Raw genomic sequence first — 52,918 nt, 5'->3', positions numbered from 1 at the left:
ACTATCACTTCCATTTCGATGATTTTAATTATCTTCTAATAGCTATGCTCCAGTTTGAATTTGAATGTAGCCTCTATCTAGTTGGGCAGAATAAGGTTGAGTGCTAACCGCACCCCCCCATCCCCCCACTGCACCCCCCAACCCCTCCCCACCATGGGTTTGCTGCATGCTAACTTTTTCCACTTGGGGAAGGGCTGCCTCTTAGGTCTATGCTTCTGTTTCCTCACCTGTCTTTGTAGGGCTGCCTATATCTTCAACTAAACTACAGGCAAACATGCTTACAAGCATTGCTCAGTTTATTAATAAACTGGCATAATGTTTGAAGATTTAAAAACCTGAAAACCAAGATCCTGAAAAAGGGAGTAATAATAATTCTTGGGCTCCAGAATAAAGACTCTGCTAAGAAACAATCTGAAATGTCGAAAAATAGGAGAAAGATTAAAATTAAGATATTAATAATGACTACTTTGTTGGGAACCTACCATGTATCAGGTATTTTACACATATTGTATTTAACTCCTAACACTCCTGAAAAGTCAGCATTTTATCATTACTGAGCTGAGAAAGGTCACCTACCTCTAGTCACACTGCTAGTTTTTTAGAAACTAGAATCTGAATTCAGACTTGTTTAAAAAGCTCACATTCTTCTTTTTATATTATACTGCTATAGCAATATGATAAAATATTCAGTCAGTCAGTTCAGTCGCTCAGTTGTGTCCGACTCTTTGTGACCCCATGAATCGCAGCATGCCAGGCCTCCCTGTCCATCACCAACTCCCGGAGTTTACCCAAACCCATGTCCATCGAGTCGGTGATGCCACCCAGCCATCTCATCCTCTGTCGTCCCCTTCTCCTCCTGCCCCTAATCCCTCCCAGCATTGGGGTCTTTCCAATGAGTCAACTCTTCGCATGAGGTGGCCAAAGTACTGAAGTTTCAGCTTCAGCATCAGTCCTTCCAATGAACACCCAGGACTGATCTCCTTTAGGATGGACTGGTTGGATCTCCTTGCAGTCCAAGGGACTCTTAAGAGTCTTCTCCAACACCACAGTTCAAAAGCATCAATTCTTCGGCACTCAGCTTTCTTCACAGTCCAATTCTCACATCCATACATGATTACTGAAAAAACCATATCCTTGACTAGACGGACCTTTGTTGATAAAGTAATGTCTCTGCTTTTGAATATGCTATCTAGGTTGGTTATAACTTTCCTTCCAAGGAGTAAGCGTCTTTTAATTTCATGGCTGCAATCACCATCTGCAGTGATTTTGGAGCCCCCCAAAATAAAGTCTGACACTGTTTCCACTGTTTTCCCATCTATTTCCCATGAAGTGATGGGACTGGATGCCATGATCTTAGTTTTCTGAATGTTGAGCTTTAAGCCAACTTTTTCACTCTCCTCTTTCACTTTCATCAAGAGGCTTTTGAGTTCCTCTTCACTTTCTGCCATAAGGGTGGTGTCATCTGCATATCTGAGGTTATTGATATTTCTCCCGGCAATCTTGATTTCAGCTTGTGCTTCTTCCAGCCCAGCGTTTCTCATGATGTACTCTGCATAGAAGTTAAATAAGCAGGGGGACAATCTACAGCCTTGACGGACTCCTTTTCCTATTTGGAACCAGTCTGTTGTTCCATGTCCAGTTCTAACTGTTGCTTCCTGACCTGCATACAAATTTCTCAAGAGGCAGGTCAGGTGGTCTGGTATTCCCATCTCTTTCAGAATTTTCCACAGTTTATTGTGATCCACACAGTCAAAGGCTTTGGTGTAGTCAATAAAGCAGAAATAGATGTTTTTCTGGAACTCTCTTGCTTTTTCCATGATCCAGCGGATGTTGGCAATTTGATCTCTGGTTCCTCTGCCTTTTCTAAAACCAGCTTGAACATCTGGAAGTTCGCAGTTCACGTACTGCTGAAGCCTGGCTTTGCGAATTTTGAGCATTACCTTACTAGTGTGTGAGATGAGTGCAATTGTGCGGTAGTTTGAGCATTTTTTGGCCTTCAGTTCAGTTCAGTTCAGTCGCTCAGTCGTATCCGACTCTTTGCGACCCCATGAATTGCATTCAGGCAGCCCTTAAAATAATAAACATGATGACTCTATCCATTTTGAAGAAAATGGATAATGAAGCAAAATGTATGTGAAAAAGAAAAATGTAAATGAAGCATAATATAAAAACATAAATGTTCAATGATCCTAAAATCATTTATGAGAGGGGATTGAGACAAATTAAAATAGTTGCCACTTTAGAGCATATATATTGATAAACTTATACCTAAATATTTCACTTTGTGGAATTTTTATAAATATTATTTTAAAACTTTTGATTTTTCATTTCATTACAAAAAAATACAACTGATTTTTTTGTGTCTTGACCTTATAACTTTGCTAACTCACCAGTTCTAGAACATTTGTTGGGGTGGAGGACATAGATTCTTTGGAATATTCTTTGTAGATAATCAAATCATCTTCAAATTTCTTCCTTTACAATCCATATACCTTTTATTGATTTTTCTTGTTTCCAATGCCTAGGTCTTCCACAATGATGTTGAATAAGAGCGATGAGAGAGATAGCCTTGCCTTGATCTTAAGGGGAAGCAGTCAGCCATTCATTGCTGAGTATGTCAGCTGTACATTTTTTTGAGGATGACCTTCATTATGTTGAGAAAAGTCCCTTCTATCCCTAGGTTCCTGAAAGTTATTTTTTTAATCATGAATTGGAATTTAACTTTCTCAAATTATTTTTCTGCATCAATTAAACGGTCATGTAGTTTTTCTTCTTTAGTCTAGTAAGTTCACAGATTAAATTGTCAATACTGAACAACCCCTCCATTCCCAGAATAAATCTTGTTTGGTCATGATGTATTATTCTTTTTTTATATTACTGAATTCAATTTGTAAATATTTTGTTGATGATTTTTCTATGATCATGAGGGGCAATGAGCTGGTTTCCTTTTCTTGTAATATCTTTGCTTTTAAATCAGGATAACGATAGCCTTATAAAATGAGTTCAAGCTTTTTCTTTCTTCATGCCTCTCTGTTTTATGTTGGATGAGTTTTGGTAGTATTTGGTTTTTGAGGAATTGGTACATTCCATCTAAGTTGTTGCGTTTACATGTACAGATTTGTTCATACCATTCTCTTATTATCTTTTCAATGTGTGTAGAGTCTAGTAACATCCATTCTTTCAGTCTGGATATTGGTAACTTGTGTCTTCTCTCTTTTTTTTGTCAGTCTTGATAAAGTTTTATCAATTTTATTGATTCTTTCAAAGGAATGGCTTTTTGATTATAGATTTTCTCTACCTGTTTTCAACTTAATTTTTATGCCCCTATCTTTATTTTTTCCTTCTTTCTTCTTGTTTTGGGCGTATTTTTGCTTTTCTTTTTCTAGTTTTCTTAAAATGAAAACTGAGGTCAAAGATTTGAGACGCTCCTTCTTGTCTAATATAAGCATTTTAATGCTGTAAAATTTCCTCTAAGCACTGGTTTAGCTGCATCTCACAAATTTTGTTGGATTGTATTTTCTCTTTTAACTTCAAAACATTTTATAATTTCTTTTAAGACGTTCTCTTTGTCCCAGGGATTATTTAAAAGTATATTGCTTAATTCCAAGTGTTTTGAGAGCTTCTTGTTATCTTTCTGCTATTGATTCTATTATGTCAGAGAACATACTTTGCATTATTTCTAATTCTTTTAATTTATTATGACTTATGACCTAGGATATAGTCAATCTTGGTAAATCTTCCCTGGGCACTTGCAAACAATGTATATTGTGTTTTTGGGTGGAGTGTTGTATAAACGTCAATTAGATCTAACTAATATTCTTTAAAAAAAAATTCATTAGCACTATTATATTGCATCTTTACTTCTTGGATTCTTGATTACAATGATTATTAGGCAAATCCTTCCAAATTCTATTTGAATTACAGTAGTTTTAGAATGATAAATTTATAAGATTTGGTGTTCTTTTATATCTATATCTTCTATGTTCTTGTTGATTTTCTGTTCCCTAGTTTATATATTACCAAGAGAGAAGTACTGAAGTCCCCAACTATGATTGTTGATATGTATATTTCTTCTTTTACTTCTGACAGGCTTTGCTTCATGTATTTTGAAGCTTTGTGGTTAGGTACATAAACAATGTCTGCTTAATTAACTGACTTCTTTATTGTTGTGAAATAATCTTTACCCTGGTCACTTCCTTTGCTCTGAAGTCTACCTTTATGTTTTTGTTGTTGTTTAGTCACTAAGTCATGTCCCACTCTTTGTGACCCCACAGACTGCAGCATGCCAGGCTTCCCTGTTCTTCACTATCATCCAGAGTTTGCTCAAGTTCATGTCCACTGAGTTGGTGATGCTATTTCACCATCTCATCCTCTGCCGCCTTGTCTGATTGCAATATAGCCATTCCAATTTTCTTTTTATTAGAATCTTTAAAATATATCTTTTAAAATTCTTTACTATTTAATCTCTAAATCATACTTGAAGTGAGTTTCTCATATATAGCACATGTTGGGTCATGAATTTTTTTGGTCAATTTTGATAATTGCTGTTTTTTAGTTGGTATATGGGCAGAGGAGCCTGGCAGGCTACAGTCCATGAGTTGCAAAGAGTAGGCCACGACTGAAGCAACTTAGCATGATTTAGCACACAAGCACATATAGGTCCTTTACACGTAATGTAATTACTGATGTGTTTAAGTTTACGTTAACCATTTTATTATTTGCTTTCTGTTTCTTTTTTTGTTCCTTTGTTTTCCTTGTCCTGCCTCTTTTGCTCTTTATTTGTACATTTTTTAGTGTTCCATTTTAATGTTTTGAGATTTTTTTTTACTATATTTCTTTATCCAGATTTTTAGTGGTTGCTCTAGGGATTATAATATACATACTTAATTTTTCACTGCCTAGATAAAATCAACATACTACTCTAAGTGGATTATAAAAAGAATACCATCATATAGCCACACTTTTGTAGAGTATTGTAGTTGTCCTATGTATAACACCTCTATACAAAGAAAATCCCATCAGATATTATTATTTTTGCTTTCAACAATGAAACATACTTTATAGAACACAAGAGTAATTTTATATTTAATTTATGTTGCTCTTTCTTCATTCCCAATGTTCTAAGTTTCCCTTTAGTATCATATCTCTTTTGCCTGAAAAACTTCCTTTAGCAATTCTTTTAAAGCAAGTCCACTAGAAACAAAAATTCTCTTCATTTTCATTTACCCGAGAATGTCTGTTTGTTTTTTCCACTTTAATCCTAAAGGATTTTTCTTGCTGGATATAGAATTCTGAGTTGCATTGTTTTTTTTCAGCATTTCAAAATGTTCTGTTTCCTGGCCTTTATGTTTTTTAATGAAAAATTCATCTTCATTTGAATAATTGTTCCCCTATATAATACATGTTTCCCTCCCCTTTTCTGGATGTCTGGACAAAAATCTCTTTTGATAACTTTTCTTTGCCTTTAGTTTTAAGCAGTTTGATTATGATGTGTCTGGGTGTTCTTTGGGTTTATCCTTTTTATTTTAGATCTTTTAAATCATTAATTTTTATTGATCTACTTTCTTGCCTGGAGAATCCCAGGGCCGGGGGAGCCTGGTGGGCTGCTGTCTATGGGGTCGCACAGAGTCGGACACGACTGAAGCAACTTAGCAGTCAAGGTCATTAACTCTTTCTTTTGCTTTCTCCACTATGTCCTTGAAGCTATCTAGTGAACTTTTAAATTTGGTTATTGTATTTTTCATGTTTTTGGTTATTGTGTTTTTCTCCAATTTCCACAAGTGGAATTCGTCTATTTCATTGTTGAGACTTTCTATCTTTCCATTCATTTCAAGAGTGTCTGGAATATTTTTCCAATATCTACTTTAAAATCTTTGTTGGATAATTCCAAAATCTGTGTCCTTTTGGCATTGGTGTCTCTTGATTGTCTTTTCTCAATTTAGATTTTCCTGGTTTTTAGAATGCTCGATTTTAGGTCATAGCTTGGATATTTTGAAAACTGTGCTATGAAATACTGAGTCTTATTTAAATCCTATAAAAACGTTGATTTTTTTTTTGTTTGTTTGGTTTTAGTAGTCAATTCATCTGGCTGGGATTAGACTGTAAGTTTCACCAAAATTTCTAGGTCTTGATTTCAATATCAGTTATGTTTGCAAACACATTAGTGTTATTTGCATCTGTACTATGTTTGCCACCCAGTGGCCAAATTCCTGGGCAGTAATCTATCTTGTAAAATTAGTTCCCAAAACATTTGCTATGATGCGGAAGGTCAGATTCAAACATGCACAGCTTACCTCTATAGTTTTTCATGGGGGCTTGGGTGCTAGAGAATTGGGAAAAGAAATGAAAGAAATCACATGTGATTTCCCGTACTTTCTCTGCTTATTGGGATGCCCTGGTGGCTCAGGCAGTAAGAATATTGTTTCCTTTGCTGTGCAAAAGCTTTTCAGTTATAGTACGTTCCGTTTGTTAATTTTTGCTTTTATTTCCACTATTCTGGGAGATAGATTGAAAACGATATTGCTGTGATTTATGTCACAGAGTGGTCTGCCTACGTTTTCCTCTGAGTTTTATTAATATATATGTAATTATATTTAAGCGGTTTTTTTTTGCAGTTTGATATAAAATTTTTCATTTACAACAATACTCCAAGAATAAAAGAGCAAAAGGCTCTCTGATACCTACAAATTAAGAAAAATTTAAAACGATAATGAATAGTAGCCAATGGGTCACTATAACCTACTACAAAGTTTCCTTCACTTAATTTTGTAATTTAAGATAAACAGGTATTTAAGCCTGAAGAGTTACATAGATGGACATATCTTAATTTTTCCTTTGAACATCATTTACCAAATGGTCAGGAAATCTGGAAGCCTTACTGGGCTTCGAGGTCTCCCATGGAGGTATTACTCTCTCAAAACAGTATGTGATTCTTGTTCACTCTCTGGGACTTGAAACTAGACTTCTATAGCAAAGCTACTAATTTATCACCATAAAGTTAGGTACCTAGCCAAAGGGAGCGGTAGTGTTTGGGCTGTCGGTCCTTCCACTCTGGCTTTTCCGCAGGGCTTCCCTGCCCTACGCTACGCAGGCAGTGGCCCGCATGTGATCCGATCTTTTGGCCTGAGCCTCGCCTCTCACTCCTCGGCAGTTCTTCGCCTGCAGTGGGCCAGGCCTCAAAGGAAAGCCTCGCTGATTTATGCGCCCTGCTGGGTATGCGTATGTGAAAGATTAACGGCCCCCATTCCCGCGGCCAGGCCAAAATCACACCCCTCGCTCCTCCCAGTTCCGCGTCTGGAACACCCACATTGGCACCCGGGAAACAGTCCGGCTCGAGGGGAAGCCTTTGCGCACGCGCGCCATCCCGCCTCGCACGCCGCCCCGCCCCCAGCAGCGGCCTGGGCAGCCGCGGGCCAATCAGTGTGTACCTCGCCTCCACGTCCCACGCTGCGCTGTGCCCCGTCCACCTTTCTCGGCAGCAGCAACACACAATAGTCGGCTAGCGTTGTTGACGCTGGCAGCGTTCTTGTAAATCGTCACCCAGAGAAACGGCCTTCCCCCGCGGCGGCCTCTAAGCGCCTCCAGAATGACGGGAAGAGGCGGGTGGATGGGAGAAGGGGAGCCTTTCATTTTCAGGAAAAACTTTAACTCTGCCGACCTCCCCCGCACCCCTCTCAGGATAGAAACGTCCTGACTGCACTGATAGGTGTTGTGTTAAAGGAAAGAGATAAATAGTTTTCAAACGGTAACACTTTCTTCCTTGAGAGGTAATGCGGGTACGTCCATACCCAGAATCCCCGAGATCTCGCGTGGCGTGTTTCCGGTCGCTGTGCTCTCGCCTAAACAGTAGGGCGAGGCTCGTCGGTCTGGGAACTTTTCCCTCAGCTCCCGCTGTAGCAGGATCGTCTCACCCGAGGCCCATTTACCTCCGCAAATTAAGTGTCCTTGTAGTCTGTGATTGTAAGAAGAATACTGCTTTTTTTTTTTAATGCCTGCTCCCTGCAAAACTGTCTAATAGTAAGTACATAAACGTATGTAAAAGAAAAACCCACAATCTCGTCACCCAGAAATAACGTATTAACTTAGTTCTGTATAAACTTAGAGTTTTCATACATACACATAAACTTTTTTTTCTTAATAGGAAAATATGAGCATATTCTGTTTTCCATATGCCTTATATCTTTCCAGATAAAATAGGTTACATTAGCGTTTTTAATGGCTGTATGGATTTAATGGCTATATGGATATAGTATTAATATGTTCAATCAGTTTCTAGATTGTTGGACTTTTAGGGTATTAACAGTTTTTCAGTTGTGCAAACAATACTAGATGATTATTATACATAAACCTGTACATATCCCTGATTTTCCTTAACATAAATTCATAGAAATACATTTACTGGATCAAAGGGAATGCGCATTTAGAGAGTTCTATATGTTGTTACCAGACTCTTCCCTTGAAAAGTAGTAGTTTTCCACCAACATAGTGGGTGAACGATAGCTAGGTGGTCTTCTTGCAGATCTTGAGTATTGTTAATCTTTGTGAACTTTATCACCTTAAAAAATATCTCTTATCACCTTTTCATCTTGTTTTAATTTGCATCTGGTTGACCAAGTGTAAAACTGAGCATCTTCCATATATATTGGCTCTATTTTTGTGAATTGCCAGTTCATGATTTCTGCCTATCTGGAATATTAATGTGTTTTTTTTTTTAATTATGAGAGCTTTTTGTAAATTAGGAATATTAACTTTTGTCTGAATGTAATCACAAATATTTTTACCTTTTTAAATTTATCTTTTATAATATAGCTTGTGGTGTTTATTTGCTGAGAAGTTTTTCTTGTCTTCTTTTTCTGTGTATGGCTTCCACCCCCCAATAAAACTTTTATTGAAGGAAAAAAGGCAGCCTAGGGAAAATAACATATGATGCCAGATGAAACTAAAATAGCAAAGAATACAATTCATTTCTAAATTATTTGTACATTATCAATTTCAATTAAAATGCAAAAAAAGATACTTTATAGATAGAGCTCAAGAAAACAATACTAAAATTCACTTAAGAAAAACTACATGTTTGTAACTTTAAAAGAAAGTTATTTTAAGAGAGGAGAGAGAAGCAGAGTGAAGAATGGACTATGCCAATGATGTGTGGGCTAAGTAGAAAGACAAGAGGTACAAGAAAAGTACATGATAAGATTATATAAAATATATAACAAAATTGTATGTGTTCAATTTTGTATTATGTAAAAATTTTACATAGAATTAATCAGAAGCAGAATCCATGCTACTGCTAAGTCACTTCAGTCCTGTCCGACTCTGTGCGACCCCATAGACGGCAGCCCACCAGGGTCCTCCGTCCCTGGGATTCTCCAGGCAAGAACACTGGAGTGGGTTGCCATTTCCTTCTCCAGTGCAGGAAAGTGAAAAGTGGAAATGAAGTCACTCAGTCGTGTCCGACTCTTCGGGACCCCATGGACTGCAGCCTACCAGGCTTCTCCATCCCTGGGATTTTCCAGGCAAGAGTACTGGAGTGGGGTGCCATTGCCTTCTCAGAATCCATAAATAAGTGCAAATGAGTAGAAGTTAAAGCTGATGGGGTTGTTGTGAAGAAAGACATTTTTAGGTAGGTCTTTTCTGTTTCCAGCTTTAATGTCATGCTTACCTGTGTATTTTCTTTTAACATTTTTAGATATCTTCTTAAAAATAGTTCAGTATTTAGTCCTTCTGAAGTTTAGTTAGGAGGAAGAAGGGAAGAATCTAGCATGATTTTTTTTTCCCCCAAATGACTTGGTTGCCCTACACTATTTATTGAACACCACCCAGTCTTCTCTCTGATTTAAAATTCTACGTTTATACTGTACTAAATTTCCACATATACTTTATTTTCTATTCCATTGACTTGTTATTGGATAATAATATTATTGTTTTAATATACTTTTAAATTATTTTTAAACTGCTGGTAGGGTAAATCCATGGTTAATAGTCTTCTTTTTTGGAATATATTTTTAAAGAATTGTTTCTTTAAAAATATATTTGATGTATATAAAAGAAAATTTTGTCATATACGTACATTAAAAAATATAATGTGAAACAACCATCGTAAGATCTATGACATGAGCTTGCATCAGTCTATATATTCTTACCATTCTACTTATGCCATCCTCTCCATAGATATTTCTTCCATAGTAACTTTAAAATTGCTTTGTCAGATTTAAAGAGTTGTGATTTTGATTGGACTTGCATTAATTTTATAGATTAATTTAGGGGAGATGGGTATCTTTATAAAAATAATACATAAGTAGTTTTTAACTGAGTGCTTTCTTTGTGTTCATTCATTCAATCCCCACAGCAACCCTATTATCATCATCCTCATTTTACAGATGAGAAGACTGAAGCATAAAGAGATTGAATAACTTGTTGAAGGTCAAGCAACTAATTTGACTTAAAGTCAAATTCAGGCAGTTTGGTCCCAGAGCCTGTGCTGTTAACCTCTTATGTTGTATTGCCTCTCCACGGTATGCAGTCTGCTCATGTATAAGAGACATGCCATTCAATTTGCCTGCACCACTTCCTCATGTTCCAGTCTTTATCTTTTGTTAGTGAGCAGGTACCCACTTAACCCTCTTCCTTCCCCTACCATAGCTGATTGGACCAGGAGTAGGATTCAAACTGGCCCAATCAGATTCTCTCTTGAGAAATTTGCAATTAGTCTTACCTGGTCTCAACCTAGAAAGTGATGACACTAGCACGTAAGGGAGGGAGAGATGTCTGACCCACATGCAAGTGTATAGACCAAATAGGCCTGCAGAGAGCGACAGATAGCGAGCAGAAGAGCTACAAAGCCCTGGGTTCCCAGAAGTGAGTGGTAGAGAAGTTAGTTGCCTGGGGTTTTGGAACTTTCCGGGTCCTGGTTTGCCCTACTAAACCTATCTACACAAGGTACTACTCTGCAAATAAACTTCTCTTTCAATTTAAAGTCACCTAAATGATTCCTCTTCCTTTTGAAACCAAATATGCTGAATAGAAGTACGTGGCCCTCTGTTTACCCAAGCTTTCTTTTAATGTTTCCCAGTGGCATTTTCTTCATAGATCCTATATGTTTTTTGTTCAGTTCATTCCTAAATTTAAGGTGTTTTTCCTCTTTACAGTGATAAATCTGTTATTGTTGTCCCCTTTACATTTTAATCTACAAAAATTCTACTTTCATCAGTTGAGTCTGCCAAATGTCAATGACTTGTAAATGTGGCATTAGCCTTTGAGATGGATTTCAAAATGATATGTTTCCCACAAGGCATTTTTTTTTAGTTCTATACTTTCAGTTATGCTGGTGATGATTCATTTGAGGATGATGATGATTCATCTGATGGTAGTGAGCCACGAGGATCCCAAAGAAGTATAGAGTTTCCTTGATTTAAAAAGAAAGTATCATATATGAATAGAAACATTGAGTTCCCAACAGTATTTAGCTAATGTTAGATAAAATGAAGAAACTTTTTTTTGGCTGTGCCATGCAGTTTGTAGGATCTTAGTTCCCTGACCAGCAATTGAACATAGGCCCTCAGCAGTGAGTCAGAGTCCTAACTGCTGGACCACCAGTGAATTCCTGAAAACTATTTTTATTTTTTTCTTTTTTAAAATTTTATTTTAATTGGAGGCTAATTACTTTACAGTATTGTGGTGGTTTTTGCCATACATTCACATGAATCAGCCATGGGTGTACATGTGTTCCCCATCCTGAACCCCCATCCCACCTCCCTCCCCATCCCACCCTCAGGGTCATCCCAGTGCACCAGCCCTGAGCACCCTGTCTCATGCATCGAACCTGGACTGGCAGTCTATTTCACATATGATAATATACATGTTTCAATGCTATTGTCTCAAATCATCCCACCCTCGCCTTCTCCCACAGAGTCTAAAAGTCAGTTCTTTACATCTGTGTCTCTTTTGCTGTCTTGCATAGCGTCATTGTTACCATCTTTCTAAATTCCATATATGTATGTTAATATACTGTATTGGTGTTTTTCTTTCTGACTTACTTTGCTCTGTATAATAGACTCCAGTTTCATCCACCTCATTAGAACTGATTCAAATGCATTCTTTTTAATAGCCGAATAATATTCCTTTGTGTATATGTACCACAGCTCTGAAAACTCTTTTTATTAAGACCAGTCTTTCAGATACAAAACGATAAAACAATCAGTTCAGTTCAGTTCAGTCACTCAGTCATGTCTGACTCTTTGAGATCCCCTGGACTACAGCATGCCACGCCTCCCTGTCCATCACCAACTCCCAGAGTTTACTCAAACTCATGTCTATTGAGTCAGTGATGCCACCCAACCATCTCATCCCCTGTCATCCCCTTCTCCTCCCGTCTTCAATCTTTCCCAGCATCAGGGACTTTTCAAATGAGTCAGTTCTTCATATCAGGTAGCCAAAGTATTGGAGTTTCAGCTTCAGCATCAGTCCTTCCAATGAATATTCAGGACTGATTTCCTTTAGGATTGACTGGTTGGATCTCCTTGCTGTCCAAGGGATTCTCAAGAGTCTTCTCCAACACCACAGTTCAAAGCATCAATTCTTGGCTGCTCAGCTTTCTTTATAGTCCAGCTCTCACATCCATACACGACTACTGGAAAAACTATAGCTTTGACTAGATGGACCTTTGTTGGCAAAGTAATGTCTCTGCTTTTTAATGTGCTGTCTAGGTTGGTCATAACTTTTCTTCCAAGGAGCAAGTGTCTTTTAATGGTGTCTTTTTCATGGCTGCAGTCACCATCTGCAGTGATTTTGGAGCCCCCCAAAATAAAGTCTGTCACTTTCCATTGCTTCCCCATCTATTTGCCATGAAGTGATGGGATGGGATGCCACGATCTTAGTTTTCTGAATGTTGAGCTTTAAGCCAACTTTTCAGTCTCCTTTTTCACGTTCATCAAGAGGCTCTTTAGTTCTTCGCTTTCTGCCATAAGGGCAGTGTCATCTGCATATCTGAGGTTATTGATATTTCTCCTGGAAATCTGGATTCCAGCTTGAGCTTCATCCAGCCCAGGATTTCTCATGATGTACTCTGCATATAAGTTAAATAAGCAGGGTGACAATATATAGCCTTGATGTACTCGTCTTCCATGTCCAGTTCTAACTGTTGCTTCCTGACCTGCATACAGGTTTCTCAGGAGGCAGGTCAGGTGGTCTGGTATTCCCATCTCTTTCAGAATTTTCCACAGTTTGTTGTCATCCACATAGTCAAAGGCTTTGGCATAGTCAATAAAGCAGAAATAGATGTTTTTCTGGAACTCTCTTGCTTTTTTGATGATCCAGCGGATGTTGGCAATTTGATCTCTGGTTCCTCTGCCTTTTCTAAAACCAGCTTGAACATCTAGAAGTTCACAGTTAACATACTGTTGAAGCCTGGCTTGGAGAATTTTGAGTATCACTTTACTAGAGTGTGAGATCAGTGTAATTGTGTGGTAGTTTGAGCATTCTCTGAGGTTGGAAGGAGAACTGACCTTTTCCAGTCCGGTGGGCACTGCTGAGTTTTCCACATTTGCTGGCATATTGAGTGCAGCACTTTCACATCATCATCATTTAGGATTTGAAATAGCTCAACTGGAATTCCATCTCCTCCACTAGCTTTGTTTGTAGTGATGCTTCCTAAGGCCCACTTGACTTCACATTCCAGGATGTCTGGCTCTAGGTGATGATCACACCGTCATGAGCAGCGCTTGCATGAGACCTTTTGAGGGAGGTCACCATTGCCATCATCTTCATTACCTCCACCGTAGTTTGGCCCCAGGTAAATAACGGAGGGAACACAGCCCCACCCATCAACAGAAAATTGGATAAAATAGTAGGGGACATTATTTGGATAAATATTTCAAATATAGTAGACAAAAATGTAAGGGTTAGAGAAATTGACTTCTCATTCTTAATATAGTCAAGTAAATTTGTCCAAACCCTCTGGGTCAAGTGTGTTTCAGAATTCAAAATTGTTGGGATTTTAGGCAGGAATATAGTGTATATACCATATTTTCTGTAACACTTCAGTGGGGTCTAGAGCAGCATCTTAAAATTAAACATCAAACATGCCACAAAAAATGCGTTAGTATTAACACTAATTTGGATAAAGCTATATAACCTATATAGTAACCACATATATGTTCAGGTAAGATTTTGCTGCTAAATGAATTTGACTCAAACTTGTGAAAAACTTTAGGTTTCTAAAGATTTTTTGGATTTTGGAATTTTAGTAATAGTCTATAGATCTGTACAAGTGAATATGTTCTGATTTCAACATCTGGTGAGCACTGGGGGTCAATTACAGTGTTCTTTGAAGTCCTGGCTGGGTTAGATAGTCTGTGGTTTGGGTGTTTAGTCTGAAGGCAAGAGAGTACACTTTTAGAAGAACAAAATACAGACTTTGAAGTAATTATTGAAAAAATAATGTTTAAAGTACCTTAACTTGCATTTTTAACCTTTGTCATCAGTCATTATTTCAATGTGTGGTATATTTTTTTGGTTGAAAAGAACTGCAATAAACAATAATACTTTCTATAAAATCTTAATATTAAAAATTGCCTTAAATGATCCTTGGTGTTTTCATCTTTTATTTCTAGCATATAGAAGCACTTCCTTCTAAATATCCTATGACTGTAAAGATACTATTTCAGTTGAGTCTTTTAAGGTGTCAAAATTAAGGAACCTATTCAGTCATCATATACATTGAGTACTTAGTCTGTATCAGACTGTACTAAGTGCTGAGAATATCGTTTGGCGGAAAAGAAGCACACATAAATAGGACATTATAATATCCTGTGATAAGTGATGTGATAGGGTAAGTACAGTGTACCATGAACACCATGTTCTAGGGTAAGGGAAGGACTAGAAGTTAACCAAGAAATTAGGCATGTGAAATGGGGAGGGAAATTTTAAAATGTTCTGACACAGTGATTTTCCACATACAATTCATCAACAAGCTGAATCAACATCACTTGGGAATTTGTCAGAAATGCAGATTCTCAGGACTTATTTCAGACTTCCTGAATTTAAAACTCTGAAGTTGGAGCCTGCTGCTGCTGCTGCTAAGTCGCTTCAGTCGTGTCCGACTCTGGGTGACCCCGTAGACCGCAACCCACCAGGCTCCTGCGTCCATGGGATTCTCCAGGCAAGGGTACTGGAGTGGGTTGCCATTTCCTTCTCCAATGCATTAAAATGAAAAGTGAAAATGAAGTCGCTCAGTCGTGTCCAACTCTTAGCTACCCCACGGACTGCACCCTACCAGGCTCCTGCGTCCATGGGATTCTCCAGGCAAGAGTACTGGAGTGGGTTGCCATTGCCTTCTCCGAAGTTGGAGCCTAGCAGTCTGTTTTAATAAACCTGATCATCCCCGTGGTTCTGAGGTACACTACTGTTTGAGACCCATTGTTATGAATAGTAAATATGAAAAAAATCAGAGCACATAGGCAATCTGCTATAAATGGCAAGATGTTTAGTGTAATTGAATGGCATTATTCACTATTTAGTGTATCTGGATGGGAGTGGTGTGGCAGCGTGGAGGAGTCATGGAAATGAAAGATAAGGTTGGAAAGATAAGCATGCTTCATTTGGGTCTTATCAGTCATGTTAAAGAGTCTGGATTTAATTTATTCAACAAATGTTTATTTTATATCTACACTATAGTACAGTGTACAAAATAGATTCCCTGCTCTCAGGAAACTTAGCCTTGTTGTTCAGTCGATCAGTCGTTTCCAACTCTTTGCAACCCCATGGACTACAGCATGCCAGGCTTTCCTGTCCTTCACTTAGCCTAATAAGCAAATAAAAATATATGTTTGTATATCAGGTGGTAAAAAAATGCCATGACACAACAACATGGATGAATCTCCAAGGAATAATGGTATGTGGAAGAGGCCAATCCCAAAAAGTTAATATATATGATTACATTTATATAACATTCTTGAAATAAAAACAACTAGAAATGAACAGGTTAGTGGTTGCTGAGGGTTAGAAGGGAGTAGAGGTTAGAGGGTCGTGGGTGTGGCTGTAAAAGAGCACCATGAAGCCTTGATAGAACTGGAAATGTCCTGTATCTTGGCTGTATCAACGGCAATATTGCACTGTAGTTTTGTAAAATGTGGCCACTGGGGGAAACTGAGTAAAGGGTACACAGGATCTCTATTATTTCTTGCAAGTGCTTATGAATCTACAATTATTTCAAAATAAAAAAGGTTTTATGAATACTAAATCAGGATAGAGTATCGAAAAGATGAGGGGATTTATTTTATATGGGATAGTTAGGAAAGACCTAGGTGAGGAAGGTAGAGCATTACATAGGAATACTTGGAGAATGTTAGAAATACAAAGACCCTGAGACAGGGTGTGCTTGGTGTGTGTGAGGAATAGTAAGGACAGCATTGTGGATACGATAGGTGAGCAAGAGGGAGAGCAGTAGGAAATGAGATCAAAGAGTTGCTAGAGGTGGTAATGGTGGAAACATCATATAAGGGGTTATAGTCACAAAGGCTTTTCATTCTGAGTAAAATGGGAAGCCATAGGAAAAGTAACAATCCAACTTAACCTTTTAAATGCTTTGCTTCACAGGGTGAAAAATTGACTAAGTGAAAGGAACATGAGATTATCGAGGTTTGGTCCAAGGTGGCAAGAGGAGGAGGTAGTGAGAAGTAGTGTGACTGGTAGTGTGAATAAGTTTTGTAGTACAGTTGACTGGATGTTCTAATGAACTGGATGTGGGATGTGTGAGAAGGAGAGGAGTCAAGTGTGGTTCTAAGATTTGGGCCTGAGCGAGTGGAAGAATGGTGTTACTGTTTTATGAAGTGGAGAATTTGAAGGAAGAGCACTCTAGGGCAGAAGATTAGCAGTTTAGTTTTGGGCTTGTTGAAATGCCTGTAGACATACAAATTGAGATGGGAAATAGCCTGTGGGATATGTAGTTTGCATAGGAGTTGAACCCGACATAGGAATTTCGGAGGCAGCAGCATGTAAATGGCATTTAAAGTCATGGACTAGATGAAAACTTCAATGAATGAGTGTGTAGATAGGAAGAGAAGTTTAGGCAGTGAGTCCTGGACATTTGAATTTTTAAAGGTTAGGAAGATAAAGGAGAATTCAGTAAAGAATGCTGAGAAAGAATGGCCGTTGAGGTAGAAGGAGAACCGAAGAGGGAGGTGACTTGGAGATCTAGTGACAAAACTATTTCAAGCAGAAGAAACCAACCAATAAATCAAATGCTAGTGTTAGGTGGTATGAGATATGAACTGAGATTTCTCCTTGAGATTTGACTGCATGGAGGTCGTTGTTGATTCTGATAAGTGCAGTTTTTATGACACAGTGGGAGGAAAATCTGATTGGAGTAGGCTCAAGAGAGAAAGGAGAGTCAGTAAAAATTAAGTATAGACAATTCTTTGAAAGTGCTTTGATCAGGGATAAGGAGGTGCAAAGAGAAGAGGCAGAAACTCTACCCTAAGAACAGTGGGGAGTCCATGGAGAACTCTTGGTGTCTACCCTTTCAAGGACAGTTTAAAATACTTGACATGACTGCTTTGTTAATGTGTTTTCATTAGCTATTACATGCAAGAAAAAGTGATTATGTTAGCTAACATCTTAATTTTATGTCCTATGAAACAATGTCATTGAAAGTAAATAACTCAAGTTTTTAAAGAATATTGGATATCAGGTTTTGATTGTCTGCCTTAAGTAATAAGAGATTTGTTCTATGTCTCTGTGTGTGTGTGTGTGCATGTGCATATGTATATATACAGTTGATCCTTGAACATCTTGGGACTGAACTGTGAAGGCAGTTTAAACGCATATTTTTTCAAAAAATATATTCGAAACTTTTTTTTAGATTTGTGACAGTTTGAAAATAACTCAAAAATTGTGTAGCCTAGAAATATCAAAAAGAAGTAAGGTATGTCATGAATGCATAAAATATACACAGGTACTAGAGTATTTTATCACTTGCTGAAGTATCATTTACTCGATGATAGTTCATAACATTGTGCAGGAGGTGGTGACCAAGACCATTTCCAAGAAAAAGAAATGTAAGATGGCAAAGTGGTTGTCTGAGGAGGTATTACAAATAGCTGAGAAAAGAAGAGAAGCAAAAGGCGAAGGAGAAAGGAGAAACCTAACTGAATGTGGAGTTCCAGAGAATAGCAAGGAGATATAAGAAAGCCTTCCTAAGTAAACAATGCAGAGAAATAGAGGAAAACAATAGAATGGGAAAGACTAGAGATCTCTTCAAGAAAAGTAGAGATACCAAGGGACTATTTCATGCAAAGATAGGCACATTAAAGGACAGAAAGAGCAAGGACCTAACAGAAGCAGAAGAGATAAAGAAGAGGTGGCAATACTACACAGAAGAACTGTACAAAAAAAGGTCTTAATGACCCAGATAATCACGATGGTATGATCACTCACCTAGAGCCAGACATTGTTTAATGCGAAGTCAAGTGGGCCTTAGGAAATATCACTACGAACAAAGCTAGTGGAGGTAGTGGAATTCTAGCTGAGCTATTTCAAATCCTAAAAGATGATAATGTGAAAGGGCTGCACTCAATATGCCAGCAAATTTGGGAATCTCAACAGTGGCCACAGGACTGGAAAAGGTCAGTTTTCATTCCAGTCCCCAAAAGCAATGCCAAAGAATGTTCAGACTACTGTACAACTGTGCTCATTTCACGTGCTAGCAAGGTAATGCTTAAAATCCTTCAAACTAGGCTTCAACAGTAAATGAACCAAGAAATTCCAGGTGTTCAAGCTGGATTTAGAAAAGGCAGAGTAACCAGAGATCAAATTGCCAACATCCATTGGATCATAGAAAAAGCAAGAAAATTTTAAAAAAAAATATGCTTCATTGACTATGCTAAAGCCTTTGACTATGTGGATCACAACAAACTGTAGAATATTCTTAAAGAGATGGGAATACCAGACCATCTTACCTGTCTCCTGAGAAACCTTATGCATATCAAGAAGTAACAGTTAGAACTGGACATGGAGCAGACTGGTTCAAAATTGGGAAAGGACTACGTCAAGGCTGTATACTGTCACCTTGCCTATTTAACTTATATTCAGAGAACATCAAGAGAAATGTCAGGCTGGATGACTCACAGGCTGGAATTAAGATTTCTGGGCGAAATACCAACAACCTCAGATATGCAGATGAAAACACTCTAATGGTAGAAAGTGAAGAGGAACTAAAGAGCCTTCTGATGAAGGTAAAAAAGGAGAGTGAATAAGCTGGTTTAAAACTCAACATTCAAAAAATGAAAATCATGCTATCTGGTCCCATCACTTCATGGCAAATAGATGGGGAAAAAGTGGGAACCACGACAGACTACTTTTCTTGGGCTCCAAAATCATTGTGGATGATGACTGCAGCCATGAAATTAAAAGACGCTTGCTCTTTGGAAGAAAACCTTTGACAAATGTAGACAGCATATTAGAAAGCAGAGACATCACTTTGCTGACAAAAGTCTATAGTCAAAACTGGTTTTTCCAGTAGTCATGTATGGATGTGAGAGTTGGACCATAAAAAAGGCTGAGCACTGAAGAATTGATGCTTTCAAATTGTGGTGCCAGAGAACACACTCTAAGGACAGTGAACACACTCATTGTCCTCACCCTTGGACAGTGAGGAGATCATCCAGTCAAACCTAAAAAAAATCAACTCTGAATATTCACTGGAAGTATTGATGCTGAAGCTGAAGCTCCAGTACTTTGGCCACCTGATGTGAAGAGCCAACTCACTGGAAAAGACCCTGATGCTGGGAAAAATTGATGGCAGGAGGAGAAGAGGGTGACAGAGGATGAGATGGCTGGATGACATAATTGACTAAATGGATATGAGTTTGAGCAAACTCCAGAAGATAGTGAAGGACAGGTAAGCCTGGCGTGCTGCAGTTCATGGAGTTGCAAAGAGTCACACTTGACTTAGTGGCTGAACATCAACAACTGTAAAATATATACAAGTCTATTATAAAAAGTTCAAAAATTTTCAAAATTTACACTGACACTTACAGACCATACATGGAAACATTCCCAGTTAAGAAAAAGATAAACAAACATAAAGATGCAGTATTAAATCATAACTGCATAAAATTAACTATGACACATAGTGTACTACTTTGATAATTTCATAGCTACCTCCTGTTGCTATAACGATGAACTTGTGTTTCGTGTTGCAAGTAAAATGCTATGTGACACTAAAAATCTCCATGTGAGCAGTTGTGTCTCTAGTAAATTCTATATTGCAGTAAAAAATTATCTCATGGTTTTCAAAGATTTTTCGTGTTTAGTGCAATGCCATAAACTTTGAATAACACCAAGGACCCATACGAAGTGCTGCTAATGATCCTGGAAGTTCTTACAAGAAGCAGAGTCATTATATTACAAGAAAAATTTGAACTGTTTGATATGCAGCATAGATTGATCTGTTTGATCTGCAGCTGTGGTTACCCACCATTTCAAGATATAGAAATCCAGTGTAAAGACCATTGTTAAAAAGGGAAAAGGAAAATGAAACCGTAGCTGCAGCTACAGAAACTTGTAACTGTTGCAAAACTTTGCGCTGTTGATGAAATGCCTTTTTATCTCATATTGAAAATGTAACCCTTTTGTGTGGGTGAAGTATTGCTGTAAGAAAGACTTATCTATGGAGTCTAATATGATTCCAGAAAAAATGAAGTCATATGACAACTTAAAAGGAAGGTGAAAGACCTAAAGCTGGAAAAATTAATGTCAGCAAGAATAGTTTGATAATTTTAAAAAGAAGTTTGGCTTTAAAATGTCAAGATAATAGGAGAAGAAGCTTCTGCTCAGCAACAGACAGCAGAAAAGTTGTCATTAAAAGAATCGTTGAGGAGGAAGGATGTCTGCCTAAACAAGTTTTTAATGCAGACAAAAGTATTCTGTTCTGGCGGGGGGAGGGGCATGCCACAAAAGACATTTATTAGTAAGGAAGAGAAGTGAGCACCAGCATTTAAGGAAAGGATAAGCTAACATTACTATTTTGTGCAAATGCAGTCCAGTTTATGATCAGGACTGCCCTTATCTATAAAGCTGCTAACTCCTAAACCATGAAGGGAAAAGATAACACCAGTCTTTTGGTTTTACAATAAGAAGGCCTACACTACCAGAACACTTTTTCTTGATTGGTTCTGTCAACGTTTTGTCTCTAAAGTCAGGAAGTACCTTTGCCAGTAAGTAATTGCCTTTTAAATTTCTTTTGATACTGGACAATGTCTTTGGCCACTTCAGACCTCATGAGTTCAACTCCAAAGGTGTTGAAGTGGTTGCTTGCCACTAGACACAATGTCTGTAATTCAGCCTCTAGATCAGGGGTCATGTGAAAGTGTTAGTTGCTCAGTCGTGTCTGACTTTTTGTGACTCCATGGACTGTCATGGAGCTTGCTAGGCTCCTCTGTCCATTGAATTCTCCAGGCAAGAATAGTGGAGTGGGTAGCCATTCCTTTCTCCAATGGATCTTCCTGACCCATGGATCAAACCCAGGTCTCCTGCATTGCAGGCAGTTTCTTTACCATTGAGCCACCAAGGAATCCCAGATCAGGGGGTTATAAGGACCTTTAAACCTCATTATGTATGGTACTTTATGGAAAAGATTGTCAGTGCTATGGAAGAGAAACCCAATAGAAGATCATAAAAGTCTGGAAGGATTATACCATTGAATATATGCCATCACTGTTGTACAAAAAGCACTGAAAGCCATCAAACCTGAAAGGATAAATTCCTGCTGGAGAAAACTGTGTCTAGCTGTTATGCATGACTTCACAGAATTTACAACAGAACCAGTCAAGGGGATCGTGAAAGAGATTATGGATATGGCAACAAAGGTAGCGAGGGGGAGTGAAGAGTTTCAAGATCTAGATCTTGGAGAAATTCAAGAGCTAGTAGACATCACATCAGAGGAATTAACAGAAGATGACTTGGTGGAGAAGAGTGCTTCTGAACCAAGACCAGAAAATGAGGAAGATGTAGAAGAAGCAGTGCCAAAAAACAAATTGACATAAGACAATCTGGCAGAAAGGTCCCAATTATTCAAGACCACTTTTGACTTCTTTTATGACCTCAGGACTCTATGATATGGGCACTGAAACTAAAGCAAATAGTGGTGGCTACCATATAGAAACATTTTTAGAGAAATGAAAAAGCAAAAAAGTCATTCAGAAATTACAATATTTCCTTAAAGTTACACTGAGTGTGCCTGTCTCTCTTGCTTCCCCTTCCATCTTCTCCACCTCTTCCACCCCTAAGACAGCAAGAGCAACCCCTCCTCCTGCTCTTTCCCAGATTACTCAATGTGAAGACAAGGATGAAGATCTTTATGATTCACTCTCACTTAGTGAGTGGTAAATCATCATGCTAATAGTAAATCATTATTGAAGTAGTAAACTTGTGTATGTGTCTTCGTGTGAAAATCTAAAAACTGTGGGGCAAAAACTGTATGAGACTTTTTTGTGTCTCCATCATTATTGCCTAAGTGTTCATTTTACAGAATATCATGTGGTTTGTGGTATATGAACATTTTTAGAGAAAGGAAAAACCAAAAAAGTCAGACAGAAACTATGATGTATTTCCCTTGTGTTGCATTGAGTATTCCTGCCTCTCCTGCCTCCCCTTCTACCTCGTCTACCTCTGCCACATAAGACAGCAAGACCAATGCATCCTCTTGCTCCTCAGCTTACTCAGTGGGGAGACATGTGGATTAAATGAAATATTATACATTAAGGGTTTATTATAGAGCAGTAACAAAAGGTACATTTGATTTGATTTTTTAAAAGCAAAACTACTAATTCTTTCACAACTAACTAGTTCACATCTAATGTTCCCATATATGTATATATCTAAAAAAAAAAAAAAAAACCCTTTAATGTAGATTTACATGAAAATATTACTTGGTTCCAGAAAGAAATATAGAAGTAAAATCAGTTTTAGTATTTGTTTTCCAATTTAGAACATTACGTTGGCTGGGATTCTGCTTTTAATAAACTAGTCTCTTAAAGATATAGATGTAAAACCTAGAGATTGGGGAGGGGATGACCCTATGAGACAGGAGATTTGGACATCTCTGCCATGTGGGCTGAGTAGTATATAAGCCAGTTTACAAAGAAAATAGTTGTATGTAACATTCACCAAGAATTTAATATCAAACTACCAGGCTTTGTAGAGAGATAACCTGGATCATGGAAAAAGCAAGAGAGTTCCAGAAAAACATCTATTTCTGCTTTATTGACTATGCCAAAGCCTTTGACTGTGTGGATCACAATAAACTGTGGAAAATTCTGAAAGAGTGGGAATACCAGACCACCTGATCTGCCTCTTGAGAAATTTGTATGCAGGTCAGGAAGCAACAGTTAGAACTGGACATGGAACAGACTGGTTCCAAATAGGAAAAGGAGTACGTCAAGGCTGTATATTGTCCCCCTGCTTATTTAACTTCTATGCAGAGTACATCATGAGAAATGCTGGACTGGAAGAAGCACAAGCTGGAATCAAGATTGCTGGGCGAAATATCAATAACCTCAGATATGCAGATGACAACACCCTTATGGCAGAAAGTGAAGAGGAACTCAAAAGCCTCTTGATGAAAGTGAAAGTGGAGAGTGAAAAAGTTGGCTTAAAGCTCAACATTCAGAAAACGAAGATCATGGCATCTGGTCCCATCACTTCATTGGAAATAGATGGGGAAACAGTGGAAACAGTGTCAGACTTTATTTTTCTGGGCTCCAAAATCACTGCAGATGGTGACCGCAGCCATGAAATTAAAAGACGCTGACTCCTTGGAAGGAAAGTTATGACCAAACTAGATAGCATGTTCAAAAGCAGAGACGTTACTTTGACAACAAAGGTCCGTCTAGTCAAGGCTATGGGTTTTCCTGTGGTCGTGTATGGATGTGAGAGTTGGACTGTGAAGAAGGCTGAGAGCTGAAGAATTGATGCTTTGAACTGTGGTGTTGGAGAAGACTCTTGAGAGTCTTTTGGACTGCAAGGAGATCCAGCCAGTCCATTCTGAAGGAGATCAGCCCTGGGATTTCTTTGGAAGGAATGATGCTAAAGCTGAAACTCCAGTACTTTGGCCACCTCATGCGAAGAGTTGACTCATTGGAAAAGACTCTGATGCTGGGAGGGATTGGGGGCAAGAGGAGAAGGGGATGACAGAGGATGAGATGGCTGGATGGCATCACTGACTCGATGGACATGAGTCTGAGTGAACTCCGGGAGTTGGTGATGGACAGGAAGGCCTGGCGTGCTGCGATTCATGGGGTCGCAAAGAGTCGGACATGACTGAGCGACTGATCTGATCTGATCTAATCTGAACCTGCCCAAAGCTCTGTAGTTTGTAAGTAAGAGAAGTGGGTTTTGAACCCAGACAGTTTATATTAGAAGCACAGGAACTTCACCTCCATCCTCACAGAAAAAAAGGAAGAAAACTGAGATAAAGAGGAAGAAATTGAGATAACAAATGGCAAGAGTTCTGTTTAAAGTTGCATAAGCAGAGAGCAAAAAGGGAAGTTATTATAAAGACACAATAAACCTGGTTACCTCCCAGAATCCAAGGGCAAGGTCTCTGGAAAGACTTTGAATTGATGATTCATCAGGAAGCAGGCAGGATGTCTCACTGGATGGCAGACTTAATAGTGTCTGTAGTATATATTGGGGCTTCTATAAATAAAATCTTTTATTTTCAATTATGTTCTTTTCCATAAATGTACAGTAGCATACAATATGGGTCAATAACACAAATTTCCTTCAGGTATAAAAGAAGCAGCACCAGCCTAGGAGTCTGAAGATTTGGATTTTGTTCATAAACGTTCCTGGAACATAAATGTTCATGAAAACTTTGGGGAGTGATAGAGTACGCTTGATATGTTTAGTATCTTGGTGGCAGTGTTGGTTTCACAGGTATATACATATGTCAAAACTTTAAACTTAAAACAAAACTTAAAGTGTACACTTTAAATGTGCAATTATACCTCAATAAAGTTGTTTACTCTTTTTTTTTTTGAAGTACAGTTGATTTACTATGTTGGGTTAGCTTCTGGTGTAGAGAAAAGTTATTTAGTTATATATATATGCCAAAGCCTTTGACTGTGTGGATCACAATAAACTGTGGAAAATTCTGAAAGAGATGGGAACACCAGACCACCTGACCTGCCTCTTGAGAAACCTATATGCAGGTCAGGAAGCAACAGTTAGAACTGGACATGGAACAGACTGGTTCCAAATAGGAAAAGGAGTACGTCAAGGCTGTATATTGTCCCCCTGCTTATTTAACTTCTGTACAGAGTACATCATGAGAAACGCTGGGCTGGAAGAAGCACAAGCTGGAATCAAGATTGCTGGGCGAAATATCAATAACCTCAGATATTCAGATGACACCACCCTTATGGCAGAAAGTGAAGAGGAACTAAAAAGCCTTTTAATGAAAGTGAAAGAGGAGAGTGAAAAAGTTGGCATAAAGCTCAACATTCAGGAAACGAAGATCATGGCATCTGGTCCCATCACTTCATGAGAAATAAATGGGGAAACAGTGTCAGACTTTATTTTTTTGGGCTCCAAAATCACTGCAGATGGTGATTGCAGCCATGAAGTTAAAAGACGCTGACTCCTTGGAAGGAAAGTTATGACCAACCTAGACAGCATATTCAAAGCAGAGACATTACTTTGCCAACAAAGGTCCGTCTAGTCAAGGCTATGGTTTTTCCAGTGGTCATGTATGGATGTGAGAGTTGGACTGTGAAGAAAGCTGAGCACTGAAGAATTGATGCTTTTGAAGTGTGGTGTTGGAGAAGACTCTTGAGAGTCCCCTTGGACTGCAAGGACATCCAGCCAGTCCATTCTAAAGGAGATCAGTCCTGGGTGTTCGTTGGAAGGAATGATGCTAAAGCTGAAACTCCAATACTTTGGCCACCTCATGCGAAGAGTTGACTCATTGGAAAAGATCCTGATGCTGGGAGGGATTGGGGGCAGGAGGAGAAGGGGATGACAGAGGATGAGATGGCTGGATGGCATCACTGACTTGATGGACGTGAGTTTGAGTGAACTCAGAGAGTTGGTGATGGACAGGGAGGCCTGGCATGCTGCAATTCATGGGGTCGCAGAGTTGGACACGACTGAGCGACTGAACTGAACTGATGTACATATTCTTTTTTGTTTTCCGTTATGGTTTATTACATGATATTGAATACAGTTCTCTATGCTATACATAGAACCTTGTTGTTTATCTATTTTATATATAGTAGTTTATATTTGCTAATTCCAAACTCGTAATTTATTCTTCCCCTACCACCTTTCCCCTTTGCCAACCAAAAGTTTGTTTTCTATGTCTGTGAGTCTGTTTCTATTTCGTAAGTAAGTTCTTTTGTGTCATGTTTTAAACTCTACATATAAGTGATAATAATACGGTATTTGTCTTTCTTTCTGACTTGCTTCACTTAGTATGGTAATCTCTAGAGCCATTCATGTTGCTGCAAATGGCATCATTTCATTCTTTTCCATGGTTGAGTAGTATTTCAATATGTCTATAATAGCACATCTTTATCTTTTCGCCTGTCAGTGGGCATTTAGGTTGCTCCCATGTTTTGACTATTGTAAATAGTGCTGCAGTGAACTTTGAGGTGTATGTATCTTTTCAAATTAGAGTTTTCTGCAGATATATGCCCAGGAGTGGGATTGGTGATCATATGGCATCTCTACTATTAGTTTTTTAAGGAACTGCATACTGTTTTCCATAGTAGCTATGCCAATTTATATTCCTACCAACAATGCAGGAGAGTTCCCTTTTCTCCACACCCTCTCCAGCATTTATAATTTGTAAACTTTTTAACGATGGCCATTCTGAGCAGTCTGAGGTGGTACCTCATTGTAGTTTTGATTTGCATTTCTCTAACAATTAGCAATGTTGAGCATCTTTTCATGTGCCTATTGGCCATCTGTGTATCTTCTTCAGAAAGTGAAAGTGAAAGTTGCTCAGTTGCATCCAGCTCTTAGAGACCCCATGGACTATGCAGTCTGTGAAATTCTCCAGGCCAAAATACTGGAGTAGGTCACCTTTCCCTTCTCCAGAGGATCTTCCCAACCCAGGGATTGAACCCAGGTCTCCTGCATTGCAGGCAGATTCTTTACCAGCTAAGCCACAAGGGAAGCCCAAGAACACTGGGGTGGATAGCCTATCCCTTCTCTAGTGGATCTTCCTGACCCAGGAATCAAACCGGGGTTTCCTGCATTTCAGGCAGATTCTTTACCAAGTGAGCTATCAGGGAAGCCCAGCTATTTAGGTCTTCTGTCCATTTTTTGATTGGGTTTATTGTTGTTGTTCTTGAGTTATATGAGCTGTTTGTATATTTTGGAAATTAAGCTTTTGCTGGTCACATCTTTTGCAAGTTTTTTTCCCATTCCACAGGTTGTCTTTTCATTTTCTTTTATGGTTTCATTTGCTGCATAATAGCGTTTAAGTTTGGTTAGGTCTTATTTGCTTATTTTTGCTTTTATTTGTATTGCCTTGGGAGATTAACTTATAGAACATTTGTGCAATTTATGTCAGAGAATGTTTCTCTATTTTTTTTCTAGGAGTTTTATGGTGTCATATCTTACGTTTAAGTCTTTAAGTCATTATTAGTTTATTTTTTGTGTGTGATGTGAGGATATGTTCTAAATTCATTAATTTATATGTGTCTGCCCAATTTTCCCAATACTACTTGCTGTGGAGACTGTCTTTTCTCCATTGTATATTCTTTTTTTTTTTCCTGAACCTTTAATGAGAAAAAAATATAATATCAAGCTCAAAAACATAGTGTGTTTGTTGTGTCAATAGGCCAAGAATTAGGGATACATAGGATAGGACTAGCAAACAAGATACATGTAAACAAAGATACACATGTTCATAGAGTGAAAAACCAGTGCCTGGCACAATTTTAAGTCTCAGTTTCCTCATCACGGGCTTCTCTGGTGATTCAATTGGTAAAGAATCTGCTTGTAACACTGAAGACCCAGGTTCCATCCCTGGGTTGGGAAGATCTCCTGGAGAGGGGAATGGCAACCCACGCCAGTATTCTTGTCTAGAGAATTCCATGGACAGAGGAGCCTGGCAGGCTACTGTCCAGGGGGTCACAAAGAGTCAGACATGACTGAACAACTAACATACTTTCCTCACCACTCAGCAACCAACATGTTGGGGATCCCATGGCTGATGGGGAATAGACATCCTGACTCTGGGCATTGCAGGATGCCCTCCAACACATCCACTTCCAGCAGTATATGGTGCCTCTTTCTCAGAAATTTCTTGTCATGCTTATATCCCTGAATCGTCTCTTTGGGCACCTTGATCAGATGCAGGCTGTTGGCAGCCTCCAGAAGCACTTCCCACTCCATTTTGAGTATCATACATGCTATGAAGTTGGGGTTGAACTCCACAGGGTTGATATGGACCTCAGTGGCCATGCAGAGGGAAGCCACAGGGCCTCACTCCCCACACATGCAAGCTCAGCAGATTGTGGGTGAGCAGCTTCATGTTTATGTTACATGCTCTTGCAAAGCTGGAACCAGAAGCTCCATTATATATCCTTCCCTCCTCTATTGAAGATTAGTTGACCAAAGATGTGTGGGTTTATCTCTGAGCTCTCTATTCTGTCCCATTGATTCAGATGTATGTTTTTGTGCCAATACCACACTGTTTTGATTACTGTAGCTTTGTAGCATTGTCTGAAGTCTGGGAGATTTATGACTCCAGCTTTGTTGTTTTTCCTCAGGATTGTTTGAGCAATTCTGGGTCATTTATGGCTCCACATAAAATTTTGAGTTATTTGTTCTGCTGCTGCTGCTGCTGCTAAGTCGCTTCAGTCATGTCCAACTCTGTGCGACCCCAGAGACGGCAGCCCACCAGGCTCCCCCGTCCCTGGGATTCTCCAGGCAAGAACACTGGAGTGGCTTGCCATTTCCTTCTCCATTTGTTCTAGTTCTGTGAAAAATGTCATGGGTAATTTGATAGAGATTACATTAAATCTATAGATTGCTTTGGGTAGTATAACCATTTTAAAAATGTTTTTCCAATTCAAAAGCACAAGATCTTTCTGTTTGAATCATCTTCAGTTTCCTTTATCCATGTTTTATAGTTCTCATCATATAAGCCTTTTATCTCCTTGGTCAAATTTGTTCCCAATTTATCTTTTGATGTGATTTTAAAAGGGATTTTTTTCCTTTCCCTTTCTGATATTTCATTGTTAGTGTAAAGAAATGCAACAGATTTTGGTATGTTAATGTTGTATCCTGTTTTTGCTGAATTTGTTTATCAGTTCTAGTAGTTTTTGTGTGGAGTCCACATTTACTACTGCAGGAACTGAGTGTCTGGGAAATTGAGTAAATTGTTCCAGGATATGTAGTAGGTAATCCAGTGAAGATTCAAATCCATGCCTTTGGATTCTGTGAACAGGGCACTGTCTCCTTGTGCTTGCCCAGGCCCAGGCACTAGAAGTACAAGGAAATACAAAGATGAGTAAGGCACAGTCCCTGCCCTCTAGAAGCTTAGAAGCCAACCAGTTAGTTAGAAATGTAAGCAGGTAGTTGAAGTAAGTTCTAACTCTGTGTGATAGAGTTATCCAGTCTCCTGGAGTAGCTGCAGCATAAGGTCAATGTCATATCCCAGGTCTCTTTTTTAGTCTGAAGAAGAAGAAGTATTAGTCACTCAGTTGTGTCTGAGTCTTTGTGACCCCGTGGATTGTAGCCCGCCAGGCTCCTCTGTCCATGGAATTCTCCAGGCAAGAATACTGGAGTGGGTTGCCATGCCCTTCTCCAGGGGATCTTCCTGACCCAAGGATTGAACCTTGGTGTCCTGCACTGCAGGCAGATTTACCATATGAGCCACTAGGGAAATCCTATTATTTTACTTTATAGTACTTGTAAGTTTTACTTTCTTTATAAAGATTAACTCATAATTCTAATTTAATAATGTTATGAGGTAGTCACTATTATATTCCCATTTTACAGGTGAGAAAATAAGGTACAAGTAGGTTAAATAATTTATCCAAAGTCACACAGTAGTAAGTGGCAATGCTAGGATTCAAATTCAAGAAGTCTAGCTCAAGAGTTTATATTTCCATCACTAGACTTTGTTGCCTCTAAACCTTTCTAGCTCAGAAAAATTAATGTTAGCATCCACCAAAGTGATCTGATTCTAGGGTGTTGACTCATTAGGTGCCATCTTACTGCTTAACAATGAACAATGTAACTATCAAGTAGACTGGATACACTTGCTCTGTTTATTATGCTTTTTCTAGGCAGTTCAACCTAGGAGGGCAATTTACAATCAAAGGCTTGTTGCTTGCTTGGAATCAGATCAAGGGGAATTAGCTGGTTGATCTTAAGGACCTTCTGATCCTATTTGCACTATAAGGTTACATCTGTGGCAACCATTTCCCTGTATAATACTGAAGGTGTACTGCTTTTAAGATGTTTTCTAAACTTACAGTGATGACCAATCCTCCTCAAGGTTTGAAATACTCTTTATTTAGACATTGTGTTAGTCAGGCTTCCTCTGTTTGTAAGTGTGGACAGTCCCAACTCAAATAAATGCATGTCCCTGGCAAGTTAAGAGATGGATATAGCTTCTCTTATTTTCATTCAAATGAAATCATCCTCCAGATTTCTTTTTTTATCTGTATCCCTCCCCCTCCACAACTCTTGGCTCTACTTAGCTCTCTGCATTGACCTCATTCATTCCTAGATAAAGATACTACCATGATGGGTTACCTATCCTGTTTTGTATCAATCAATATGGTCAAGAGAATGAGATACTCTTGTTTAGTTCAGCTTGGTTTATTTGTCCATCTGTGTGGCCTTAAGGGTCTGAGTTTACTTGATAATCCCACCAGAAGAACATGTTGGAGTGAAGAAGGCTACATTCCTCAAAGGATGTACAGACAAAGATAATAGTATCAGTAAATCATATTGTAGCCTGAGACAAGAGAAAAAATTCATTAAAATAGATTCTGTCCTTATTTAAAATCTTGATGGGTTCATCATGGATTTTTTTCTACTAATTTTGATTTTTAAAATATTATTTATCTTGATTTTTCAGTTTTTTGGCATCCCTTAAAATTTGCATTAAAGGCAGATGTCTCACTTGCCTGGCTTCCTGACCTTAGTCTTGACCCTGTTACGAGGAGTCAACTTACTTCAGAGGTTAACATGGTGTCTGGCTCAAAGTAAGTGCTCAATAAGTGTTTGCAAAACAAATAGATTTATGAATAAATTGAAAAGTTTATTCTCTGAGATATATGATGAAGCTGCTTTCTATCGTTTTTTAATATACAAAAACATGGTTTATAAATTCATGTTAAGCAAACTCATAAGAAACTGAATGATAATCAGAACATTAGTTTAAAAGCCTGCAATTATAAATGTGAGAAAATAAACTTCTTGGAGAGAAAGGTAGAGGAGTAGAAAGGTTACTGATGTTTGTTGTGCCCATGTACTATGCATTTTATTTATTATCCACTATATGAGGCATTTTGTGTATCATTATATTTAATACAAACCTATGTGGCTGATATCTTTATATTGTTTAAATAAGGAAGCTGAGGCTCAGACAAACTTGCTCTATAACTAGTAAGTGACAGAAATAGGATTTTAACACATATCTTTCTGTGTGAAATGACCTTATTCTGGCTGCTGCATGTGTTGGAGGCAAGGTAAGCTAGAGTAGAAGAAAAAGAGAAAAATACAACTGTATCTGTCCACAGTGTCAAACCCATGTCTTACACATAAACACTGAGAATATAATTATGAAACAAATGCGTAATAAATAAAACTTCCAATTGGTCTAGATAAATTAGTTACTTTGGCTAACTAAAGCATTATTCCTTCTCAATTCGACTTTTTTTTTCATTTAAACACAAAAAAGAAATAACTTACCTCTTTTCCACGTGCCCCAAGTCTTAAAGTAATTCACAATTATGGATAGTAGTTGAGAACATTCGTATCATCACCTCTCACCTAAAATTCAGAAAGGTGTATGTGTGTGTGTAAAACACACTGAACATGTACATGCATTCATTCTTTAATACATTCAAAATATACAGTATTTATTGCTGCTAAGTCGCTTCAGTTGGGTCCAACTCTATGCGACCCCAGAGACGGCAGCCCACCAGGCTCCCCCATCCCTGGGATTCTCCAGGCAAGAACACTGGAGTAGGTTGCCATTTCCTTCTCCAATGTGTGAAAGTGAAAAGTGAAAGTGAAGTCACTCAGTCGTGTCCGACTCTTAGCGACCCCATGGACTGCAGCCCACCAGGCCCCTATTGGATACCTGCTATTTCCATTGGACTGTTTTACATTTCTACATGCTACACACACGTGCACACATATGCATGTCAACTTATAACAGCTTGGAAAAACAAGAGAGTTTTATCAGAAACATTGGGAAATCCCTACAAGATCTAAGACAGAATCAGATATATCTAGGAACAAAACTAAATGAAACCACAACCCAAAAACTTGTAGGAGAGGAGGGTTATAGAAATATGATTTTGGTGTCATACCAACTCTGGACTCATTGGATAAAACAAGTGAGATGGACAAGCCCTGGACATTCATTAGTGATTAATTGAGGGGCTATATTAACTAGGCTGGGACTTCCCTGGTGGTCCAGTGGCTACAGACTCTGCACTATCAATACAGGGAGTCCTGTTTCCGTCCCTCCTCAGAGAACTAGATCCATTATGCTGCAACTGGGAGGTCTCAGGCTGTAACTAAAGATCCCAAGTGCTACAACTGAGACCCTGCACAGCCAAATAAATACATAAATAAAGCAAAGTAACTAGGCTGGTTGACCATCAACCTGTCTCCCACTCCTCCACAAAACAGCAAGTGGCAGCAATGCTTGTTTATTGGCTAAAGAAGTATGGACACTGAAGCTGAAGAGAGGGAGTGATGCTCCCTGAACCAGCTCCTGACCCCCAAGAGAGACAGGAAATTCCTCAAAAAAGAAATCATTAAGATACTCTTCCCAGTAGCATATCCCTTAGCTTTAGTTAAAAAAGGACAAGCTATTATAACATATATCGAGCAGGAAACTAAGGATTAACAGGTACAAGATAAACAGATATAAAAATAATCAAAATTTTGTGGAAAATCAATCCTATGTAAGAAAACCACAGATCTCAGCAAAGAGAAGAGCTAAATATTCAAGGAAAGAGTTTATTGATGATCTGTTAAAAGAAGAGAGGTAGTTGAAGAATAAATTAGTGAGTGGAAGATAGAGGCTGAGAAATTTTCCCTTTTTCATTTCAAAAGACAAAAGTTAAAAGATCTAGAAGATTCAACATACATGTTCAGTTCAGTTCGGTCACTCAGTCATGTCCGACTCTTTGTGACCCCATGGACTGCAACATCCCAGGCATCGCTGTCCATCACCAATTCCTGGAGTTTACTCAAACTCAGGTCGATTGAGTTGGTGATGCCATCCAACCATCTCATCCCCTTCTCCTCCCGCCTTCAGTCTTTCCCAGCATCAGGATCTTTCCAAATGAGTCAGTTCTTCACATCAGGTGGCCAAGTATTGGAGTTTCAGCTTCAACCTCAGTCCTTCCAATGAATATTCAGGACTGATTTCCCATAGGATTGACTGGTTGGATCTCCTTGCAGTCCAAAGGACTCTCAAGAGTCTTCTCCAAAACCACAGTTCAAAAGCATCAATTCTTCGGTGCTCAGCTTTCTTTATAGCCAGCTCTCAATCCATACATGACTACTGGAAAAACTATAGCTTTGACTAGATGGACCTTTGTTGGCAAAGTAATGTCTCTGCTGTTTACTATGCTGTCTAGGTTGGTCATAACTTTTCTTCCAAGGAGCAAGCATCTTTTAATTTCATGGTTGGAGTCACTATCTGCAGTGATTTTGGAGCTCAAAAAAATGAAGTCTGTCACAGTGTCCACTCTTTCCCTGTCTATTTCCCATGAAGTGATGGGACCAGATGCCATGATATTAGTTTTCTGAATGTTGAGTTTTAAGCCAACTTTTTCACTCTCCTCTTTCACTTTCATCGAGAGGCTCTTTAGTTCTTCACTTTCTGCCATAAGGATGGTGTCATCTGCGTATATGAGGTTATTGAAATTTCTCCTGGAAATCTTGATTCCAGCTTGTGCTTCTTCCAGCCCAGGATTTCTCATGATGCACTCTGCATATAAGTTAAATAAGCAAGGTGACAATATATACTATACATCCTTGACGTGCTCCTTTCCTGATTTGGAACCAGTCTATTGTTCCATGTCCAGTTCTAACTGTTGCTTCTTGACCTGCATACAGATTTCTCAGGAGGCAAGTTAGATGGTCTGGTATTCCCATCTCTTTCAGAATTTTCCACAGTGTGTTGTGATCCACGCAGTCAAAGACTTTGGCATAGTCAATAAAGCAGAAGTAGATGTTTTTCTGGAACTCTATTGCTTTTTCGATGATCCAATGGATGTTGGCAATTTGATCTATGGTTCCTCTGCCTTTTCTAAATCCAGCTTGAACATCTGGAAGTTCACAGTTCACATACTGTTGAAGCCTGGCTTGGAGAATTTTGAGCATTACTTTGCTAATGTGTGAGATGAGTGCAATTGTGCAGTAGTTTGAAAATTCTTTGGCATTGCCTTTCTTTGGGGTTGAAATGAAAACTGACCTTTTCCAGTCCTGTGGCCATTGCTGAGTTTTCCAAATTTGCTGGCATATTGAGTGCAGCACTCTCACAACATCATCTTTTAGGATTTGAAATAGCTCAACTGGAATTCCATCACCTCTACTAGCTTTGTTCATAGTGATGCTTCCTAAGGCCCCCTTGATTTCACATTCCAGGATGTCTGGCTCTAGCTGAGTGATCACACCATTGTGATTACCTAGGTCATGAAGATCTTTTTTGTATAGTTCTTCTGTGTATTCTTGCCACCTCTTCTTAATATCTTCTGCTTCTGTTAGGTCCATACCATTTCTGTCTTTTATTGTGCCCATTTTTGCATGAAAAGTTCCCTTGGTATTTCTAATTTTCTTGAAGAGATCTCTAGTCTTTCCCATTCTTTTGTTTTCCTCTATTTCTTTGCACTGATTGCTGGGGAAGGCTTTCTTATCTCTCCTTGCTATTCTTTGGAACTCTTCATTCAAATGGGTTTCTTTTTCTTTTTCTCCTTTGCCTTTCACTTCTCTTCTTTTCATAGCCATTTCTAAGGCCTCCTCTGACCACCACTTTGCCTTTTTGCATTTCTTTTTCTTGGGGATGGTCTTGATCACTGCCTCCTATACAATATCATGAACCTCCATCCATAGTTCTTCAGGCACTCTGTCTATCAGATCTAATCCCTTGAATCTATTTGTCACTTCCACTGTATAATCGTAAGGGATTTGATTTAGGTCTTACACATGCTAGTAAAGTAATGCTCAAAATTCTCCAAGCCAGGCTTTGGCAATACGTGAACCGTGAACTTCCAGATGTTCAAGCTGGTTTTAGAAAAGGCAGAGGAACCAGAGATCAAATTGCCAACATCTGCTGGATCATTGAAAAAGCAAGAGAGCTCCAAAAAAACATCTATTTCTGCTTTATTGACTATGCCAAAGCCTTTGACTGTGTGGATCGCAATAAACTGTGCAAAGTTCTGAAAGAGATGGGAATACCAGACCACCTGACCTGCCTCTTGAGAAATCTGTATGCAGGTCAGGAAGCAACAGTTAGAACTGGACATGGAACAACAGACTGGTTCCAAACAGGAAAAGGAGTCCGTCAAGGCTGTAGATTGTCCCCCTGCTTATTTAACTTATATACAGAGTACATCATGAGAAAAGCTGGACTGGAAGAAGCACAAGCTGGAATCAAGATTGCCAGGAGAAATATCAATAACCTCAGATATGCAGATGACACCACCCTTATGGCAGAAAGTGAAGAGGACCTAAAAAGCCTCTTGATGAAAGTGAAAGTGGAGAGTGAAAAAAATGGCTTAAAGCTCAACATTCAGAAAACGAAGATCATGGCATCCGGTCCCATCACTTCATGGGAAATAGATGGGGAAACAGTGGAAACAGTGTCAGACTTTATTTTTCCGGGCTCCAAAATCACTGCAGATGGTGACTGTAGCCATGAAATTAAAAGACGCTTACTCCTTGAAAGAAAGTTATGACCAAACTAGATAGAATATTCAAAAGCAGAGACATTACTTTGCCAACAAAGTTTCGTCTAGTCAAGGCTATGGTTTTTCCAGTGGTCATGTATGGATGTGAGAGTTGGACTATGAAGAAGGCTGAGCACTGAAGAATTGATGCTTTTGAAGTGTGGTGTTGGAGAAGACTCTTGAGAGTCCCTTGGACTGCAAGGAGATCCAACCAGTCCATTCTGAAGGAGATCAGCCCTGGGATTTCTTTGGAAGGAATGATGCTAAAGCTGAAACTCCAGTACTTTGGCCACCTCATGCGAAGAGTTGACTCATTGGAAAAGATCCTGATGCTGGGAGGGATTGGGGGCAGGAGGAGAAGGGGACGACAGAGGATGAGATGGCTGGATGGCATCACTGACTCAATGGACGTGAGTCTGAATGAACTCCGGGAGTTGGTGATGGGCAGGGAGGCCTGGCGTGCTGCGATTCATGGGGTCGCAAAAAGTCAGACACGACTGAGCGACTGAACTGAACTGAACTGAACTGAATGGTCTATTGGTTTTCCCTACTTTCTTCAGTTTAAGAAGAGAGAAAAAGAAAATGCAGAGGAAAAAATAGTGATAAAAGTGTATTTTTCGGAGTTTAAGAAAGATGCAAGTCTTTAAATTGAAAATATTAGCCAAGATGAACAAAATAGAACCAAAACTTAGACTTGTCATGGTGAAATTTTAGAACACTAGGGATAAAGATAAAGTCCTAAAAGCTTCCAAAGGGACAAGCAGGTTAAGCTCAAAGGAATGAGAATCAGTGTAACATCAGAGTCCTCATTGGCAACACTGCTGGAAGACATAACAGTGTCTTCTACGATCCGAGAAAAAAATAAGACAAACTAGCTTTCGAGTGAGAGTATAGAATATTTTTTCATATCCAAAGATTCAGAACTTTTACCCCTTGCCTCCCAGATCATTATTGAGATAAACATTTGGGTATGTACTATAGCAAAATGAACAATAATCCAAGAAAATGGAAAATGTAAGATTTAGTAACTAAAGTGAGGGGGAGACTGGGTAGGCTTGGGGTACAGTGTGTTCTGGACTACTACTAATGATCTTGTATCCTGGACCTCCAACACCACACCAAATAGGACCCATTCCAATTCTAGATGGTACTTCAGATTTTCATCACCAACAGGCTTCTCTTAAAGAAATATAATCATAAATTTTATTGGCTATAAATACCCAATAAATAGTAACTTCAAAAAATTGGGGTGGGGGGAGATGTAACAGAAAAGTTCTAGATAGAGGTGGACTTAACTTCAAGCAAATAAGGCTTAAGTTTTTAGAACCTTCAGTGACAATGCTCCTAAAGGCTCAGTCAGGCTCCTTAGAGTAAGGGGAGGATGTTAGCAGCCCCAGCCCAGTGCAGGAATGCTGCCTTACCTGGAGTCACCTGCCTAGGCTATCTAATTCTCTTTCACCTCTTTATTTCTCTTTCTTCACATTACAAAGGCTATTTTAGATATTAGAAGAGAGCAGCCAGATTTCAGAACAAGGGTAAAAATTATTTCCATGGAAAGATCTCAGTATACTCCACAAGAAGGTAATTCCTGTTGTTCTGTTTTACTAATGTTGAAATCAACACCCAGATATTATATGACCTCCTCAAGTCACAAATCAGCAAATAATAGCCACAGCAGCATACTAACAGAATCCCCAAGTCTTGTCTTACACTCCTGTGTCTCAGCACACTGGTATATCTCTTGGGCAGTTATGCAGGTCTGTGCTGGGTGATCATGCAGAAACTCCCGAGGATAGTGCCACTGATCTTGCAAAACTTGCTGCATTCCTTTAGTAATTGATACGTCCTCAGGCCTTACCAGCTTGTGACCTCAGAACAAGGTCACACAGCTTAATATCCAGACTGCAGATGTGAGCCCCTGAAGTTGGAAAGTGTGGTGTTCTGCTGGATCCACATGTTCCTCCCCACCTCCCCCAAATCCAAGGAGTATTTAGGAGTTACTTTTATCTCCATCAGTCCCTCACTTGCATGAGCTTCCTCCAGGGCACTGGGAGAAGCCCTGGCAGTGTTTTCAAAATGGGTGTATGTTTTAATAAAATCTGTAAATATTTTTATAGCAGCCAGTTGACTTCTCTCTCTTTCTACTGTTTCCATTCCTTTACATTCTCCTGTTTATGGTGGTACTAGAGCAGCTGTGGGCCTTTTTATAGGATCTGGCTAAGAGGAGGCTAAATACTATATTATACATATAGGTTCTTCAAAAACATTTTTTAAAAAGAAAGATAAGTTGGAAGTATGCTATTTTTAGCAGATTTCAGTTCAGTTCAGTTAGTCATATCCAACTCTTTTGCGACCCCATGAATTGCAGCATGCCAGGCCTCCCTGTCCATCACCAACTCCTGGAGTTCACCCAAACTCATGTCCATCGAGTTGGTGATGCCATCCAGCCATCTCATCCTCTGTCGTCCCCTTCTCCTTCTGCCCCCAATCACTCCCAGCATCAGGGTCTTTTCCAATGAGTCAACTCTTCGCACGAGGTGGCCAAAGTACTGGAGTTTCAGCTTTAGCATCAGTCCTTCCAAAGAACACCCAGGACTGATCTCCTTTAGAATGGACTGGTTGGATCTCCTTGCAGTTGAAGGGACTCTCAAGAGTCTTCTCCAACACCACACTTCAAAAGCGTCAATTCTTCAGCTCTCAGCTTCCTTCACAGTCCAACTCTCACATCCATACATGACCACAGGAAAAACCATAGCCTTGACTAGATGGACCTTTGTTGGCAAAGTAATGTCTCTGCTTTGAATATGCTATCTAGGTTGGTCATAACTTTCCTTCCAAGGAGTAAGCATCTTTTAATTTCATGGCTACAATCACCATCTGCAGTGATTTTGGAGCCCAAAAAATAAAGTATGACACTGTTTCCACTGTTTCCCCATCTATTTCCCATGAAGTGATGGGACCGGATGCCATGATCTTCATTTTCCGAATGTTGAACTTTAAGCCAACTTTTTCACTCTCCACTTTCACTTTCATCAAGAGGCTTTTTAGGTCCTCTTCACTTTCTGCCATAAGGGTGGTGTCATCTGCATATCTGAGGTTATTGATATTTCTCCTGGCAATCTTGATTCCAGCTTGTGCTTCTTCCAGCCCAGCGTTTCTCATGATGTACTCTGCATAGAAGTTAAATAAGCAGGGGGACAATCTACAGCCTTGACGGACTCCTTTTCCTGTTTGGAACCAGTCTGTTGTTCCATGTCCAGTTCTAACTGTTGCTTCCTGACCTGCATACAGATTTCTCAAGAGGCAGATCAGGTGGTCTGGTATTCCCATCTCTTTCAGAATTTTCCACAGTTCATTGTGATCCACACAGTCAAAGGCTTTGGCATAGTCAATAAAGCAGAAATCGATGTTTTTCTGGAACTCTCTTGCTTTTTCAATGATCCAGCGGATGTTGGCAATTTGATCTCTGGTTCCTCTGCCTTTTCTAAAACCAGCTTGAACATCTGAAAGTTCACTGTTCACATATTGCTGAAGCCTGGCTTGGAGAATTTTGAGCATTACTTTACTAGCGTGTGAGATGAGTGCAATTGTGCGGTAGTTTGAGCATTCTTTGGCATTATCTTTCTTTGGGATTGGAATGAAAACTGACCTTTTCCAGTCCTGTGGCCACTGCTGAGTTTTCCAAATTTGCTGGCATATTGAGTGCAGAACTTTCACAGCATCATCATCTAGGATTTGAAATCTTCACATTCCAGGATGTCTGGCTCTAGGATAGTGATCACATCATCATGATTATCTTAGTCTTGAAGATCTTTTTTGTACAGTTCTTCTGTGTATTCTTGCCACCTCTTCTTAATATCTTCTGCAGATATTAGCAGATTTAATGTCAGATACTATTGACATACCCTAAAGGCACATTTTTAAAGTGTACAGTTTGGTAAGTTTTGACGTACGGATAGTCTGAAAAATGATCACCAAATCAAGATAATGGACAAACCCATCACCTTTAAATGTTTCCTCCTGCCTGTTTGTAATTCCTCCCTCCTGCCTTCACTCCCATCCCCAGAAAACCACTGATCTGCCTTCTGTCAGTATAAATTAGTTTGCATTTTCTGTAATTTTTCTATAAGTGGAATCATACAGTATGTACTTTTTGTCTGGCTTTTTTAACTCAACCCAGTTATTTTAGGATTCATCCATGTTGTGTGTATAAATAAAATAGTACTCAATTTTATGGATCTGCTGCAATTCTCTTATCCATTCTACTGTTGAGAGACATTTGGATTGTTTCCAGTTTGGGGGTGTTACAAAGCTGCACTGAACATTTACGTATAAGTCTTTGTATGAACATATGCTTTCATTTTTCTTGGCTGAATACCTGAAAATAGAATGACTGTGTCAGATGGTAGGTATATATTTAATTTTTAAGAAATTGCCAAGTCTTCCCAAATGGTTGTATCATTTTACATTCCCACTAGCAATGTATGAAAGTTCCAGTTGGTCTATATCCTTGCTAATACTTATTATGGTCAGCCTTTTATTTTAGCCATTCTAATAAGGATAGTGAAATCTCACTATGATTTACTTTAATAGCTAATGATGTATCTTTTTATGTGCTTACTTGCCATCTTTTTAGCTTCTCTGTGAAGTATCTTTTCAAGTCTTTTGCCCGTTTTTAAAATATTTGTTTGTTTAAATATTTGTTGTTTGTTTTCTTATTATTGAGTTTTGAGAGAGTCTTTATGGATTCTAGATAGTCTCAGATGTGGTCTGGTTCCATATAACTAGGATAAACCAATCACTATGGATGACAGAATATTTCCCAAGCTGATTACTGAGTCTTAAATAATGCCACATGTGGGACATGTTCTACTCCACCCTGCAATGTAGTCTTTGCAGTACTGGGCCCAACCACTCTGTAGGGGAAAAACATTTGCTGTGTCTCCTTTCCTGTCACACTAGTGCCACACTTTACTTCTGTCACCAGGTGTGTAGCTTTCCCACACATCTAACAGTTCTCTGACACCAGCTGGGTGTCCCATAATTTAACTCAATTCTGACACTATCTATTTGGAGATAGTATCATATCTCATAGGTTAAGGGCTCAGTCCCACAAGACCACCCCCCCCCCACCCCCGCCACCAACACACACACCTTCAGGTGCCAGTCGCAAGTCCCAGAGTGTCACCTGTGGTTCTGACTGATCAGCTAAAAAACTTGGAACCTACTCTTTAGGTTTTATTATTTGCTAGAATGGTTCTCAGAACTAAAGGAGACATTTAACTCATATTTACTAATTATTATAAAAGAATATGATAAAGGATGCAGATGAATATCCATGTGATAGAGATGTATAAGGCAGTGTATGGGGGCAAGGGCACAGACTTTCTGTGTCCTTGTCAGGCATGCCACCCTCCTGGTACCTCCATCCTCCATGTGTTGACAACCTGGAAGTTCCCAGTACTTTGGGGATTTCTGTGGCAGCTTCATCACATAGTGAAGACTAATCATTAACTCATTTTCTATCCTCTCTCCCCTTCCTGAAGGGTTAGGGGGTGGAGCTGAAAGTTCCAAGTTTCTAATCATGGTTTGGTCTTTCTTATGACCAGCCCCCATCCAGGAGCCCACCAGCCACTGTCTCATTAGAATACAGACACTCCTATCACTTAGAAAATTGCAAGAGTTTTAGGAGCTTTGTGCAGGGAGCCAGGGGCAGAGACCAATAAATACATCTTCTATTATTTCATGCACTCTGAGTTCTTTTCATGGCTCTTTTTCTAGCATGAGAAGACAAGTTCAAACCTGCACAGTAACGTGCCTGCGGTCTAGCCTTACAATCTCCCGAAAGCAAATGCTTTAACAAAAATACAAAAGAATCATCAGTTGCTGTAATTAGAAAAACAAAACCAGTTCTTTTACTGGAAGGCATATAGTCCTGCTAACTAACATTTATATCCCTGAATGAAAGACTTAACATTTTAAGCTTTCAGATGCTTTACAATTGCAAGCAGTTTGTCTTCACAGCATCTCTAACAAAAATTGATGAATTTCTGCTTGTCATTCCCATTTTTACAGCTTTTCCACAAAGCAACTCTCCCTTTTACTGAATTTCTATTATGGTGGGGGGTGAGGAGTCTCTGGATCAATGAATAAGCATTTTGGAGGTTTCTGATGCTCCCAGATGTCAGGTCCATGAATCAAGGCAAATTGGAAGTGGTCAAACAAGAGATGGCAAGAGTGAATGTCAACATTCTAGGAATCAGCGAACTAAAATGGACTGGAATGGCTGAATTTAACTCAGATGACCTAATATTATATCTACTACTGCGGGCAGGAATCCCTCAGAAGAAATGGAGTAGCCATCATGGTCAACAAAAGAGTCCGAAATGCAGTATTTGGATGCAATCTCAAAAATGACAGAATGATCTCTGTTCGTTTCCAAGGCAAACCATTTAATATCACAGTAATCCAACTCTATGCCCCAACCAGTAATGCTGAAGAAGCTGAAGTTGAACGGTTCTATGAAGACCTACAAGACCTTTTAGAACTAACACCCAAAAAAGATGTCCTTTTCATTATAGGGGGCTGGAATGCAAAAGTAGGAAGTCAAGAAACACCTGGAGTAACAGGCAAATTTGGCCTTGGAATATGGAATGAAGCAGGGCAAGGACTAATAGAGTTTTGCCAAGAAAATGCACTGGTCATAACAAACACCCTCTTCCAACAACACAAGAGAAGACTCTATACATGGACATCACCAGATGGTCAACACCAAAATCAGACTGATTTTATTCTTTGCAGCCAAAATTGGAGAAGCTCTATACAGTCAGCAAAAACAAGACCAGGAGCTGACTGTGGCTCAGATCATGAACTCCTTATTGTGAAATTCAGACTTAAATTGAAGAAAGTAGGGAAAACCACTAGACCATTCAGGTATGACCTAAATCAAATCCCTTATGATTATACAGTGGAAGTGAGAAATAGATTTAAGGGCCTAGATCTGATAGATAGAGTGCCTGATGAACTATGGAATGAGGTTCGTGACATTGTCCAGGAGACAGGGATCAAGACCATCCCCATGGAAAAGAAATGCAAAAAAGCAAAATGGCTGTCTGGGGAGGCCTTACAAATAGCTGTGAAAAGAAGAGAAGTGAAAAGCAAAGGAGAAAAGGAAAGATATAAGCATCTGAATGCAGAGTGCCAAAGAATAGCAAGGAGAGATAAGAAAGCCTTCTTCAGCGATCAATGCAAAGAAATAGAGGAAAACAACAGAATGGGAAAGACTAGAGATCTCTTCAAGAAAATTAGAAATACCAAGGGGACATTTCATGCAAAGATGGGCTCCATAAAGGACAGAAATGGTATGGACCTAACAGAAGCAGAAGATATTAAGAAGAGATGGCAAGAATACACAGAAGAACTGTACAAAAAAGATCTTCACGACCCAGATAATCACGATGGTGTGATCACTGATCTAGAGCCAGACATCCTGGAATGTGAAGTCAAGTGGGCCTTAGAAAGCATCACTATGAGCGAAGCTAGTGGAGGTGATGGAATTCCAGTTGAACTATTTCAAATCCTGAAAGATGATGCTGTGAAAGTTCTGCACTCAATATGCCAGCAAATTTGGAAAACTCAGCAGTAGCCACAGGACTGGAAAAGGTCAGTTTTCATTCCAATCCCAAAGAAAGATAATGCCAAAGAATGCTCAAACTACCGCACAATTGCACTCATCTCACACGCTAGTAAAGTAATGCTCAAAATTCTCCAAGCCAGGCTTCAGCAATATGTGAACAGTGAACTTTCAGATGTTCAAGCTGGTTTTAGAAAAGGCAGAGGAACCAGAGATCAAATTGCCAACATCCGCTGGATCATTGAAAAAGCAAGAGAGTTCCAGAAAAACATCGATTTCTGCTTTATTGACTATGCCAAAGCCTTTGACTGTGTGGATCACAATGAACTGTGGAAAATTCTGAAAGAGATGGGAATACCAGACCACCTGATCTGCCTCTTGAGAAATCTGTATGCAGGTCAGGAAGCAACAGTTAGAACTGGACATGGAACAACAGACTGGTTCCAAACAGGAAAAGGAGTCCGTCAAGGCTGTAGATTGTCCCCCTGCTTATTTAACTTCTATGCAGAGTACATCATGAGAAACGCTGGGCTGGAAGAAGCACAAGCTGGAATCAAGATTGCCAGGAGAAATATCAATAACCTCAGATATGCAGATGACACCACCCTTATGGCAGAAAGTGAAGAGGACCTAAAAAGCCTCTTGATGAAAGTGAAAGTGGAGAGTGAAAAAGTTGGCTTAAAGTTCAACATTCAGAAAACAAAGATCATGGCATCTGGTCCCATCACTTCATGGCAAATAGATGGGGAAACAGTGTCAGACTTTATTTTTTTGGGCTCCAAAATCACTGCAGATGGTGATTGCAGCCATGAAATTAAAAGGCGCTTACTCCTTAGAAGGAAAGTTATGACTAAACTAGATAGCATATTCAAAAGCAGAGACTAGATGAACCCAACAAAGGTCCATCTAGTCAAGGCTATGGTTTTTCCTGTGGTCATGTATGGATGTGAGAGTTGGACTGTGAAGGAAGCTGAGCACCAAAGAATTGATGCTTTTGAAGTGTGGTTTTGGAGAAGACTCTTGAGAGTCCCTTGTTCTGCAAGGAGATCCAATCAGTCCATTCTGAAGGAGATCAGCCCTGGGATTTCTTTGGAAGGAATGGTGCTAAAGCTGAAACTCCAGTATTTTGGCCACCTCATGCGAAGAGTTGACTCATTGTAAAAGACTCTGATGCTGGGAGGGATTGGGGGCAGGAAGAGAAGGGGACGACAGAGGATGAGATGGCTGGATGGCATCACTGACTCAATGGACGTGAGTCTGGGTGAACTCTGGGAGTTGGTGATGGACAGGGAGGCCTGGCGTGCTGCAATTCATGGGGTCGCAAAGAGTTAGGCATGACTGAGCGACTGAATTGAACTGAACTTATGCTCCCAGATATGTGAGCCTAGCATCTAGTCATTTCCAAATACTGGTAAAACTGACAGAAGAGTCAGAGTGTGACCCTAAATGGAGCCAAAAACTTTTCCCTGCTACTATAACCTTTAGTTATACAAAAACAAAGATTTTATAGAGGGGCACAGAATATTAAACCGCATGGAAATTAGAGCTAAAATTGAGCAAGAACAGCTGTAGGTCAGCTAAAACTGATTGGAAGCCACAGAGCAGAAGAGGAGCTGAGGGAAGTCAGGAGTCTTGGAAAAAATTGGCAGTAGTATTAAAATTGGTTGTATCTCTGGATACCAGGAATATGAAAATATTTCCCAAAGTTTTACCATTTTTCTACCTTAACTCCCTTTTTGTTTATGCTGCTTCTTGGTTTAAATGAGAAAATTCCTTAAGTCATCTTTCATCAGATTTTATTGCAGAATCTTGCAAAATTTTGGAAACTAAAACCAAGTCAACCAAAGGACTTTTTTAAAAATCACAGTTGTTTGGAAAGCATTTATTATTGCATCAAAGAGCATTATACCCCTCAACATCCTCTGATCACCTTATCATAGTCAATATAGTCATCATCATCATCTTTATATAACTATTGTCTTAATTATTCAGTTCAGTTCAGTCACTCAGTTGTGTCGGACTCTTTGCGACCCCATGGACTGCAGCACACCAGTGTTCCCTGTCCATTACCAATTCCTAGAGCTTGTTCAAACTCATGTCCATCAAGTTGGTGATGCCTTCCAACCATCTCACCCTCTGTCGTCCCCTTCTCCTCCTGCCTTCAACCTTTCCCAGCATTAGGGTTTTTTCCAGTGAGTCAGTTCTTGACAATAGGTAGCCAAAGTGTTGGAGCTTCAGCTTCAAAATCAGTCCTTCCAATGAATATTCAGGACTGATTTCCTTTAGGATGGACTGGTTGGATCTCCTTGCAGTCCAAGGGACTCTCAAGAGTCTTCTCCAATACCACAATTCAAAAGCACCAATTCTTTGGCACTCAGCTTTCTTTATGGTCCAGCTCTCACATCCATATATGACTACTGGGAAAACCATAGCTTTGAGTAGATGGACCTTTGTCAGTAAAGTAACGTCTCTGCTTTTTAATATGCTGTCTAGGTTGGTCATAACTTTTCTTCTAAGGAGCAAGCGTCTTTTAATTTCATGGCTGCAGTCATTATCTGCAGTGATTTTTGGAGCCTAAGAAAATAAAGTCTGTCACTGTTTCCATTGTTTCGCCATCTATTTGCCATGAAATGATGGGACTGGATGTCATGATCTTAGCTTTTTGAATGTTGAGTTAATAGTTAAGAATGTTGAGTCTTAATTATTAGCATTAACCATCTGCCAGGCACCAAAGCACATGCTTTGTACGTAATATCTTTCAATATCTCAGAACAGACCTATGTGTTAGATATTATCCCCTTTCCAATATTGAAAACCAGAGGCACAGAGAAATTAAGTAACCCACTCACAGTCACAAACTAGTAAACAGTGAAGTTAAAAATCAAATGCCAACCCATTTAACCCCACTGTCAGGCTCGTAACTGGCTCACCATATTCACATTTTCACTCAGTGATTGGTGTTTGATGGAAGCAGATTTACCATGATCTAGTGAAGCTTAGCTTTCAGGCCTTTTCATGTGTATGAGCGCCTTCCAAAGATATGTCTTTGTAAATTTAACAATCAGTTAAAACTGCTGTCTCTCAATCCAACTCCTCCTCACGTCATGGGGCATTGGAGTGGCTATGGACATTTTTGGGATCATGCTGAACTGGGAGTTGGAGACTATATTTAGTTTGAGTTCTATGTGATATTTTATGTAGTTTACAGTCACTTTTGTGTACAGTTAACCAACTGCTATCTATGTTGGTGTAGGAATGGCTTTTAGTAATTCTCTTACCATTGATTGTGCCAACTCACGAGGTGTTATGACAGTTAAACCGAGAGTTAAAAGGTGGTGGGAAGGAAAAAGAACAGAGAGGGGATTAGAGCAAATATTACATTTTTGACATTTTAAATTAAACTTGTTTAAGAATTCAAAAATCTTAAAGCTCCTTACTATTAGAATTAGTTAATTAAACCATTAATGAAATTAGGTACAGTATTTTGGAGACATTTTATTAAGTGGTTTATATGAATGTTCATCATTTTTTCTGGATAATGTGCTTATATGAAGCAACTCATTCCCCTGTGGTGCCTGATGAAGCATAAATTTGGTAAGAAAGAGCCCTGGCATATGATCACATGTGGTGTGTGATAAATTTATAACACTGGCCTGCCCAGCTTGAGTTGTCAGATGAGCAGTGAGAGGTCTACCTGGGACATAATCAATGAAGCATTTGTCTGGAGAATGAGCAAATGAATACATGAACAAATCATTAGATTTATAGGGTTTATATATTATCAGATTTACATATTATTCTCTAGATTGAGATCCCTTGGTTCAGAGAGGCTGAGTGATGTACCTCCTAACACTCAATGGCTTCCCAAGTGGTGCTGCTAGTGGTAAAGAATCTGCCTGCCAATGCAGGAGATACAAGAGACACTGGTTCATTCCTGGGTAAGGAAGATCCCTTGGAGCAGGAAATGGCAACCTGCTCCAGTATTCTTGCCTGGAAAATCCCATGGGCAAAGGAGCTTAGTGGGCTACAGTCCATGGGGTCACAAAGAGTCGGACACAACTGAGCGACTGTGCAAACACACACAACACTCAATGGCTGAGTGAAACAAGGACTCAGGTTGCCTAGCTTTCATTCATGTGCTCTTTAATAAGATTTCAGATCATGGATATTTTCTAGAAGGCTTTAAATAAATCTTCACCATTTCTAACCACTAGAAGTAACTCCTTTATAGCCTAGAGACTGCTGTCCTTCTGTGGAAAAGAACTCCTTTTTAGAATATCAAGGAAATAAGGCAGTGATTGTTTTAAATATGACTTCATGTTATCTGACCTGGTTCTGATAGACAACAAGCCAGAAGAGTCTTTCAGAGGTGGGATGAGGTGGGGAGTTGGGGGTGGGAGATTCTCTGTTATTGTTTAGTCGCTAAGTCATGTCCAACTACTGGAGACGTAAGAGATGTGGGTTCAGTCCCTGGGTCGGGAAGATCCCCTGGAGAAGAGCATGGCAACCCACTCCAGTATTCTTGCCTGGAGAATCCCTTGGACAGAGGAGCCTGGTGGGCTACAGTCCATAGGATCACAAAGAGTTGTACACGAATAAAGCGACTTAGCAGGCAGGAATGTCCAACTCTTTGCAATTCCATGTACTATAGCCCACCAGACTCCTCTGTCCATAGGATTTCCCAGACAAGAATACTAAAATACATTGCCATTTCCTTCTCCAGGGGATCTCTCCGACCCAGGGATTGAACCTGCATCTTGACTGCATTGGCAGATGGATTCTTTACCACTGACCCTCCAGGGAAGCCCGGAGAGACTCTTTAGATCAAGGGTTTTCAAACTGAGAGTCTTGACCCATTAGTGATTAGTGAAATCAATTTAGTGGCTGAATAATAAAAAAGAAAATATCAGATTGCATTGCCACATGATAAGGGAACTAAGTATTGCTTAGGTAAAACTTTGATAGACCTTGTCATAATATCTATATTTTTTAAGGTGGATTGTGGTCAGAACTTTTTAAATTAATTAATTGATTATATTTTTAATTAAAGTATAGTTGATACACAATATTATTTAAGTTATAGGTGTATAATATAGTGAATCAAAATGTTTAAAGGTCATACTCCATTTATAATTAATATAAAACATTGACTGTATTCCCTGTGTTCTACTATATATCCTTGTTGTTTATTTTATACCTAATAGCTTGTACCGCTTAATGCTCTACCCCTATATTGTCCCTCCCCCTAGGATTTTTTTTTTAAACTAGGGTTGGTGACCAAGTGCCTAGAACAGAATAAGAGTAAAACATTCAGCATAGTATGTATTTAGAGGGAATAAACCTAGGGGCAGAAATGTAATTGTTTTCGATTGAGGGGAAAAGGACAGAGGAGGACTACCACAGTTGGGCCAGCCCTTACATGATGCACAGAGGAAAAGCTCAGAGCCTCTGTTGTAATGCCAGAAGTTGAGGCCTGGAGGTCTCTACAGAATGGGTGGGAGACCCAGGGCCCTGAAAAGGCTCTCATTGAATGGAGATTCAGCGTGAGCTTGAACCTGTGATGGAATCTGATGTGGACAGGCTTACAAGAGGCCAAGTGAAAGCAGAGGTCACTGGGCTTGGGAGAATTTCAAGGTTGTTGACTTTGTAGTCAATTGAGCTCCAGGTTTATTCAGTCCTAGATTTTGAAGGTATGAAAGGCTATACCTGGAGTTTATTGGGAGTGAGTGAAAAAGCACTGGAGAATCTGGCACACTGGGCACCTACTGAATTGTGGGGGACCCTAGAGGCAGTGGGGTGGGGTAGGCCAGAACTATACAATAAGATTAAGATGTCATCACTATTCCCTATTTCATTCAGACTCCTTATACACAAAAGTTAAATATTTATAATACTGAAGTGCTATACCAAATAATATCCAAGTAGAATAATGAGTATAAAAGTGTTATATTCACCTTTTTATTAGCATTTCCCTACTGAATCTTTTCCCATTCCTTTATTTTTAACTGTGACAAGTTGTTTCAAGTGCGTCTCCTGTAAATAGAAAATAGTTATTTTGATTTGAGAACATATCAAAATGTAAAACAGTGTTTTGATTAGGAAGATGAGTAACTGTCAAGATTCTAGCATGTTAAAAAAGCAGTTATAAGAAAATACTAAAAAATATTAACTATATAACTGTATGGGTTAAAACAAATAGTTCGCCAAGTAGCTTGAAATACAGCTCACTAAATCTGAATCTGTAAAACTGTGATTAATTGTAAGTGACCAGAAGAAAAAGAGAGGTGGGAGCAAATAATACTATCAGATCATATTGACCAATTCCAGATTATTTGGGATTTGACATACAGCTATTGTGGAAATTAAAAAATGATTTTAAGAAAGATATGTGCTTAATCTATTTTAAAAGTCATTTGAAGGCTGTCTTTTCACCTTGCTTATAGTTTCCTTTGTTGTGCAGAAGCTTTTAAGTTTAATTAGGTCCCATTTGTTTATTTTTGCTTTTATTTCCAATATTCTGGGAGGTGAGTCATAGAGGATCCTGCTGTGATGTATGTCAGAGAGTGTTTTGCCTATGTTCTTCTCTAGGAGTTTTATAGTTTCTGGTCTTACGTTTAGATCTTTAATCCATTTTGAGTTTATTTTTGTGTATGGTGTTAGAAAGTGTTCTAGTTTCAGTCTTTTACAAGTGGTTGACCAGTTTTCCCAGCACCATTTGTTAAAGAGATTGTCTTTAATCAGAATGGGAGAAAATAATAGCAAATGAAGCAACTGACAAACAACTAATCTCAAAAATATACAAGCAACTCCTACAGCCCAACTCCAGAAAAATAAATGACCCAATCAAAAAATGGGCCAAAGAACTAAATAGACATTTCTCCAAAGAAGACATACAGATGGCTCACAAACACATGAAAAGATGCTCAACATCACTCATTATCAGAGAAATGCAAATCAAAACCACTATGAGGTACCATTTCACGCCAGTCAGAATGGCTGCGATCCAAAAGTCTACAAGCAATAAATGCTGGAGAGGGTGTGGAGAAAAGGGAACCCTCTTACACTGTTGGTGGGAATGCAAATTAGTACAGCCACTATGGAGAACAGTGTGGAGATTCCTTAAAAAACTGGAAACAGAACTGCCTTATGATCCAGCAATCCCACTGCTGGGCATACACACTGAGGAAACCAGAAGGGAAAGAGACACGTGTACCCCAATGTTCATCACAGCACTGTTTATAATAGCCAGGACATGGAAGCAACCTAGATGTCCATCAGCAGATGAATGGATAAGAAAGCTGTGGTACATATACACAGTGGAGTATTACTCAGCCATTAAAAAGAATACATTTGCATCAGTTCTAATGAGGTGGATGAAACTGGAGCCTATTATACAGAGTGAAGTAAGCCAGAAAGAAAAACACCAATACAGTATACTAACGCATATATATGGAATTTAGAAAGATGGTAACAATAACGCTGTGTATGAGACAGCAAAAGAGACACTGATGTATAGAACAGTCTTATGGACTCTGTGGGAGAGGGAGAGGGTGGGGTGATTTGGGAGAATGGCATTGAAACATGTATAATATCATATATGAAACAAGTCACCAGTCCAGGTTCAATGCACGATACTGGATGCTTGGCGCTGGTGCACTGGGACGACCCAGAGGGATGGTACAGGGAGGGAGGAGGGTTCAGGATGGGGAACACATGTATACCTGTGGCGGATTCATGTTGATATATGGCAAAACCAATACAATATTGTAAAAAAAAAAAAAAAGTCATTTGAGGCCTTGGGAAAAGGTCAAAATTTAGCTTGAAATTTTTATATAAGAAAAAATTTCTAATATCAATAAATTTACATCTTAAGATATTTGTCTTCTAGCTAGAACAGTAAAAAATACTTTAGTCTTAAAATTTCTGGGAAAAATACTTGAACCATGTTTATTATATTTATATGAAAATACAGTATAATGGCTCCACTGTCAAGAATTCCAGGAGTTGAGTATAGTTTTGTTATTGTTTTCATCTATGTTATCCAGTACCAGGATAAGTTTTGGTTGAAATGTTTATGCTCTTTTACCTGATTTACTTTATTATGTCATAAAGAAGACTGGCAAAGGATCAGAACCAGGAAAGTCAACCTGCCCACACTGGCATCAAACTTTCAGGATTATGAGCATCTGGTAACTGTCTGAGTGGACTTACTATAAATAGCTGTGAAATACATTAGGCATGCTGCCATTATTCAGGTGGCATTTTCTGTTTTGATTATCTTTGCATAGGATAAATTTTTTCTCAGTTTCTGTGTTAACAGAAAGAGGGTTAAGATTGGATGGTTAGTGTGGTAAACATGGACTAACCCAACAGGGCCAACAGACATCAAGCAGAATCAGTTTCACTGCCAACCTAAGCTAAAACTTAAAACAATAGTTTTCTCAGGTAAGACAGAAATACTTTGTGGGCTATAGTTAGCTAATTTCAACAACAGCATTTGACAATGTATCAAAGCTCTCTTACATCAGCCATAGTTAATTAGTATGAGGTAGCAATTATACTATTAATGTGGAAACACTGAGATACTATCTGAATGAAGTAGTAATTAGATTAGAAAGGATTTAAAAGATAACTCATTGGAAATCATGTTCTCAAACTTATTGGAAAAATAATCATTGTTGAAACTGAGTTATACTTGGAGGTTCTATTTTCTCTACTTTGGTATATCTTTGAAGATTTCCATTAAATAAGTGATACTTTCACTTTTCACTTTCATGCATTGGAGAAGGAAATGGCAACCCACTCCAGTGTTCTTGCCTGGAGAATCCCAGGGACGGCAGAGCCTGGTGGGCTGCTGTCTATGGGGTCACACAGAGTCGGACACGACTGAAGTGACTTAGCAGCAGCAAGGAAACAAAAGTGTAAAAGAATCTGAATCACTTTTTTTTTAACTCCTCTAGAAGTGAAAATAAAGTTTTAAGTGACAGGTTATGGCAAAAGTGAATGCTGCAATGAGTATAACTAGACCTTACCACAAATTGAAGGGCTGACTCATTTGAAAAGACCCTGATGCTGAGAAAGATTGAGGGCAGGAGGAGAAGGGGATGACAGAGGATTAGATAGT

General features: G+C 39.0%; 1 long non-coding RNA gene and 1 pseudogene across 1 annotated transcript; one reads left to right on the top strand and one right to left on the bottom strand.

Annotated features, from left to right (window-relative positions):
* Positions 1–9,437: 9,437 nt before the first annotated feature.
* Positions 9,438–10,975, top strand: LOC123328538. The gene is made up of 2 exons (XR_006543422.1): positions 9,438–9,622; positions 10,380–10,975. It is a non-coding gene; the product is annotated as an uncharacterized LOC123328538 (long non-coding RNA).
* Positions 10,976–28,179: 17,204 nt separating this feature from the next.
* Positions 28,180–28,540, bottom strand: LOC112578082 (annotated as a pseudogene).
* Between the last annotated feature and the right edge of the window lie 24,378 nt (positions 28,541–52,918).

This window comes from Bubalus bubalis, chromosome 12, assembly GCF_019923935.1.
Source record: "Bubalus bubalis isolate 160015118507 breed Murrah chromosome 12, NDDB_SH_1, whole genome shotgun sequence".
Classification (NCBI taxonomy): Eukaryota; Metazoa; Chordata; class Mammalia; order Artiodactyla; family Bovidae; genus Bubalus; species Bubalus bubalis.
The sequence above is the reverse complement of the archived record's forward strand: the minus strand, read 5'-3'. Positions and strand labels throughout refer to the sequence as shown.